The sequence below is a fragment of the Camellia sinensis genome, unplaced genomic scaffold, assembly GCF_055761805.1.
Source record: "Camellia sinensis isolate YWXY unplaced genomic scaffold, ASM5576180v1 Unanchor1, whole genome shotgun sequence".
NCBI lineage: Eukaryota > Viridiplantae > Streptophyta > Magnoliopsida > Ericales > Theaceae > Camellia > Camellia sinensis.
Window position 1 is genome coordinate 9,074,379 of NW_028128987.1, and position 72,089 is coordinate 9,146,467.

Genomic DNA, 72,089 nt, shown 5'->3' on the forward strand with positions numbered 1-72,089 from the left:
AGGGCATTTGAATCGTTACATTGATGGAGGGGTTAGGGTGGCTCCTCAAGAGCAAACCTTGCCAAATGGCCTAGCAATTGAAGACGTTCCTCCTCAAGGATCAATTGAAGAGATTTGGAGAGATCAATTTTGGAAGACGTCGGTAAGAAGGCCGAGAAAAAAGAGCATACAACTTGCAAGATATAAACGGTTGATTTATTCCTAGAACATGGAACGTTGCTAATCTAAAGTTGCTTTATTTTTAGCTCTATTTTTTTTTTTTTGGTAATCTTTCTTTCTTTCTCTCTCTCTCTCTCTCTCTCTCGCTCTTTAATATTTTTTTTTAATTTTTTATTTTAGTAATAAAACAAGTAGATTGTTTTATCAAAACCCACCATTGCTTTATGGATTTATATATAATAAACTTAAATCTTTACAAAGCAAAATTTGCTCGATGACATAGATTCCTTACTATGGAATGAAAGCATGGTCCAAGGGGCAAAGGATGTCACTGCCCTTCGGTAAATCAGGCCCAACTACGAATATCTCGACAAATCAAGCCCTTGATGTCGGCTGGGCTACAAATTGGAAGACTACATTGTTTGGGCCCTGCAGAGTTCGTACCGGTCAAAGATGTTTCTTGATTTGACCAGGCAAACTAGGTCTAGAATGCGCATGGAGCGAGCTACGCTTAGCGATGTAATCAGTTTGGTACGATCGGTATTTAGTTAAAAATTTCAGCTAATTGATAATGTCAATTTTATTGTTTTGAACACCGATACATATCGCTTCTCTCATTAAACCACATCGAATTGAATTGATTGAAACGGTTCAGTTTGGTGCGGTTTAATCGGTTTAGGACCTTTCAAACTTGAGTCACCTTTAAATATAATCACTGTTCTATATAAAAACATTAAATTAGTTATTTGTCCACCATTTCAAACATATTCAATCCATCCGTTTAGTAAATACTTTTTAATTCCTAGATTAACAGAAATAAAATAAAAAACAGTTAAAAAATACTAAGATTTTAAGAATAATGAGTTAGTGTTAAGATTAAACATAATAAGAGTTAACAAACTTAGGTTATAAAGATGATAAGGTTAATAATTTATTATACTTATTAATATCATTATATTATTAGATTATATATATATATATATATATTATAAATGCAATATATGTTGAAGTGGTCGGTTTCGGTTTAATTTGGTGCACAAGGTGCTTGAACTAATACCGAACCGTATATCGAAAAAAATTAAATTTAAAAATCGCGCAAACTGATTCTTGTTAAAAAAATAGACCAAATATAGCCTGTTTGGTCCATTTTTTTGATTTTTCTTACATCCCTAGCTACGCTTCAGTGGACTTAGGACTTGGGTCAAGGTTGGGCTAGCGTGGTTGTCCTCCAATGGAACTCTAAAGGGTGGATTGGACCGAACTATCATAAGAAGACCGGTCAAGCATAGTTGGGAGCGTGGTCTTAACTGGGCTATCTGGAGTGCCGTACAACATTAGCATGGTGGCTCGCCATGTGCTACGCATTGCTCGATTGTCTCAAAGAACTAGCAAGGCTAAAACAGTACGGTTGCTTAGTTAGAAACCGGGCAAAGAGTTATACCATCTCACTTGGTTTGCAGTGAGGAGGGTGTTAAAGGGTAGGTGTTATCCTTTGCGAATGTGATTTCTAAGAGGACTCGATGAAGAGGAATTAGAGTCCTATTAGGATTCTGCCAAACGAAACTTATAAAAGCTCAAGCTTATTCTATTTCCAGGTATTACAATTTTAGTACTTGAACTCATAGAGTTTTTCCTTCTTGTTTGTCCTATTTGCTAAATTAGGTATTGGAGGGGTTTCCGGCACACACCCACCAGCTAGCTCATGTTTGTGATTTCAGGTCATACGACGACATTTAGAGATATGCGAGTTTCATCAACAAGATTATACAAGTGACGATTATTTCGTGCTCATATAGTAATATTTCATTTTATTTTGATATATATATATATATATAAAAATATAATTATTTATTTCATTTCATTTTTTTCGGGGAAAGACTATGTATGCACCTTATAACTAAAAAAACTACCTCATACATAACTAACTATTACTAATTACCACCACATGAAACATAACAATATATCCCATTAATCTTAACTAAAATACTATAGTACAAATTTTATTTTATTTTTTATCCCTCATAAATAATCTATATATATATATATATAATATATCAATTAGTTTTTGCAAAAAAAAAAAAAAAAAAAAAAGCCCGCTAGGCCTAGCTCGTGGCTTGCGCCTGAGTCTATTTTGAGTGGTCCTGGGCCTAAAATTTTGGCCCGTGACCCAACTCGAATTATGGTGGGAGCCCACATGGCCTAATGTTGGGCCGATAGGCTAGGGTAGGTCGAGCCGAGCTAGATTTACATCTCTAATCTAGCCCCACCTTACTCGTTCATACCATTTCCAAGTCTTGAAAAGTGAAATTGTACTGAGCAGGCCAGGGGGCACCAATCGGAAATTTGGGCCAACCTTATGGATTTGATGATCCTATTCAGGTCCATCCCATTGGCCTACCAACAAATAAAAGGGATAACTACCTCCAAATCCTATTTAGGAGAGCTATTTCCCCTTTAATCCCATGATATTTTTCTTAGACTAATTAGTCTACAAATTTTGCAATTTGTACCGAAAGTCCTGAAGATTTATCTTTTGTATTTATGAAGGAAGTTGGTTGTAAATATTTTTTATTATGAAGTTTGATGTAAAGGTAGATTTATGTTAGTGTTTTTGAGAAATGGTATATGGGAACCAACTTAGTGGCATAACAATATTTTGTACTTGAATGGATCAATTAGTATATAATAGCTTATTTAAAAGTTTTATGCACTATTGGTGATGTAAATACATAAATTGCACATGAGATTATTGTGTACAGATGTTGCAGTGCTTGAGGTTTTCCTTCTCGGTAGGATTTGCCTTGCCAGGATTCTTACCAACTATAGGTTTCTAATGCATCACGAAACACAAACCCAATCCTTGATTCTTGAAGAAATTAAGAAAATCTAGAGTTTGAGCTTGATTTGGAGTTTATTTCGTAGAGAGAAAAAGGTGGATGTTACTATTTAGGTCTGTAAGGCTAGGGCGGGCTTTGGGCCCACAAAAAAGGGCCAAAACTATAGCAAGTATTTTATTGATCCAGGAAAAAAGTGCCTACTTGAGTTAGAAAGATTTAAAATTTGGGGAACTTACTGATAAGTCCCATGTAACAAGTTCAAAACCCAATTAATCCCAAAACAAAATACTTGCACCAATTAGTCCAACACATTTTTAATTGTTACCAAAAAATCCTTTTTTTTTTTTTTAAATTTATAGACACTGTTCACATCTTACTACCGTCGGACTTCCGTTTAACGGTCGCCGGAGACTCACCGGAATGTCTAGAATATTGCCGGAAAAAAAAAAAATTAAAAAACATGTTATGAAACTGTAAAATTTTACAGTTCTAAAGAATGTTATAAAACTGCAAAATTTTACAGTTTTAAACCATGATTCATTCCAGCACAAAAAAAAAATTTGAAACTGCAAAATTTTACAGTTTTCACCGCCTGTAACTAAAACTCGAAAACTGCTTGTTCAGAATTCGAAAATTTTCTCCATTAGAACAGAAAAACAGAAGTGTATAGCAGAGAGAGAAAAAAAAAAAAAAGAGATCGAACGGGAAAGACGGATGTCTAACCAAATCTGTGTGGATCTACTCAGATCTGATGTAGATCTGAGTAGATCTATATCAGCTCTAAGTAGATCCATTCATCTTCTTCGTCGGAAAATATATCATCTTCTTCGTCGGAGTTGATTTCAATGCTTGGTGGTTATCAATGAATCCCGATCAATGGAGAAAGATATGATCACCGGGGGTCCTCTTCCATGACAAACACGGTGACAGAAAAATGTAGAAAAAAAAACGAGAGAGAAAGGGAAGCAAAAAAGCAGAGAGAGAGGAAAGGACTTTTGGGTGTAGTGAAAAAGTTATGGGATTAAATGGAGATCACATGTTTCCCATGGGACCTATGGGTAATTTCCCCTTAAAATTTCTTATAAGAAGAGACCCAATGTGAATAAAAAGGCCCAACATTTTGAGGCCTCAATTTATATTTTAAATACATTCGAGATATAATTACAAGCATATAATAAAACCAAAGTTTTTACCAGTTGGTTTCTGTCAGCAACAAGAATTAGAAGTATTTTTTTTTCAAAAAAAAAAAATATTTGAAGAACTATCATATTTTTTAGCTTTTTATATATTGATTTTTTTTTTTATAAAAAAAATCTATTTTTTTATTCGTTGAACTATGCTAGAAAGTCTCAAATTTATAATATAAAGTTGGGTTTCAAGATATAAACTCTGAGATAAATTCTTATTTTTGTTTGATTAAATATTTATTTGATCATTGATTATATATATATATATATATATATTTTGTCTATTACGATTACATATTTTTATTATTTTTTATATTTCCTTTAATTGATTATTTGATTTGTGATGATTGAGGATTAGTTGTTTGGGGTGCACTAAAAAAGTGCACTTATCTGTCTTTTTATCTTTTTTGGATCATGTTACTTCTTTATTTTTTTACACATCTTTTCGTAAAAAATCAAAAATTACACTTGTGTAGATCATTCTAAACAATTAGCATGTTAATAAGTTTTGAAAACTATAGTATTGAACATGTCACTATTCTTAGAAAGTATAATTTTAGGCATGAAAAAAAAAAAAAACAAAGAATAGAAGACAGTTTACTTTTTATTTGATGCTCTAGTTTATATTTTAGTCTTTTTTTTTAATATTATTATTGTAAACTTTGTTATATATTTAAATAAAGTTTAATAGTCTTTTTGTGACCACTATTAAATGCAAAAAATTAAAATAAATGCCAAAGATCTTTAAAAAAAAATCATGAAAATAATCATGAAAAATTCTCTATCTTTAGATTACACATACAATAAAACATCACATACTAATCAAATGATGAAAAATCTTCATAATGCATTTTATGATATTTTTTTTATGATCCCTAATTGTGCAGGGAGCAAATATTCAGGCAAGCCTCCTTTCTTCCAAGCTCCTGCCTATCCGATCGACTTGCGAGCACAACGGCGGTGAGATACCTGGCGGTGTGTGGCCGGAAAACCCCTCCGACGATCAAGTTAGACAAACACACAGGGATAGAGAGAGAGAGAGAGGACTGAGTTGTGTTTAGTGTGTTTCTCACCAAATTGTGTCATCCTCAGTATGGGGGGCGCAGACATGCTTATATACCTTCTGCGCCCCAAATCTACTCCCAGTGATCTCTCGACACGTGGTGCTGCTATCCCATCTGCCAGCACATATCTTGCTGAACATCACTTAATCCGTCTACCAGCCTACTCTACTGGGAGCTCGGCAGTCGGGCTGCAGCATCTCGGCTGTCAACGGCCGTGTTGTGCAGCTGGCCAGAGCGCTCCGCTCGCCACGCTCTGTTTCGACCGAGCTCGGTTGCATCCCGGTATTGTCGAGCTCGGGACAGCTCACGCTGGTTTACCATCAGCCTTCCTGCCGAGCTAACTCTTGGACCGTGGAACAACCACGCCTCGCCTGGCACCGGACATCCCACTTGACCGGCTTCTAAATCGTGAAGCCAAACAGCCCGGTCCAACCACGCCTTCCCTTATCCGAGCAAAACCTCTAAGGATGGGGCCGTGTTACTGCGGCCCAACCTTGTTCGACCAAAACCGTCCGGCCCAAATCTGTCTGGCCATTACCACGGCCCAAACCAGATCATAAATCTCCCTCTCAATTGCCCCTTAATCCCGTCCGCGCAAGCGTGACTGGGATTACCTGTTCTGACCGGGTTAACACTTCCTCAGTCTTTAGTTTTGCGAGAGGTCAACCGGGCTACTTTACTTGCTTGGTTCCTTGACTTGCTCGATCGTCGCTTCGTCTGACCAACCTGTCCCCTCAACTCTGTCGCCGCCATTAATGGGGGCACATGTCATGCGCTGATTGGTCCTCGAGCGGCCAACCAACGCGTCCCTTAGCATTCAAATTTTTGGCGATTTTTCCACCTTAAAAGCATGCCTAGCTTCCTTCATCCTACTCTTCTTGCCTCTCCATTCTCTTCGACGACCCAGAGCTCGTGCCATTTTTCCCTTGCCATTTCTGAGCTTGTGTTTGAAGGAGGAGCCACTATCTTCAACTGGTAAGTCCTTCAAGCCCCCCTTTTTACTATTTCACTTGGTATTGCACATATTAGGGCATAAATCTGTAGATTTTAGGACGTACCCTACCCCAAATCCTCACCTGGCCCTGATTCGCGTCGTTGTTCTTGCTGCTCTTCATTTTCCCTGATGAACACCGAAGATCTGGGGCGGACCGGGTTCCAGGTCTTCTTTTGATCCAAAAAATCATTCAGACCGAGCAAATAACCAGTCTATCAAAACCTTAGGAGAAACTGGGTAGGTAGAGAACTCAATCGCTAGACCGGGCTAAAATCTGGTCCGCTTGAGTGACCGAGCTCCTTGACTCACCCTATCGACCGAGGTGGTTGGCACCCTCTACGACCGAGCTAAAGTCAAGCTTGTTTTGCGCGACCGCGCTCACACTTACAATTGCCATCCTTTTCCTACAGAGTCCAAGGGGACCACTGACCAAATATTGAGGCTCTCAAAGACCGAGCAGCCATTAAGACACCAGTCATTGCCAAACCACCTCAGCCGAGCCAAACCAGCCGGCTACACATGGGGTGCTTCCGCTTCCTTGTTGACACCCCCCACTGCCTTGGCCGTATTCTGGAAAGACTACGGTATCCCGGCAGATGTTCACCTAGAGCTCGTCGAGATCGAGACAACCCCTTGGGACAGATTAGACCAGTGCCCCTTTACCGTTCTTTCCATTGTTGAAGGAGGCCTCCGCTTCCCGGTCAACCCTCTGCTGACTGAATTCCTGCGCCGTACTGGGCTAGCACCCACACAAGTGTCAACCAACAGCTACCGAATAATTAACGGCATTCACGAATTAAATAATCGGCTAGGGACCAACTTAGGTTTAGCCGAGATATTGCGATAGTACACCCTTGGGCACACTGGTGATGGCCTTGCCTACTACTTAAAGATTAGGCCGGGCAAAGAAAAAATAGTGACCGGTACCCCAGACGAAGACTTACACGACGATGACTTTTTCTGGGTGTCCGGCAATTATGAAACAGCCGACGTACCGGGCTAGTTCATTAGCAAGAATTTCGGCGAGACATGTAAGCCGTGCTAACTTTCCCAGTCAATTGCCTTTGTTCCATAAGCTGAACTTTAACATTTTTCTTCTTTTCTTTGCAGCAATCCACGCCTTATAAGCCAACTACCACTACCTCAACGAGGAAGCCATCAGGGCCGTGCTCCATTATCGCAACCGGGATTACAACGAGCTACTCGGCTACACCCCGACATACCGGTACTCTGCTCCATGACGGAGTAAGGTCACAGACTTCCTTCGTGCTCCATTATCTCCTCCAGACCCAACACTACCGGACGTGCCCCTAATCCGGTTAACCGAGGAAGAAGAGATAGCAAAATGAAGCCGTATCAAAAACCTCTTCACTGCAACATTTGCCGAGATACCGAGCGTCGTCACCTGCGCTCCAGTTGCCGGTCAATCAAGTGGCGCCGTGGTGGCGTTGGCGTCTCCAGCTGCCGGTCAAGCCAGCCAAGAAGCCCGCCGGACTGGGAAAGGCCTCGCGTAGATGCTTCTGCCGAGCTGGTTGAAGAGCTGACTACCGAGCAACCCACCGTCACCATAGACCTAACACCGGCATGGCGACCGCAGCTCAAGCATCGGTGTAAGGAGATCCTGGCAACGACCTCCGTGAAGGGCGACAAAGAACATCTCCTTGCCTTTGACCTCTCCAAGGCCCTTCTCTTGCCGAGCGACATGGTCGGAAGCGACCATGTCCCAGACACCGGCTGGTGAAGTCGGCCGTAAAGTCCATGACCAAGGTAAGAGTCTCAAACTTCTACTCAAATTTTCACAAGTGTTTGCACGGTTTCCACTCTGATCCAATTTTCTTCTTGCAGGCCATCCAGAAGCAACACTTGGTCATGGAGCGCATCCATCGACTGCGGCAAAAGGCAAACGACACTGCCAGCCAAGTCCAAAGCCTTCTGACCGAGCTCGGCCGAGCAAAGTCCTCTCTTCAGATTGCTAATGCTGACAACACCAATTTGCTCGGCAAGATTGACGCTGCCGAGCAAGAAAGAGATGCAATAAAAGCCGAGCTCGAGGCACTCAAAAAGTCAAGGGAGAAGGAGTGCGAAGACGCCAATAATGTCGGCTTCAAGGAGGCCGCGGACAGTTACAAGAAGCAAGTCTTTGCCACCCAGGACATCTACTTCCAGGCGGGTTGGAAGGCTGCTTGCACTCAGCTCGGTCAAGGTCCTAATACCGACGTGTTTGCCTCCCCACCGGCTGTCTTCCTACCGAGCTATCTCGTGCCATATGCCAACGACGTCTTCAGCGCGTTGCAGGCTGAGGCCGAGGAAGGACTTGAAGGAGAAGGCGAGGCAGATGCTGGGGGAGAGGACCGCCAAGAGCAGGAGAGCCCGGCCAAACTGCGACCGGTGTCCGAGATCAAACCCCATCGATCAACCTGGAGGAAGCTGGCGATGAATTCACTAACCTTTCCCCCCTAGTGTAGTTTTCTTTATTTTTCTTTCTTTTTGCTCTGCACATGTAACCGGGCTGTCTGCCCCACCTCTTGTACATATTTTTATCATCAATGAAAAAGCTCAATTTTCTTGAAGTGTTGGCACCGTCTTAAAGCTGCGTAACCTCAACCGGACAAAATACTTCGGCAACATTAACCATCTTGCTTAACTTAACTAACCGGCAAAGGCATCTCGGTTGCAAGCATATAGTTGAATAAATCACCAACTGTTTCAACCGTAACAATACATCTCGGTTAACATAGTCAACCGAAATGAATCATCTCGGTAGTAGATACAAAGCTGAGCACGTCAAATCTTTCAACTGGAGTAAATTATCTCGGTTGAGAATACCTAAGTTGAGCAAAACATCAACTCTTTCAACCGGAGTAAATCATCTCGGTTGAGAATACCCAAGTTGAGCAAAACATCAACTCTTTCAACTGGAGTAAACCATCTCAGTTGAGAATACCCATGTTGAGCAAAACATCAACTCTTTCAACCGGAGTAAATCATCTCGGTTGAGAATACCCAAGTTGAGTAAAACATCAACTCTTTCAACCGGAGTAAATCATCTCGGTTGAGAATACCCAAGTTGAGGAAAACATCAACTCTTTCAACCAGAGTAAATCATCTCGGTTGAGAATACCCAAGTTGAGCAAAACATCAACTCTTTCAATCGGAGTAAATCATCTCGGTTGAGAATACCCAAGTTGAGTAAAACATCAACTCTTTCAACCGGAGTAAATCATCTCGGTTGAGAATACCCAAGTTAAGTAAAACATCAACTCTTTCAACCGAAGTAAATCATCTCGGTCGAGAATCTCAAAACTCAAAGCAACATTAAAAATGCTAAGGCAAAGATGAGTCACTTCTATATATTGACAAAAATGAATATTACATGAAGTGTAAGGCAAAAAATTCCTTTGCACAAAAAGAAAGCTAAAGCTAGAAATAATACAGCTTGAGGTTGGCTGCATTCCATGGCCGGGGTATTCCTCTACCATCCAAGTCCTCCAGGTGATATGCCCTCTTGCCCGACAGACCGGTTATCTTGTAGGGTCCTTCCCAATTTGCCCCTAGTTTGCGTTCACCTGGCACCAGGGTATTGGCCATGACTTTCCTCAAGACCCAATCACCTACTTTGAACGGTCTGGGGTGCACCGTTTTGTTGTATTTCCTTGAGAGCTCTTGTTGGTAGGCAGCCACATGGATGAGAGGCTTTTCCCGATGCTCTTCTACTAGATCTAGTGGGCAATGGCTTCGGCGTTCAACTCGGGTTCAAAACTTTCACGTCTGAGGGTGGGCATGCTGACTTTTAAAGGTATGACTGCCTCCATGCCATAAGCCAAAGCAAATGGAGTTTCCCCGGTAGACCGCCGCGGGGTTGTTCGGTATGCCCAAAGGACGCTGGGGAGTTCCTCAGCCCACTTTCCCTTAGCCTTTTCCAGTCATTTCTTCAACCCATCAAGTATGATCTTGTTCGACGCCTCGGCTTGGCCATTGGACTGTGGGTAAGCCGGAGTAGAGCTGTAGAATTCAATCTTTAAATCTTCACAAAACCCTCTGAATAGGCGACCGTCAAACTGGGTACCGTTATCAGAGATCAGAATTTTGGAGACGCCAAACCGCGTGACCACACTATGCCAGACAAACCGTTTCACGGCTTTCTCCTTGATTGTTGCCAAAGGCTCCGCTTCAACCCATTTGGTGAAGTAGTCTGTGGCCGCGATGAAGAACTTCCGGTTGCCTGGTGCTGTTGAGAGCGGCCCCACTATATCTAGCCCCCACATCGCAAAGGGCCAAGGGCTGGTGAGAGGAAGAAGTTCCCTGGCCGGCTGGTGGATCTGGTGGGCAAACTTTTGGCATTTCTCACACTTGCGAACATATTTCTGGGCGTCGGCTTGCATGCACGGCCACCAGTAGCCTTGCGAAATAACTCGGTAGGCCAAGGACTTGTCCCCTATATGACTACCACAGATGCCTTCGTGAATTTCGTAAAGGAAGGTTTCCACGCTGCTCGGGTGCACACACTTCAGGTAGGGACCGGTGAAAGACTTCTTGTATAAAGCGCCTAATGGAGAGAGCCAAAACCGCTCGGACTTCACCCACACTTTATGCGCTTCCTTTTTGTCGGCTGGAAGGGTCCGTTCTCTGAGAAAGAGGATTATAGGGTCCATCCAAGAAGGACCTAGCTCGGCACAGAGTACTTCTGTCTGCCCGGTTTCCTCAATGCTGGGCCTCAGAAGGAATTCAATCAAAAGAGGGTTGGGAGATGTGCTGTCGACCATAGAAGCAAGGCCGGCCAACTCATCTGCTCGGCCGTTTTCTTCTCGGCCAATCTGTTAGACCCTGATCGCCTGAAATCGCTTGATGTGGTCTCTGACTAGAGCTTGGTACTTTATCATTCTGTCATCCTTTGCCTCGTAAACCCGAGAAACTTGGTTAACCACCAGCTGGGAATCGCTGTAAACCATTAGCTCAGATGCTTGCATCTGAAGCGCGCTCTTGAGACCGGCCAATAGCGCCTCGTACTCGGCCTCATTGTTGGATGCTGGGAAGCCAAGGGTGATAGAATGTCCAATAGTCAGTCTGTTTGGCGAAATCAAAACTATACCTAGCCCGGCACCGTGACGGTTCGAGGCTCCATCAACAAAAAGTTTCCACATTTCGCCGACAAAGAGCTTCCAACACTCTGAGGGGTCCTGAGAAGCTTGAAGGTTGATGGGATCATGGTTGCTCGGCTGTTCTGCTTCCGGTCCCATGCTGAGCGGTTCCACTTCAGCCCCCCTTGGTGATTCGACACCAGATTCAGCAAGTTGATCCATAATGCCTAAGTCCGTAGGCAAATCGCCAGGCTGCGGTATTATGCCGGCCGCGGGCTCTGTGCTGAATGGTTCCATTTCTTCCCTCCTCGGTGATGTGGTGTCGGACAAAGCGGGTTGGTCAGTGATACCCAACTCCGTCATCGCCTCACCGGGCTATAGAATCGTATTAACTGAAGGTGCTTCGGCGTGGCGTGCAAGTTCCGCGTTGCCAATGCCGCCAAGCTGTGGTATTTCGGTTGAGCTTGAATTCATCTCTTCATCTGCCACGACAATATCGACCGGGCATATCGGATGAGTTCTAGGTGAGAATTCAGCAACGAAGTCGGCCAAAATCTGGGCTTTTATGGCAGTGCGCGGCTAGAACTTCACATCAAACTGTCCTAATTCGACCGCCCACTTAAGAATCCGACCGGAGAAGTCTGCCCGTTCGAACAAAACTTTGAGGGGGAACTCGGTCAAGACGATGATGGTATGGGCATGGAAATAGTGTGCCAACTTCCTTGAAGCCATCATCAAAGCTAACGCAAGTTTTTCCAGCGGCAAGTACCTCGACTCTGCCGGTAGCAAGGTTTTGCTGACGTAGAAGATGGGTAGATGTATGATTCTTTCCGACCGGACAAGCACTGCACTGACTGCATGCTGCGATACGGCCAGATAAAGGTAGAGTTCTTCTCCAGGCTCCGGTGTGACCAACAACGGTGCTGAAGACAAATACTCTTTGAGCTCGGCCAAAGCCCGGTCACATTCTTCATCCCATGAGAACTTTGATTTCAAGGCTTGAAAGAAAGGCGGCAGCGATTTGATGACTGGCTTATAAATCGGTTAAGTGCAGCGGCCATTCCGGCCAGATGCTACACATCCTTGTAACAAGCCCGCGGGAGAGGGACCTCGCTACAGTTCGGACTCTCGATTTGTGTCACGGTTCTAAATCTGAACCAAAGAGTCCAAATCTGGCAAATCGTTTTGAGAAACAGATTTTTGAAAAAGTAGTGCCAAACATGGACTGCTTTGCCAGATACAGAGTCGCCACCTAAATATTTTTTTATGGGAGAATTTAAGAAACCCTGACTCGGTGCCGAAGGCCACATGTCCGTCATCACCGGAGTTGTCTCGGCTCGGGAGCTTGGGTACGATCGGGGAAGGTCAGCTATGAGCACCCCCTTTCGCCCGGTCCGAAGACCGGCCTCTACTAACCGTGATATCCAATTTTTGAAAACGTTATGTGTTCTTATCCCGTTATTAGCCTAGAATTACTATGTTATGCGCACAGCAAACAAGTATGGACTAGATTGCCTAATTTGGAAAGAAACATTGCATATCCGTTCGTTTTGAAAATGCTTTGGGATTTGCTACTCGCAAGTAGGCTAAAACACGGATTTCAACGAGTTTTTCCAACTCAAACAATCCAACCTTCACCCACAGGCATTCAAAACAGTTTAACACATAAGCATCTAGCCGCATGGCAAGCATACTGTCATGTTAACATTCACACACATGCGAGATGCTAAAGCGGAAATACTTACATCGTACTCCGTGCCAAAACAAAGAACTTGTTAGCAAACATGCATGATCCAAGTCCATGTTAAGTGCCTAATGCATCGCATACAAAGTGTTGTTAGAATAGGCTCGGCTATCCTAAACATGTCATGTGAAAATGCACAATTATCACGTATTCAGTTTGGGAATTGAAGTATTGATGCAATTAGCATGATGTACCGAGCCTAATGCATGCAATACAAATGCATGGATGCACACATGCGTAGCATGAGGTATGCTAAATTAAACGTGCCCTAATACTAACCATTAAAGCGGGTAAGTAAAAGGGAAGAAAGAAGTGAGGTTGGAAGACATACACACCACCCACACACACTTATTACAGACTTGCCCTCGCTCGGAGGGACCGAATAAATATTACAAATTAATTAACTACGCAAGCTAATTAATATTATAAATTAACTAATTTAATTAACAAATTAAATAAATTAATTAAAACAGGAAAATGCCTCGGAAAGCGCGCCGCCATGCGCAAGCTGCCTCTGTTTTCCTTCTTTCACTCTTCTGGAGGCTGTCAAAACCTCAAGGTTGCATCCCTGGGCACTGGGGAGTACCACCGGCTGAGTGGAATCACCACCGGCACTGATGTGTATCCATCGGCACAAAATTGAATCCGTCGGCAGAGAAAAGATTGCCGGCCGGCACCTTACACTGCCGGTCGGCAAAGAAAGCCTGCAGAACCTGCAACTCACAGCAACAGAGGGCAAAACAAGGCATGACAACACAATTCAAGGCATGTATGCACCAACCATGTCTCTTATCATTGTAATGACTCAAAGGGACATGTGCCTCGGTTCTCGGACCACCAATCACGCATTTCCATGCATGATGGCCCAAAGAACTAAGTATGCAACTTTGATTTCAAATGTATGCAAACCAATCAAACAAAACTCCCAATCCCTATCACCCAAGTCAAGGGACAAGGAATGCATGCAAGATGCAATGCAACCTAGGCATACAAGCTAAGGATGCAACATGGCATGGCAAGGCACTCATGCAAGCATACAAGCATACATATGGCAATGCAAACTAATGCTAAGATGGTCTTATACATGAATTAGGTAGCTCTAAAAAGGCCTAAAACGTTGGCCATAATGACCAAAACAAGAAGCCAAAACACATGCACACATAAATATGATGGAAGGCCTACACTTAGGCACAATTTAAACAACCCTTAAGCACACTTGAAAGGGATAAACAAGAGCAATTAGCATGCAACATAAGCATTGAAATCATGTCATAAAATGATGCCAAATCATGTCAAACAAGACAAGCAAATGCATGCAAGCATGGTCTAAGTACTTGAGGCAAATCATGAAGCTTTGAAGCATGTTTATCACAACAAACATGGCATGCATTAAGCAACCTAAAACAGGTTTTTAGCACCTAACATAAGGCCCAAAAGACCACTTAGATGGCATCTAGATGGCTCAAAAACAAAGGCATGCAAAGGCACCAAAACATGGAGCAATGCTACACAAGCTTATGAGGCATTAAAGAGGCATGCAAGGCAATCAAACAAGCATGGAAATGTGACTGAAATGGCATATAGAATGATCCCAAATCACCAAAACAATGCAAAGATGACATGCTACACATGCACATACTCAAGGCCAACAAGCCCAAATACAAAGGAGCTATATCAAGCACGCCAAGATCAACCCAAACGACTATGGACAGAGCTAAAACATGGCAAGACAAGCACAAAATCTTCACAAGACTAAGCCTAAAACATGCTCCAACAAAGGCTAACAACCTAAGGCACATTAAGGCATAAACAAGGCACTACATGGAAACTATGCTAAGCATGCATGGAGTTCCAAAACCAACTTGAAATCATGTTATATTATGGATATATAAGCATGAAAAACAAACCAAACATGCTCAACACACACTCAAGCATAGGCTTCCTTAAGAGGCCAAAACATGCCCTTTTCAAGGACAACAAGGAGAGGGGGTGGCCCTCTCCTTCTTGGGACTTCAAAGCATCATCTTCACCACTGAAATCCCTCAAGATTTCAGTGGTGAAGAGACCCCAACACCAAAATCCCGGAGCTAACACAAAATGGCTCAAAATGAGGCCTTTTGAGGCCTAAGGGTGGTCAACAACCCTCAAACAACAAAACACTCTTAATAAACAATAAAGAGGGCCTAAAAAAAGAACTTTTTTATGTTATACAATAATCACAAAAACAGCTCTAAGATGGGTATAAAATCAATGCAAAAATGGGGGAAAAAGGGACTAGAATCTCACCCTTGAAGACCCCTTTACAAATGGTGCTCCAATGGCCTCCTTGAGCTTGAATCTAATACCAAAACTTCAAAACAAACCCTTTGGAACCTCAACTCCAAGAGGAAGGTGAAACACTAGGTGTTTGTGTGCAATAGTAAGACACAAAGCACCTAGTGAACAAAAGAGAGGGAAAGAGAGATAGAGTGTGTATCTAACTCTAACCCTAGAACTCAAACCCTAACAATGGCTGTTCTTGCTCTCAAGAATATCCTAAGTCTCTAACCAAGCCTCTCTTTTTGCCTTAGAGAGAGCTTCTCTCTATATTGTCTTGTAAAGCTTACAAGATAAGCTTTGCAAGAGGGAGATCCCTCCATACACGTGTATGGAGGGGAGCAAAAGCAAGACAGCTGTCTAAAAATATCTGCAAAAGCAGATGAACAGCAATCGGCCGGCCAAAAATGCCATCTTGGCCAAAAAGAGTGCCGGTCGGCAACAAATAATGCTGACCGGCAACAAAGAGTGCCGGCCGGCAAACTATATTGCCGGTGGCAGCAAAAACCAGCCGGTGGCATCTAGCCACTGCCGGTGGTGGGTGGGGATGGTCTACAAGCCCTACGCTGCCTCTCAAGGGCAAAACAAAAGTGTTTGGTGCAAAACCAGACACTAAACGGTCGAGTTCGGGGATCCTGAAGCAAGGCGCGCAAGCCGAGACTTCCGGGAACTCCAAACGAACACAAACATGGATAATCACCGAGTGTTCAAACGGTGACGTCCAGGTCTTGAGGACGGTCAAAAATGGGGTGTCTACAATCCTTAGCCGAGCTAGGCTGTTTTAACTCTTGCACGGCTCGAATTTGTGTACGGTCTGCTTCGATACCTTGGTTCGTGACTAGAAAACCCAAAATTTTTTCGAATCCCACGCCGAAGGCACACTTAGACGCATTCAGGCGTAGCTTGTGCTTTTTGAGAATGGCGAACATCTCGCCTAAATCGGATAAATAGTCTGCTTGATGTCGGCTCTTAACCACCATATCATCAATATAAGCCTCCATTGTCCGGCCTAGCAGAGGAGCGAACATCTTGGTCACTATCCTTTGAAAAGTTGCCTCGGCGTTCTTTAAACAAAAAGGCATGACTCGGTAGTAGAAGAGTCCCCTTGGTGTAGTAAACGAGGTGATCTCTCGGTCGGGCCCATGCATGGCAATCTGATGGTAGCCGCGGTAGGCGTCCAAGAAACTGAGCCTGTTATGTCCAGCCGTTAAGTCCACAAGTTGGTCTATTCTAGGCAGAGGGAAGCTGTCTTTCGGACAAGCTCGGTTGACGGTCTTGTAGTCAACGCAAACTCGCCACTTCCCATTCTTCTTGGGCACCACGACCGTGTTTGAAATCCACCGAGGGTAGTGCACTTCCTAAATTGCTCACACCTCAAGCAAGTTCTTCACTTCCTCTGCAACTACCTCGGCGTGATGCAGCGCCGATCTCTTTGTTCGCTGAATGACCAGTTTTGCTCCGGGGAAGACATTGAGATGATGGCATATAAAACTCGGATCGAGACCGGGCATGTCGTAAGGTGACCATGCGAAGACTTCGATGTTGGCCATCAAAAACTCAACCATGTCGGTCCTTTCTTGGGCAGTAAGGCTTGAGCCGAGCAGGAAGAACTTATCCGGATACTTTGTATCAATGCGCACTTCTACCAATTCCTTGACAGCTTTGTCCACGACCTTGGTGCCCACATCGTCAAGGACTCCCCGGTCTTCTGGTCCCTCAATCATTTGAACAAAGCCTTTGGCAGCTCGGTTCCCATTGACCGCCACGAAGCATTGCTTCGACATGACTTGATCGCCCCAAATCTCCTTGATTGCCCCCATAACCGAGGGAAATCTCATCACCTGATGATAGGTTGACGCTACGACTTGCATAGCGTGAAGCCATCCCCTTCCAAGGATCAAATTATAAGTGGATGGCACCTGCAACACCCAGAACTCCACTTGTTTGACCACGGATCCCGCTTTGACCGGCAGGATAATCTTTCCCAAAGGCCACTCCGGTTGTGAGTTGAAACCAACCAGTGGCGAAGTTGCCGGGGCCAAATCTGTATCCAGGAGCTTGAGCTGTTTGAAAGCGTCATAGTACATGATCTCGACCGAGCTTCCCTGATCGATCAAGATCCATTTGATATCAAATTCTTTGACGTGGAGTATAACCACTAGGGCATCGTTGTGCGGCATCTGAATGCGCTCCAGGTCTCTTGAGGAGAAACTGATCACATCTTTCTCTTCGGTCTTCCCCCTCTTGATCGCAGGCTGAACCAATAAAACTTCCCTCATGTGTTGTACCTTCTTGATCATACCTCGGAGCTTGCATACACGCGCCGGTTCCACTATGCTGTGGATGACATTAACAACCTCTTGTGGAGGTGCATCTCGGTCATCCGGTCCCCGCGGGTCAACCGGAGCTTGATTGGCCTTCATGCCCCCATTAATGTAAAGCTCTTCCAAGTGTTGCCTCAAAGGCAAACAGTCCTCTGTCCAGTGGCCTCGCTTCGGGTGAAACGTGCAACAGTACCTCGGATTGAAGCCCTTCTGTCCATCGCCTAACTTAGCAGGAAACCGGACATACTCCTCGTCACGGATTTCACTAAGTATGCGATAGATTGGAATCTTAAAGACCGTGATGATGCATGTCCTTGCTTTCAACCTTCTGTTTGCATCGGCTACGTCATCCTGGGGGTAGTCATCCCGGTCATTCCGACGTCCCCTACCTCGGTTTTTGCGATTTGAGCCACGGTCTGATTCCTCAGCGCAGTCACTTGATCGGCTGGACTCCTGTCCGACTGCGTGCACTTTGCCAGCTGACCTCTTGTCTGCTACTACCGAAGTTGTTTTCGTGGTAGATGCCGACACATCATACTCCACACGGATGTACTCATTGATGCACTGCATTAGCTGGCCCATGGATGTCGGCTGGTGCATGGTAAGCGAGTCCCGCAGTTTATGTCCGACCGGGAGACCTCGCTTGTATTGTGTGATTGCAAGGTTGACCGGGCAATCCAAAATCTCGTTGAAGGTCTCCCAATATCTGGAGTTGTATGCTTCAATGTGTTGCTTGGTTCCATTTTGACACTCAGTAGGTAGTCAACTTCCTTTGGTGTTTTTGTGTTGGTTTTGAAGCGCGTCACGAAGGCCTCGGCCAATTGATGCCACCTTTCTATGCTCCCCTCCGGCAACCTCTCGAACCATTTCAAGCCCAGTTCGCCTAAACTTGACAAGAAGATAAGGCACATAAGTGCGTCATTCCGCCTATGCCCGGCCATGACCTGTCGGAAGTGACTCACATGCATGTAGGGATCGGTTTTTCCGTCGTAGAGTGTGAATTTAGGCTGGTGGAAGCCTGCCGGAAGTGGTGTTGTTTCTATCTCCAGAGAGAAAGGGGTGGCGCTCAGCCTTACCAAGTCTATATCTAGAAAGAGTGGCGCTGCTTGGCGGGGTGGAGGCATTCCAATCTCCTCGCTGGCGTGAACCCCATAGGATAGCCGCTGGAACGCCGGCACCCTCTGAGCCTCCCGCCGGCGAGCTCGTTCCTTCAAGACTGCCCGCAAATCCTCTGAACGAGCGGAATAAGAATAGCTCGACGTCATCGCCGGACGTGAGGGTCAATAGGTACTGTCTTGCGCGCTGGACTTTTCTTCATGCGGGTCGGAATCTCCAACCTTGTAACTTTTGGTGATAGAAATGGACGTAGTGTGTCGCTGACTCTGACTGCCTGAACGGCAGGGTTGGGTGCACTCACTGTGGTCTTCCACTCCAGCTACACCCTTCCCTTTAACATGCCACTTCAGCTCCTCCATCTCCGCCGTCGTTCGCCGTGATTCTCTCCGCCGCCAATGACCGTTTGGACTCTGTGAATGACCATAACTTCTTCCGCGCTTATCCCGCGCATCTCTTGAATGTCCTCCTGGAGAAGTCTCAAGGTCCGCCATCGGAGGAACGATGGTGGGATGCCTTTCTCTCCGTCTGCCTGACTTCGGGGTGACTCCGTCGATGGTAGACAACGGAATCTCGTCGTTGTTCGCCATGGACGGCGATTAGATGAGCCTGGAAGACAAGGCTTTGTCTTTCAAAGTTCCCACAAACGACGCCAATTGTGCGGGGAGCAAATATTCAGGCAAGCCCACACTCCTTTCTTCCAAGCTCCTGCCTGTCCGATCGACCTGCGAGCACAACGACGGTGAGCTACCCGGCGGTGTGTGGCCGGAAAACCCCTCCGACGATCAAGTTAGACACACACACAGGGATAGAGAGAGAGAGAGAGGACTGAGTTGTGTTTAGTGTGTTTCTCACCAAATTGTGTTATCCTCAGTATGGGGGGCGCAGACACGCTTATATACCTTCTACGCCCCAAATCTACTCCCAGTGATCTCTCGACACGTGGTGCTGCTATCCCATCTGCCAGCACATATCTTGCTGAACATCACCTAACCCGTCTGCCAGCCTACTCTACTGGGAGTTCGGCAATCAGGCTGCAGCATCTCGGATGTCAACGGTTGTGTTGTGCAGCTGGCCAGAGCGCTCTGCTCGCTGCGCTCCGTTTCGACCGAGCTCGGTTGCATCCCGGCATTGCCGAGCTCGGGATAGCTCACGCTGGTTTACCATCAGCCTTCCTGCCGAGCTAACTCTTGGACCGTGGAACAACCACGCCTCGCCTGGCGCCGGACATCCCACTTGACCGGCTTCTAAATCGTGAAACCAAACAGCCCGGTCCAACCACGCCTTCCCTTATCCGAGCAAAACCTCTAAGGATGGGACCGTGTTACTGCGGCCCAACCTTGTTCGGCCAAAACCGTCCGGCCCAAATCTGTCTGGCCATTACCACGGCCCAAACCATATCATAAATCTCCCTCTCACTAATATTATTCAAATTGGATTTATAATCTTTTGATCAATTTTTTTTTTAAATAATATATATGAAAAGCCTAATATTTAAGGCTTACTACATGTCTCACATTGATAATCTAAATTATTCATTTTTTAAAATCATAACCTGTTCATTTAAAAAATTATATTGATCTCATAAATGTAACCACATTAATCCCACTTTTCAGTGCTCTTCTCTTGTCTTTCTTCTCTTAGTTTTGTTTTGACCAGAAGGCTTCTTATATATCTGCAAAATCTATTCGTTGGAGACAGGCGCTTTGCGCGGAAGAGAGAATCAGACGGAAGAAGGAAATTCACGCTCAGCACGTTCAGCGAATTCATCAAAAGATGCATGGTGATTTACTATTCATGCACACAGTAACCTATTTGTAAAATTTTTCAAAAGATACACAGTAATTTAATATTCATGCATAGTAGTAACCTGTCTGCATATTTTGGAGAAAGGAATACTAATTTACTATTCATTGCACAGTAATCCCAATGATTTTGAAAACCGGTGCATTAAAATGACAGAATTTATTTTTATATTTTGTTTCAAATGATTGTAATATATATATTAAAAAATTACAATTGATGTAATAATAATTTAGATATCATCAAAATCAACAATAAGATCATAACATTATTAGAAATGGGTTAATTATTTAAAAGTTCTATTTGTAAGATTTGTGGTACATTAAGTCCTATTTCATTATTTTTAATCAATAAGGTCTCATGTTGAAAATATTTTTTTAATATATTTGTTTTATCCTTATTAAAAGGTGGAAGGAATTGAAAAGCGTTAATTCAATAAGTATTAATAAAAAATTATTAGGTTTTCTAAGTGAATTGCATGATAATGTTATCTATCAATCACCAAGAATTATGTTTCATGTCCCAACACAAATTTGTAGGCGACACTGTTTTTGCCAATGACAAATCTTCTACTAACTACTCGACCATGTCCCAAAAGCACTATACATAATTTCTCATAGTTCAATTCCGCACCACTAATGTGACATTTACTTTTGTTTAGTAATTTCAAAACTTAAAAATTATATTTTTGGAGTCTATAAAGTGAGATCTATCAAATAAGACCAATATTGTCTTGTGTCCTATGATCTGGAGAGGTTGGACATGTCTCTTGCAATGGTGGGGAGCTCAATAGGTGGTGCCTGGAACAGTTGATGGGTTACTGCAGTGGTGGGCTGGGAATAACTTCATAAAAGTTGAAAGGAGAATTTGGAATGCCATTCCTCTGGTGGCTCTTTGGTCCATTTGGAAGCACCGAAATGATTCTCTTCCAATATATCCAACCAAGCATGGAGGAGCTACATGAAGTTATCATTGTTAGGCTTGCAATTTGGTTGAAATCTACATCCAGGGATTTCCATTTTTCAATCACTGATTTTATGTATAACCTGGTGCAAATTAGATTTTGTTTGGGTAGGAGGTTATAATGTTGTATTGTCATTGAGGTTTTGAGGGTTTGAGTTGGAAACTCTCTAACTCTCTTTTGGGGCTTTGGAAATGCACATGATTAGTCTTGTTATGGATGCCAATCTAGTTGGGATGCCTAGCTTGGACAATGATGCAAATTTTTTCCAAGCTTTTGTACTTATATTGTTTTAATAAAATATATCTATGTTTATGTAGACACCCCATTTTTGACCGACCTTAAGACTTAGACGTCATCGATTGAGCGCTCGGTGATGACACATGTTGTGCTCGTTTTGAGGTTTTGGAGTCTTGGCTGAGAGCCTTGCCTCCGGACTTCGGGGCTCTTTTGTGTTTTGTCTCGGTTTGCGAACCAGGTCCTGTTTTCTCCGTTTTCTCTTCCCGAAAGGAGGGAGAGGTGTCGCAGACTATCTCTTAGTGGCCGTAGGCTACGTTTCATGGTTGTAGGCCACTTTTTCCCGTTTGGAGACCAGTTTCTGAATTTTTAGAGCCGTCGGCCGCGCGCCTCGGTTCGAGACCGCTTAGCTACCTCCGTTTGCTCCGATTTTTGGAACACACCTTGTTTCCTCTCCCTAGAGGGACACTGTGGCCCAGGAGACCACCTTCAGGGTCGCACGCCACTTCCGGCACTTAACAGTCAGTTTTCGGGGCCCACGACTGCGCGTTTTGGCCCCCGAACCTTCGTTTTGCATCGGTTAGGGTTCATTTTTGGCATGGACCCTAGTTTCATTGTTAGGAAGGTGGTAGTATGGTGGGAGACCACCTTTTCTTCTTGGAGACCACTTTTCTTTTCGCCGCCCGATTTTCTTGTTAAAGAAGTGGTCTCCCTCACTTTTGGGCCATAATTTCTGGTCTCCCATGCCACCATTGTGTTGCATTCATCTGGGAGGCGACCTATTTGGTATGGCCGACCACCTTTGGTGCTTGACCCTTTTGACCCCTTGGTCTCCCTCATTTTTTAGCCACATTTTTTGGTCTCCCATACCACCACTGTGTTGCATTCACCTGGGAGACCACCAATATGGGTAGGCCGACCACCTTTTCTTCTTGAACCTTTTGACCCCTAGTCGGCTGACCAGGGCAAGTGGTCGGCCGACCACTTGAACTGGTCGGCCAGCCTTCTCCTTTTTTGTCCTTTTGAGTGCAATACAATTGTGCTAGCTGTGAGGCATTTGCCCCATCCTCCGAGATTTAACCCTTTTGTTTGTCTTCTTAAGGAAGCTTTGGCCCTTTTTGCTTAGCTTCTAAGAGAAGCTTGACCTTTTGTCAAGCTTCTTGAGGAAGCTTGACCCCTTTGGTCTAGCTTCCTCAAGAAGCTTGACCCTTTTGGTTTAGCTTCTTTTAGAATCTTGGTCCCTTTGCTTGAGGCTTCTCCAAGAAGCCTTGGACCTCTTCTTCTATAAGAGAGGCTCTCCTCTCCATTTGCAAAGGTTGAACACTTTGGCTAAGTTATACATACACTCTCCTCCAGATCTCTCTATTTCAAGCTTCAAACTCCATAGTTCTTGAACCCTTTGCCTACCACCTCACAACCACACCTCCCTATCATCCATCTAAACATCTTGGAGCTTGTTTTCAGAGGCTAAGGAGTCACATTGTTGGTCCAGAGCTACTAGAGTTGCTGTGCTACAAGGGTAACACATTTCTTCCCTTTCAAGCACTCTTTTTGCTTCATATCTTAGCTCTATTTGCAAGCATCTTTGGGTTTTGTCATAAACTGAAAAAAAAAAGTTTTGTTTTGAGCTTATAAACATGTTTGTCTAAGGTCATTTTTCTGTTAGGGGTCATCTACCCCCTTGCATGCTTCATTTCCTCATGTTTTGAGCTATGCATTAGAGCATTTGTGTTGGCCTTGGTTTGGCCTTTTAGCCACTGAAATCCAACGGATTTTCAGTGGCTAACATGTGTCTTTGAGCCTCAAAATCAGAGAGGGCTGACCCTCTCACCCCTTGATTTGTTTACTAGCTTTGTTGGCCTTCCAAAAGGGCTCCTATTTGCATGTTTCAAAGCCATATTTCAGGCCCTATTTGGTGAGTTTTAAGGTCTGCATAGGCTTTTTCTAGAGCCTATTTTTTCATATAAAGTGTCTATTATGCATTTGTAGAGTAATCCTCTTCAAGGCCTTTCAAAGGGCCCTTCACTTGTATGTTTCCTAGCCTCATTCCAGGCCCTTTTGGTGGGTTTTAGGACTCTCATAACCTCTATCCAGAGGTGGTTTTGCCATTTTGTGTGTCCATCATGTATGTGTAGAACAACCCCTTTCATGGCCTTCCAAAGGGACACATCATTCTTGCATGCATGGACTATATTTCAGTGGATTTTTGGGTATATTTTGGCATGGCATACTTCTATTTTTGGCTGGTTTGGTGACCTCTCATGTGTTTCATATAGTTGTAGTGCAAATCATGGTTCACTAGCTTACTTTGCATGCCTTGTTGACCCTTGTTTTTAGCACTTTTTGGCCATGCCTTAAACTGATATTGTGCATATTTTGGACTGCCCTAGCTCTGTTTTTGGGTCTCATGGTCGAATGATGCTTATTTTGTATACTTGTAGTTCAATGTCCATGCCTAGCTTTGAGTTTTGAGGTCTATCATATGCATGTGCTGAGGTATTTTCATGTTTTGGGGTCATTTTGCATCATATTTAAGAGCCTATATGAATGCCATAAATGCCTTATTTTCTTACCATTGAATGAGCTTCATTTCTATGCATTCCGAGCCATCATTTTAGACCAATTTCCCACTGTCTTGGACCTGCCTAGGGTCTGTTTGGGGTTGGTTTTTCCATTTGTGCATTGCTTTGTGTACCTCTAGTGTAACGCACTTCACTAGTTTCGGTATTCGGGCCATCTAGCATGCATCGTGTGAAGTGTTTGCATGGTTCAGGACCATTGTGCATCATATTTTAGAGCTGGATCATGTGCCATTCTATGCCCTATTTCATCCTTTGCCATGCTTTGTTAGAGTTGCATGTTGTGCCTTAAGATCGAGTCTTTGCATTCGCGCATGTTTGCATGTATTTCAGTTGTCTCATTTTCACCATATGACCACTGATTTGGGCGCGGCTGAGGCCTCTCCATTTTGGTATAAGTCCATCGTGCATTGTGTATGCCATGTTACAATGTGTTGTGCATGTTATGTTGTTTTAGGCATTGTGTATGCCATCTCATTTCCTTGCATTGCATATGTTAGGTTGTTAGTCGCATTATGTATGCCCTATGGTTCATAGCATTGTGTATGCTAGTAGCATGTTTGCATCTCATCCTTGCATGTTTGCATGATTAGGTCTCATTGCATAAGGATTGCATGGTAGTTGCATTTGTGCATCATGTTTCGTACTCCAAGTGACGAAACGTGCCTCGATTCTCGGTCGCCGACACTCTTGACTGTCCACGATAGAGTTGTTGGCTTTACTTGCTTATATGTGCATTCATTTCCTATTGAGTCATGCAATTCGACTCCTCGGCCATCATGTATTGAGATGCGTGATTAGTGGCATGAGGATCAAGGATTACATCCCCTTGAGCTTGTGCAAGGACGGAGAGAGTGATCTTGCACACATATGTTGAAAATACATTGCCTTCTCTCTCTCTCTTGCCTTTGTTGCAGAAAAACCAGAATCTAGGGGCAAAAAGTGGTCGGCCAACCAGGTTTTCTGGCAGGCGACCACCTTTTTTGGTTCCCACCACAAAGGGTGGTCGACAGGTGTCTCCCAAGACAATATCTAGTCGGCAGCCTTCCCAGGGTGGAGTTTCAGCCTCTTGGAGCCTTGTGCAAATTTCTAAAATCAGTTGCAAACAATGGCTAGACGAGGCATCGCGATGGAATTTCCCGACGAGGCGACTCGAGCATGCATGCATCCATCATCACCCAAAACAGATCTGAGGCAGTTACATTCATGTAGTTTACATGCTTACTTAGCTAGTTTGTTAATTAGTTAATGTTGTGTAATAATTAGCTGTAGCTGTTATTTATTCGGACTGTATTATTTATTCGGACCCCTTGAAGGGGGCAATGTTGTAATAAGTGTGCGTGTGTGTGATGTATGTCTTCCAACCCCACGTCTTTCTCCCTTTTATTTATCAGCTTATGATGCTTAGATTAGGGCATGCTTCGATTAGCATACTTATGCTCGCATGTTTGCATTCATTCATCTGTCTTGCATGCACCAGGCTCGGCGCATCATACTAACTACATTGTATTTCAATTCCGAGTTGAATACGTGTTACTTGTAGCATTTCACATGCCATTGTAGAATAGCCGAGCCTATTTTAGTTGCATTTTGCATGTGTTGCATTAGGCATTCCAGCATAGTTAGTGTCACGACCCAAACCCGGCCCTATGGGTTTAGCACCGTAACCGGCCAGTAATCCAAGATTACCGAAGGCCTGCTGAACAGTAAATCAGTAAAACAGAGTACAGGGCCTGGCGGAAGCCAATATCGTAAATGAACAATGTCCAATGAGCTGTGACAGTCTACACATACAAGTACAATCATTCAGAACAGGGATCTAATCCCTAATAAACGGTACAGTAATAGTCTATACAGTAAAGTAAACAGTTACAGGGACAGACGGGGAATATTAAAACACCCCAAAGCCGAAGCTTGAACGGCTTAGAACCTCACAGTGAGGCACAGTGGTTGGCTGACAAAACAAAAGCTTGCCTGACGCTCCTAGCAGCGGTCCAGTGCCTGAACACCTACATATATATATGAGCAGTGAGCTAAAGCCCAGTGAATAACATAATGCGTAAAGAGGTTTAGGATGAATGTCTTTTCAAAATTTAAACAGTTCATTGATTCAGTATACCGGTCAGTCAGTTTGTGGCTCATATTGATGCCGTAACAGTCATTTAGAAATCATAGTAATCGTACGTGGCACATCCGTTAGCAGTACTAGTAGCAGTGTCAGTACAGCAGCAGTAACAGTAACAGTACAGTAGCAGTAACAGTAACAGTACAGTAGTAGTAACAGTAACAGTAACAGTACAAGCAGTACAGTAACAGTAACAGTACAGTAGCAGTAACAGTAACAGTACAGTAGCAGTAACAGTAACAGTACAGTAGTAGTAACAGTAACAGTAACAGTACAAGTACAAGCAGTACAGTAACAGTAACAGTACAGTAGCAGTACAGTAACAGTGCAGTAGCAGTACAGTAACAGTACAGTAGCAATAACAGTAACAGTACAGTAGTAGTAACAGTAACAGTAACAGTACAAGCAGTACAGTAACAGTAACAGTACAGTAGCAGTACAGTAACAGTGCAGTAGCAGTACAGTAACAGTAACAGTGCAGTAGCATTTCAGAAAACAGTACAGTTCTTATGGATTCAAGAGGTGTCTCGCACAGACTCTAGAGGTGGCTCACTCTGTAGCACTTAGTTCCGTGCAGCACTTTGCTCCAAGTTTCATAGATTATAACAGTCATATGTGGTACATCCAGTAGCTAAACAATACAGTAGGTCTTAATAGACCGGGTCTTAATAGACCAAACAGTGAATGATGACCATCATATCAGTAAACAGTAGTGGTTCCACGAGGGAACCGACAGAGATCTCTGTAACAGTAACAGTAAGCAGTAGTTGCTAAGGATGCCACAATACAGTTCAGAATATAGGTCATACATTCATTCATTCAGTTAACAATAACAGTTCAGAAACAGTTCAGTTTAATTGTTCAGAAGATAATCATTTTGAACATATCTTTACACAAATGTTACTCACAGAGTTCTGGGCTATAGTAAGCTAGAGCGTCTCCTCGGAAGTCAACCCTACACAGTCAACAGATCGAACACACACTAAGCTACACAGTTAGGAAAGATAATAACTTAATCCCTAATTAGCCTTGGTGTGTTCTACATCTTTATCCTCATTAAGATGCCTTAAACTAGGCCTAAGAATGCCTAGGATGGGATGAGGATGCAGAAATACACTTAGAAAACATTTCGCAAACTTTGCTGAAAATAGGGGCTTCGCTCGAGCGAGACTTTCTCCGCTCGAGCGGAAGTCCAAAATCAAAGGCTTCGCTCGAGCGAGTAATCCTTCGCTCGAGCGGTCTGCAAAACGGTAAAAATACTGGATGCTGAGATTTTACGCGCGATGGTCGCTCGATGGTCGCTCGAGCGGAGCCCTGGACAAAGGTGCTCGCTCGAGCGGGGAATCTTTCGCTCGAGCGAGGAAGCCAAATCTGGAATTTCCAGATCTGCCTCCCAAGCTCAAACCAAGCATTCTACCACTCCAAACTCGACCTCTTGGGCCCAAATTCTGGAAAACATCACTAAATTCAATGTATAACAAGTTTCAAAGCTCAATTTATGAATTCAAGCCCCAAAGGTGAGTCGATTAAAACCATATTCAAACCCATTTTCAAGAACAACATTCAAACATGTCATGTATGAGTTTTAAACCAAATTAAAGCTCCAAAGCTTGCTCAAATGAGCTCATTTCTTTTCAAAACCAGATGAAAACATGGTCTATAACAACAATATGAGCATGCATGCACTAATGTCCATGTAATGAACCTCAAAATGCAACAATACCAACATGCATGCAAGAAATGAGCTTCAATCCAACATGTATGAACCAAATCATGGCTTAGCTCTACAAATGAGGCATGAATCATGCAAGAACTAGCTCAAACACATCAATAAAGGTTGAGTTCTCTTACCTAGAGCCTCAATTACAAGTGTAGGACCACAAAGCAACAATCAACCTTCAATTCTCCAAGTTGTTTAAGCCAAATCTCAAGAACTACACAAACTCTCACTCTCTCTTCCTCAAGGTCGGCTAGAACAAGAGATATGGCTGTTGGGAATGTTCTTCAAGTGTGTACATACAAGGCTCAAGTATGTGTATTGAGATAGTGGCCCACTCGAGGGCAAAACGGTAATTAAGTCCAACTCTTTAATTAGCTTATTTTAATCTAATTTAATCATACCTAATCAATTTTCAGGTAAATACACCATAAAATCACATTAATTATGAGGGTCACGGAACATCAATCGATTTCTAATTCGGCCGCCGATAAGGCCTTCAATTAGCAGTTTAAACATATAAACATGAACAGATAATCATACAGTCAAACAGATAGATTATGCATTTAAACAGATACAGTCAGTCAATTAATTCTAGACTCCAGTCAGTCAGTTCAGTACTTTTAATCAGCTCAATTATCAGTCATAATCAATTCAGTTTAACGGTAATCAGTGTCTATCGGTAATCAATCAGTCATTAATCGATAAGCAGTATGAGGGTTGTTACAGTTAGGATTCATGCATGATTTCTAATCAGTTTCTGTTTTGGCTTAGAGTACTCGGTAAGTTTTATGTTTTAGCATCCTTGCATGTGTGTGAGTGACTGCCATGATAGCATGCTTACCATGAGGTTATTTGCTTATGTGATATACCTACCTGAATGCCTGTGGGTGAAGGTTGGATTATCTGAATTAGAATAATGCATTGACTGTGAGTTTTAAGCCCACTAGATAGTGGCAAAACCATGTTTTCTAAGCCCACCCGAGGGTGGCAAAATCTGTATTTTGAGCCTACTTGCGAGTAGCAAACCGCTTTAAAAAACAAACATGAAATTTTTTGTTCAAATTCAGGTGATCCGGTTTATAATTGTATGCTGTGCGCATCACGTAGTAAATCTAGGCTAACAACCGGAATAAGAGCACATAATGTTTTCAAAACTCGATATCATGGTTAGTAGAGGCCGATCTTTGATCGGGCGAGCGGGGGTGCTCACGAAGTGACCTTCCCCAATCGTACCCAAGTTCCCGAGCCGAGGTAACTTTGGTGATGACGGACACATGGCCTTAAGCAAACGAATCAGGGTTTCCTAAATTCCCCAAAATAAAATATTTAGGTGGCGTCTCTGTATCTGGCAAAGTAGTCCATGTTTGGCACTTCTTTCAAAAAATCTGTTTTCAAAAATGATTTGCCGGATTTGGACTCTTTGATGATTCATCAGTCTTGCATTGCACTCTGCAAGATTAGATATAGGACCGCGACATTTGAGTCCGAACTGTAGTGAGCCCATATGAACAAAACGGGATTTCCCTCCTGGGACGTTCAGGGACGTCTACAGTTTGCTGCTCAAAAAAAAAAAAAAAAAAAAAGACCAATATTGAATATAAAATTTTATAAAAATAAAATATTATTTGTTTTAGCTATACGAAACTAACAATTTTTCAATTTGCGAAACTATCCAGTAAAACTTAGAAATTTCTTAGTTTTTTTCCAGTATTAATTTAGAATATTATTAGCTTTTGAGAATTTTTTAAATTTTTTCCAGTGTTAAAATTGAGAATATTATCAATTTTTCCAGTTTTAAATTGATAATATTCTCAATTTTAAAACTAAAAAAAAACTTATATATATATATATATCTTACTTTTACACAGAAATATTCCATATAATTGTTTCGTCAACTAAGAATTTTTTTAGTTTTATTAGTTCCGTAATTGAGATATTTCTCAATTTGTTTATGTATGCTATATGTGAAATAGATACTTTAAAATTTTAATTTGTGGTTAGAAAATTGTAAACTAACTTATTTTCTAATTTTTTAAATTGAGAAATTTCTTCAACTGAAACATTTTTCAAATAATAGGAATCATATATTTTAGATAAATTTCATAGTTATTACAATTTAATTTTTTTTAATTTTTGGATGAAATTTATAGACTTTTAGTGTAACTTCCTCAATTTTGTATGAAATTTTATCTTAATAAACTCAACCAACTCCATATATTTTATAAGAAAAAAAAGTAGACTAAGTAAAATTGTTAGTAAAGTAATTTAAAAAAACTTACTATTAAAAATTGTTTAAACTGTAAATTTATAATAAAAATATAGTTTTATTTTTATATAATTTTATATTTAGTACTCTTATTTGATAGATTTGGTTGTGTTGATTCTAAATATATAAATTTTATTAAAAATAAATATATATTATAAATTATGATGTTTTGAATTTATAAAAGTTAAAATAGCTGTCACATAACCATACTCTTTTATTAACAATTACAAATGATGACCAACCATTATTTGAAGGGTAATTTCATCTATTAAAAATTAATAGGACTTAAAGGAGTAAAAAATCTTATCTAAGACTGAATAGAATATAAGTTCACAAAATGAGACTTTTGCGTAAACGCCCCATAATTAGTTTGAGGAGCAAATACTGGATTTAATTCAGTCCCAAGTTTAATGGAACTCTACACAAAACTCAGTATTTTGGGCATATCTCGTTCATACAACATCGAATTGAGATGAATCAAGCTGCATTGGAAAGCTAACTCAAAGGGTTATAAATAATTATATAGTGATATTTTCTCAATTCAACCATAGTGGAGGTAAAAACTGAAGGCACATTTAGGGAAAAAAATTGAAACTATGTACACAAGACAGATTGCATGCATCAATTTTGAAAAATCATATCTCATTCATTTCAAGTCCAAACCATCCACTACAACAAAACTAACTTTTTACGGCACCACATCAACGACATACAATAAATGCACGCCGTAGTTTCTCACTTTTACGACTTGTTTTTCTGTACGTCGTAAATACTTTTCTAACCACGGCGTGTCTATTGCGTAGGCTATGAATGGTAATAACGATGATTTTTTTATGACTTGCAATACACGCCGTAAATAATAAAAGTTTTTATGACGTGCATATGGCGTACTATTAATAATTCAATTACACACGACGCACATACGCCAGCCGTGAAAATAAATGCTTGCAGTTAAAAGTATTGCACTTTTTACGACGCACACATCGCTTGCCGTTAAAAGTATTATTTTTTTACGACACACAATGCATGTCGTGAATTGTATGATAAAAAAAAAAGCGCCAAAATGAAATTTAGGGTACCAATCACTAAAAATATATATATATATTAGAAATTTTTTTTCCCTAAAATAACTATTTTGCCTTCCTCTAATCAGAATAGAACATCACAAGGTTTCAATCTCTCTCTCTCTCTGATTGATGATGAATGTCGAATCAATTGCTAGGTTATCAGGATCATCTCATCTCTTCTCTTCGGTTGTATATATGAAATCAAAGGTATCTATCGTCGTCTCATGCTTCTATTCTCTTCTTGGTTGTGTATCTGAAATCCCTAATTCATTCCCATTCCCAGCCCAGTCCTGCCCTAGTCTCTTTCACTTCTCTCTCTCTTTCAATGGCCACAACACCGTGTGCAGTACCCAATATTTGACGCAAAAAAAAAAAAAAAAAATCAAAATACACAACTATTTGGGTTCTAATGACTTCTAATCATAAAGGAACATAGAAATGGTGAAGAGAGACGGTTCGAAAAGAGACAGTTTGAAGTTAAGAAGAGAGAACTGTTTGGGTTCTAATGACTTCTAATCATAAAGGAACATAGAAATGATGAAGAGAGATGGTTAGAAAAGAGACGGTTCGAAGTCAACAAGAGAGGGAGAAGAGAGAGGGTTCGAAGATGGATTTTGGGCATTTTGATCTAGAAGGGTTTCAATATCTCTTTGGGGACTTCAACCTGGTTCAGCGACGACAACAATTGGTACAATCTCTTCTATTCTCTTCTCTTTGTGTTTTGTTGCTTTTGGTTCAGTTTTGGTTGGTCGTCTTCGACCTGATTTTGCAACCCTCCAGTCTTCGACCCCTTTCCCATCACCAAAAAACAAAAACCCACTTCATCTTCATCGATTTCAAGCATACCCATTTCAAAAAATTGTTTTCAAAATCATCAAATCAGATATCCATGTCTTGTCCTCCTCTGTTCTACTTCTGGGCATTGAAAAGATCAATCTTTTCTTCATTTTGTTTTCAAAATTATTGAATCAGCTATGAATCTGTGGTTTAAAAAGATCAATGTTTTGATTCCTTTTTGTGTGATTTTGAACTCAGATTTGTGTAAATTGAGTTATTTTTTTGTTGATTGAACACAGAACAACTTGCTCTCTGGAGTTTTGAGAAGTTTATCTCATTACCCAGAGGTAGATTCTTATCTAGACTGATTCATGTTTATAGAAAGATTCTGAAATTTGATTTCTGTAGCCCATGATTATACATAACCAGTTTAATTATAGTAAAGAAAATCATCTACAAACAGAGAGTTTTTATACCAAAATCTTGTTCAGAATGATGCGAGATTGACATTTTTAAAAAATAAAATAAAATTATAAACCAGAATAATGGGCATTTTAGCTTGAAGTGAAAGGAAAATAGGACACATCATTCTTTACCCTCAGAGACAGTGTTTGGTTCACTTGAATGAAAATGGAATGAAACCATTGCATATTTGATCCCTTAATTTGTCACTAGCATCAGAGGCTTTCAAGATATCTGAAAGAATTTTTTTTTTGTAAGTGAATCAAACCATTGCATATTTGATCCCTTGACTTGTCATTGGCATCAAAACCCAACATCTTCTATGCTTCATGTTCCAATTTTGATATGAGAGATTATTTTATTAATTAATGCTTCTCTTAAAAAAATAAATTGAATAACAGTTTATTGCTTTGTACAGTGATTAACAGTTTAACAATTTTAATTGCGAACCTCAATTCAAAACTTCCCCCAAATGGGTTTATTGGGGTTCTTTCCTATGACTTCACTCCCTACTCTTTTTACAGGTACGGAGGTCATATTTTGAACAAGAAAACTCCATTTCTTATGGAGTCAATTCTCATAATAAGGAGAATATCAAGGAGGTATAACTCTTTCACAATGCATTTAACAACATGGCATTGGACCACCTATTGAAATGAAATTATTTCATTGTGTTGTAGAATATATCATTTGAGTATAGTTCATTAAAGATAGCATTTGCAATGAGCCCGTTTTGTTCTTACTTAGCAGTGGGTCATTGTTCAGTCACATACATTGGTGCACTGAAAAATGCAATTACCTCTTGAACAGTTCTAAATAAAGATTGTAGAAACTTATTTATGATTTGTTTCTCTTCTTTTGTTTGAACTTGGGGTTTACTTGGTAAGGATTACTTTTGGTCATTATTTATAGATGACTCTAGTCTGAACTTCATGTCCATAACAAAAGTCCCATAATAGCTTCATCTATGAGAAGGAAATAAAAGCTCATTGTTCTGTAGTTGATTTTCTCAATTCAACCTTGGTTTATCAAATTTAGCAGCATTTGATTGGAGTTCACATTTTACAGTTCCTGAACTTCTTACAAGCTCGAGTTATAGAATTGAAGAAGACTGATCATGCTAACCATACATAACAGTGCTGCTAGTTGGGATTCCCAATGTTGGCAAGTCAGCCCTGGCCAACTCCTTGCATCGTATTGGGTGGATTAGTGCTGTGAGTACTTCAACCTTATTAAATCCTATTATCCATTATTAATTTTCTAATTAAAAAGTTTGATTTGGAAGAACTAATTTTCAAGAGTCTTTTTTTCGTAAAAAAAAAAAAATATGTATTTATGGTCATTAATTTGGTGGCATATTTTTATTTTTAAGAGAAAGGAAAGTTGAAACATGCAACAGTGAGTCCGCTGCCAGGAGAGACAAAAGATATCAGCAGCTTGAAGGTGTGTAATCTTTCTTTCATCTATGCATATATTGCTAGAATTGTTTGGGTTGGGAATTATAGCTAATGCATTCCAAATTCTCTTGTTATTTCATCTTCTCTAAAAAAATGGTCATAAGAGAAGACCTTTGTTATGTTGAGGTTTTTTAGCATGTCTCTTTTCTTTCAGCTTCCTTTATCTGTATGTGTTTATCATGTAATAGCTGAGGTTTTGCCTCCAGAGATTCTTGATGCTGAGGTGCATTCGAAACTTGCTTTAACAGGTATGGTTAATAAAAAATTCTCTCTTTCATGATCAAACAGGGTGAAAAACAATGTGTTAGAGTTACTCTCTTAAGCCACACAAAATTCTCTCCCATTTGGGATTGGTTAGATAATTGAGATCTTTAGATTTTTCAGCAATTCTACTCTGATACATGCTTTAAATTTGAAATGCAGGAGCTATTAATGATTGTTTAATTGGGGAAGCAGAACTAGCTCAATATTTTTTGGCTATCCTCAACTTGAGTGATGAATACAAGCAATGGTCAAAATTGTCTACCACTGCGAGTGAAAAATTATCAGATGACAAAGTCGAAACTTTAGTCAACTCCGAGTTAGACAAAAGACGGAAGTAGTATGCCACAGATCACACACAGGTACAAACATTTTAGTGATCAACTTATCATGTAATTTGAACAATTTATGTTACTGAATAGGGAAGACAAGTAAATCTTTACAATGTTTCTTTTTTTCCCATGTAAATCGTTTTCTACAGGGAAATAGAAAAATAAAAGATTGTCTTCTAAAATCTAAAATTGGTAAATGAAAGATATGACTCTCTTCAATAGACAAATGTGGTAAAACAACTTCAACCCAATTCTTAATAAACAATAAATAGGAGATCAACTAATTTCCGAAAATCACCTATGATATTCCAGTTGTCATCACAAAAATATTTTTTGATTGGGTTAATGGGATAACCAACTGAAAACGAATGCTCTCTTGGGAAAACAAAATGAGCAGTGGAAAGCCCCGCTGTCTTTCAAATTGATCTGTTTTGCCAAACAAAAGACTTCCAATTTTAAGTTTTCACTAGCAGCACTTCATTTTACCTTTTGGAAGGAAACAAAGAAAGTGTTAACGAACTTAAAGGCTTACAGTACTATTTTAGTTCTTGTGGTTAGGTGCTTTATTGCTGTTTCTTCTTACATTTTTCGACATTTTGAGTTTAGGGGATGGGCATGGGAGATTGATAATATAATTTTTGGATGAGGTAGAGTGAAAACTAGTTGGATCCATTCTGATATTTAACGAGGTAAGCTTGAGGTTCACGTAAGATTAAGCAGCATTATGCTTAAAGCACAACAAAACACATATATAATAGATGGACCTTTTGTTACCATAAGCAACATTGGGTGGAAAACTTGTTTTTCTGAAAGGATGCTTAAGAAATGGGGAGCCCTTTGCTTCCAAATATGACAATGAAGTGTGTTTTAAAACCAAAATGCTCATGTTTCCCACTTGCGCCCCTTGTGCATCACTACAGAGGGAGAGAGAGAGAGAGAGAGAGAGCAGGTGTGCCTACTGTTGCAAATGAACGAAGCTTCAAGTAAAGCTCAGCTTGTTTATTATTTATTTAAATACACTACAAGAAATTACACTTTTGGCGACTAAATTTGGCTACTAAAATTAATTTAGTCTCCAAAAGTCAACCCTTTGGGGACTAAAATTTGAATTGGTCGGCAATGTTTTATATTTTAGCTACTAAAATTTTTTAGTAGCCGTATTTTACTTATTGGCAACTAAAACATAATTAGTAGCTAAAAAATGACCCAATCAGCGACTAAAAAATGGTTAGTCGCTAAAAATAGCCCAATAGGCGACTAAAATACAATTAGTAGCTAAAAAGTTACTCAATAGGCGACTAAAAATGACTTAAGTCGCTAAAAAATTACCCTATAGGCGACTAAAAAAATTTTGGTCCCTAAATATATAATCTTTAGCTACTAAAAATAATTTAGTCAGTATTAATTTACTTTTAGTGACTAAATTTTAATCGGCGATTATAATTCAAAAAAATTAAAATTGGTCTTCAGATTTTGGAGGGAAAATTAATTGGCTACTAAAGTCGTTAGTCGGAAAAACGTCTTTATTTATTATTGGCGACTACAAAAATTGGTTAGGAAAGAAAATAAACTAGGTTTAAAAAAATACACTTCAACACGCTCAAACTCTCTCATACGTTTGTCTGTCTCTCACTACTCTCTCTCTCTTTCTCAGTCTCTCATGCCTCTGCCCTCCTCCAGCTCTCTCTCTCGCTTTTGTCTCCATCGTCGTCGGGTATGGGAGCATCACCGCCATCGAACGCGAGCACCACTGTCAATCCACCATTGGAGCATTGCCCCAGGTATGTCCTCTCTCTATCTTTCAGTCTCTCTTCCCCTAATTTCAGCCTCTAGGGTTTTCTTCTTCCATTTGCATACTTTCACACATACCTAAACCCAAATCGTTGGGGTTTCTTCTTCTAGGGTTTTCTGCTCTGTTTTTATCTTAGGATTGTGAGTTTGATGGCTGCATTTGTTCTTGTTTATCATTTAGATTTTTTTTTAAATTTTTTTTAATGCTTCTGTTGTATTTTGCTGCTTTTGCTGTATGTTAGTGCTTCATTTGCTCATTTGTTTGAAAATCTAATCTAATTGGAGGTAGGTAGTGTGTGGCTTTTGACATGCTAATGAATGAGCATTGTTTTTTTTTTTTTTTTTTTTTTTTGGGGTACTTAATATGATGATGATTGAAATTTCAGGATAATAAAAACCTTGAACACGAACCATTCCATACTATTCAATTCAACCATGGCGACTCAGATCGCGAAATGCTTGGTCTCCGTACTGATAGTAGCTTTGTTCTTGACACTGGCGAGCTCGGACACCCCTTTCATCGTCGCCCACAAGAAGGCCACTCTCACCAGGCTCAAGTCCGATGTCGAACGTGTCTCTGCTTCCATCGACATCTACAACCAAGGATCTGCGTATGCAATTCCACCATTTCCTTTCTTTTCAGTCTTCTTTGATCCCTATGAAATTATCTCTAGATCGACTCAGCCCTTCCTCTTGCGTTCTCCAAGAGATATTGTTTTCATGTGTGCATTGGATTCATGATACTGTCATTTTATTTACCGCGAGTGAATTTGTGATGATCTTATATGAGATTAATTATGTTCTTTGATTGCACAATTTGCATATTCATTTTTTGGAGGATGCTGGTTAATTTAGCTCTATACTGTTTCTATTTTATATTCTAACTAACTGTCCATGTTTATCTTCTTACGGAGATTGATTGTGATTTATTTTCTTATTCACTAATTTTACTAATTCTAATTCTTGTACATAGTTTATTTTTATAAAAGAAAAGAAAATAAAAATGCCTGGGAAAGCTTGATCAATTCTTTAAAATTGGATATCAAATTTTACACAAGTTCCTTTTTGAAACCTCTGTTTTTATGTAAAAATTATTACATAAAAACCTTAGTATTCTTTTCCTTGGTAATAGAGTTCAAAGAGTAGTGATCATTTCTGTAAGTTGCATTTGCTTGCAAACCTAAAATTAGCATTTGATACTTGCCTTTGGAACAAAGAAACTTTTTACTTTTTCATCAGAGGCAAATGTTCAATTGACAATTGTAGTTATGGAGCCAAATATATTTAGTTGCATGTTATGAGTTAATCATGTTTGTTTTTCGTATTGGGTTCATTTTTCTTACTTTGTTGTCATGACTATTTGATATTTAAAAAAAGTTTTGATCAAGGAAAGGGTATTGGTTTCATTCCTACTACACATTGAAAATTTTACTTCTTAGTATTTAATGGATTCCTGTGTTCAAAGGGTTCTAAGTAATGAAAGTTAATGTAAAGGAGAGACTGATTTTTGTTTTATTACTCATTTTCACTTTTTGTGGTAGTAAAAATGATATGAATTTATTTAATTTAAATAAGTATATTTAACTGAGCATATGGCCCTTGACAGAACGAAATAGCAAAAAATGATTTATGTAGTCGACTCCACCTGATTGGGACACAACACAAGGATTGGTACCATTGGCTCCTAATATCATTCTTAGCAATTGACTATCTCTGGCACACAGTAGAAGATATTGATTGTGCTAACAATATGCTGGGACCATCAACCAGCATGCCTTTGGTGGTAGGAGCATCATTACTAAGTTGTTCTATCCAAGTTTCATTTTCTCCTATTGAGTAACTATTTGATTATAAAGATTTAAATTAATGCAATCTGATCTATTTTCAAACTATGATCCCACGGTTAATTTTTCAACCATTTCACTTCGTGGAATGTGTTGTTAATGCCTTACATAAGATTCTTGTTGATATTTGGTACTCTCTCACTCTCTCCTCCTAATAACAACTGCTGACTTTTCTTGGGTGTAATTTCATATTTTTCTTGATCACATTATGCCCTCTTACACTTTGGTATTTTCTGTACATTGTTGTATTGTATCTTCAGGACTGCATATGATGTAAGTCTAACTGATGATAGCTAGTCCAAAGATGTTTTTCACATTATCAGTGGAAACACTTCAATGTCATGGGAAAGGCTTGATGTGTGAGTTTCACATTCTGCAAAGACTCCATATTCCAATTTGTTGAATTAATATCTTTATTTTTATCATGCTAACTTGTACAATTAGCAGTGGCGCTCTTGTATCGCATGCTTTTGAATTGGAGTCCGAAGTACTACAAGCACTGTTCTATGGTGCACCAGCAGTTATCACATTCCGCATCCCACAAAGGCTACTCTACAGGTTTGGCATTCCAGCCATTTCATTTGTATATATAGAAAAATGTGTACACATGTATTTATCTGTTTAATGTGAATGGTTTGCAATCTGTTCACTGTTACCATTTTCAGGAGGCTTATTCGACTCCAATTCTGCCTTTAGATATCCTCGCAGACAGACCTCCGGTGAAAAAGTTTGAGTGGGTAGATCTCTCTCAAATAACAGATTTATCAATCAATTTCTTTATAGATACACTGTCCCTTGTTCACTTAGTGACATTCTTGTGTTTTTACATGGCATCGTGGTTGGCGTTGACCAGATAAGGTATGCCCTATTCTTGTTATTACCCCCTTTATTATTATTATTATTATTATTATTTTAAAGTTTTGAACCGCAGGATACAAATAGTTTTATAACTATAGCTGTTATTTTTCTCATTACTATTATGTGCACTTGCATAGGACAAATTAGGAGTGCATATGCCAGAGGTTAGTGAATTAATGAGCTACATGTTACAAATGGAGTAATAGTGGGACCAACATTGGGTGACCAAGAAGATGGAGCAAAAATATAAATAAATAAAAAGTATTGCCAAAAATCAAAGTTTATGTTAAATATAAAAAATCAAAAAAGATATATTTGGGTTGTCCAACATGTTTTGTTGTTTTTGTTTTCATGTATTTTCAAGAGATATCTTTGTACTGTTAGTCATGTATTTTTTTTTTTTTTTGGGTACATCAGAAATTAAAAGAAAAACAAGAGGACAAGGCCTCATTACTTCCATCTAGATACAACAAATCCGCAACTAACGCATGGTGAATTTCGTCTAGAGGTTCATTCACAATGAGCAGCTCAAGAGGTTGATTAGCTCCAAGTTTAGCAAAATTATCTGCACAAATGTTGCCTCCTCTGCGGACATGTTGGACTGTACACTCACATTCCCTTAAGATGATCCTTGAGTCCTCCACAATGCCACGGAAAGGGCATTTAGTACCTGGTTCTTCATTTAGCAGCTACACCACTTGTTCTGCATCCGTTTCGATGATTACCTTGTTCATTCCTCGCTGCAGAATGATCGTGAGCCCTTTATACACTGCCCAGAGCTCCGCCTCCAAGCTGGTGCATCTCTCCATTCTGCCATAATATCCACTAATCCAACTTCCTTTCTCGTCCCGAAACAGCCCACCGAATCCTCCATTGCTATTAGTACCTTTAAGACTTCCGTCTGTATTGAGTTTGATTCTCCCTGCAGGTGGACACAACCACAAAGATGAGCTTTTAGTCTGTAAAGGGGCAGTAACAGCAGATTCAAAGGCTTTTTTAACTTCTTTAGTGTAATAAAAAATTAGCTTAACCGAAACATGGCAGTTTGGTTGTTTGTTCTCAAAAATCAATTTATTTCTATTTTTCCAAATAATCCATAGAGAGATAACAAAAATCTGAGGTTGGGAATGCTTCCCTTTAATATTCAGAGTTAACCAAACATCAAAACGGAGAGCACACATTTTCAAATACCAAGCTTGATCAAAAACCTATTTCCAAATATTCATGGCATTAGGACAGAGCCGCAATAAGTGGTCTAGATCCTCCACAGTTTCACATCTGGGGCAATTGGGATTGCCACTGTAACCCCTCGTGTGTCTGATTCTATTTGTCATTAGTTTCCCAATCAAAATAAGCCACAAGAAGCTCTTAATCTTTGGAGGAATCTTGAGTTTCCAAAGCCAAACCCAATTATTCTCCAAGGATTGAGACTGCATAATAAGGTCATATGCACTAGATGTAGAAAAATTCCCATCAGGAGATTTTCTCCATCTCGATTTGTCCCTGCCACCATTATTTCTAGGGGGCTGAATTTTCAGAATCTCAGATATAATGGGCATAGGAAGAGTGTTATAGATGTGAGTTAAATTCCACTCCCCATTAATATCAACGAGGGAGTCCACAGTGGTATCCTTCATCTCAATGGCTTGCCTTGTGTTAGTAGTAGGAGCCTCAAACAAGGCCCTTTCACCACACCACCAGTCTTTCCAAACTCTCACCTTAGAGCCCCAACCTATGGTCCAATGAACCCCTTTGACAAGGAGATTTCTGGTATTCAGGATCCCTTTCCAGATATGGAAGGAAACTTTACTCTTCCTCTTACTGAGAAAGTGTTGATTTCCCAGGTATTTATTTCTCAGGACCTCTAACCAGAGACCCTCTTCCTCATTCAACAGTTTCCAGCCAAGCTTGGATAATAAGGCTATATTTTGATCCCTAGCCCTTCTAATCCCAAGGCCACCATTCTTTTTCTTATGACACACCTGTTGTCAGTTGACTAAGTGCACTTTTTTCCTCTCCAAGGAATCACCCCAGAGAAAATTACGATTGAGTTTATCAATCTCATCACAAACCTTATGAGGAAGCTCCAATGTCTGCATGGTATAAGCTGGGATGGCATTGGTCACTGATTGAATCAGTGTTGCCCTCCCAGCTAGAGATAACACCCCAGTTTTCCACCCAGCAAACTTTTGTTGCATTCTTTCAAGAATAGGTATAAAATGGTGTTTGTTAACTCTGGAGTGCAAAAGGGGAACTCCAAGATACTTACCTAGATTCTGAGTTAAACCAATACCACAAATATGACTTAATTCTTTAGCCTTTCTCCTGTCCACATTTGGAGAAACAAAAAGCTTAGATTTGGTGAGATTAACTCTCAGCCTAGAGAGCATACTAAATTCATTTAACACTTCAAGAATGGTTTGACAGTTCACAACATCAGCTTTGGCAAAGAACATCAAATCATCAGCAAAAAAAAAGGTGAGAGATATTAGGACCTTTCTTAGATAATGGTAAACCCCTCCAGTCCTTAGCCTCCACTCTATGATTGATCATATTTGAGAGCCTCTCCATACATAAAACAAAGAGGTAAGGAGAGAGAGGGTCTCCTTGCCTAAGTCCCTTACTAGGTTTAAATTTTTCCAACAGTTCTCCATTCCAAAGAATTGCGGTACTTAAGCTGGTAACACAGTTCATTACCATTTCAATAAACTTAAAATCAAAATTGAATTCGAAAAGAGTTTGTTCAAGAAATTCCCAGGAAATGTTGTCATACGCTTTTTCCAAATCAATCTTAAATATCATGTAGCTTGCTTTGCCTTTCAGTTTCCTTACGATATGGATAGCTTTTTCGGTATGATAATGTTGTCACTGGTAGATCTCCCCGGAATGAAGCTGCTTTGGTTTGGGCTGATAATACCATTAAGCAAAGGTCTCAATCTACTAACCAGAATTTTAGTAATGATTTTATATGTGACATTACAAAGACTTATACGAACTGTTTAATGGATTCGGGGTTATCCACTTTAGGTATGAGAGCTATAAGAGTTTTGTTAATGTCAAGAGGGATATTTCTGGTAGAGAAGCAATTACGCACAAGTTCAAAAACAGATCCCCCAACAATATCCCAAAATGTGTGATAGAAAAAGGCTTGGAAACCATCTCTCCCAGGAGCTTTGAAAGCTTGAATGTTCTTGACAGCTTTCCAAACTTCCTCAGGAGTGATGTTTCTAACAAGGTCAATGTTATCCTCAGTAGTGAGATGCCTAGACAGATTATTCCAATGAGAAAAAGCAGTAGTAGGTGTATAAGAGAAAAGGTTCTTAAAGTACTCATTCACCAGGGCTTTCAACTCAGTAGAATTATCTACCCAAACCCCATCATTATTTTTGAGCACCTCAATCTTAGATTTTCTTCTTCTGATAATGGTGGAGAGATGAAAAAATTTCGTGTTCGTCTCTCCCTGTGTGATCCAGTTAGAGCGGGACTTTTGAAACCACAACAAATCCTCTTGGTAGAGGACTTCATTGAATTGCTCAATAAGTTGGTTTTCAAGGCTGTGGAGGTTATGGGAGTAATGAATGGCTTGAGCAGATTGTATGCCATTTATACATCCCAGGAGCCATCTTTTTTTCCTGAAAATATTGCCAAACACATTTCTATTCCAATCTGTGGCCGAAAGGGCCAAGGAGTGAAGATTATCTAAAAGATGATATGGGTGAGTAGGCAACCACTGATCCTCAACAAGTCTACGAAAACCGGTATGAGTAACCCAAGCAGCTTGAAATTTAAAAGATTTAACAGGAGGAGTTATAGATTTACCTTGAGTGAAGACCATAAGTGGTGAATGATCCAAATAGGTGCGTGGAAGATTGCGAACATAGCCCTCAGGGAAAAGAGTTAGTCATGTATTTATATCCATCTTATCGTCATATATGAAAGCACTCTTGAATGAATTCTAGGACTTCTGCAGAACTGATCGACTTTTTTGACTTGACTCTATCTGCAGAGGTTGTTGGCAAAGTATGGATCCTTGATTTCTGTGATCTCCATTATGGCTTCGTTTGTCTACCTGGTTGCAACCCCATCAAAACCTAATGCTGCAAAAGGAGGCAAGAAGAAGCGCTAATCAATAAAGAGGCTAACACCCTTGGTAGCATCCATTAGCAAGTCTGCTATTAGCTTCAGTTTGAGGCAAATAGTTCGTCAAAATCTAGTGTTTGAATTTCCAGTTACTATTAGGATTACTTTTATAGCAACATCAATTTATTAGCAACATCAAATCGAGCAACTAGATTCATATGTTGTATGTACTCAGATTGAACATCAAAAATTTTATTTCATATATATTCGAGTATGCAAAACTAATGATTAATTTGAAAAGATTACTTAATTTCGAGTTTTATATGTTTTTTTTATAATTTTAAATTGGCCAATATATAGTCAATACAATGATTAATTTTATTTTATTTTTATTTTTATTTTTTTTGCAAATGGTTTTTGACGTACAAATGTGGATATGACTTTTTTTGACAGGTACGAAAGAGCATTGTTTTTATATCTTCGTCTGTATATATAGTGGTTCATACAAATTAGTTTTTTTGTGTGGTAAATATCCAAAATTTGGCCTGATAGAAATTAGCATTGGACGTGGTACAAATTAGTTTTTGGGGCGGTACAAAATAAATTTTTGGTGTGGTATAGATTTCCTTTTGGATATTAAATTTGGTTAATCCTCTATTATGTGTGGAATTAAATTATTGGGGTTGGATTATACTTCGTTCATATGGAATTTGTATTACATTTAGAATTAGACGTTGAATATAAATTTTTTGGATGGTTGGAAGTGAAATGTGTGCACGTTGTTGAATGGTTGATAATATATTCAGTATTGGTGGATTATATTGTTTATACAGGGTACAAGTTGCACTAATAATCGATACAGGTGGTTCAGAAATTTAAAAATAATAATAATAATAATATAGTATTTGGTGACTAAATATGTTGGCAGCCAAAAATATAAGCAAATGTTTTGGTGACCAATAATTTAGTAGCAAAAAATAATCAAATGGCCTTTCACGACCAAACCACATAGTAGCTAAAACAAATCAGAATGAGGGAAGTTTAATTGCCGACTAAATATTTTAGTCACTAAAAACATAATATCCTTTGGCGACTAAAGTGTTTGGTCGCTAAATGTTCGTATTCTATTAGCGACTAAAATTTTAGTCTCTAATAGTTTAATTTAGTTTTATGTGAGAACTTTGGGCGACTAATATTTTAGTCGCCAAAAGATACCTTTGCCGACTAACCAAAGTTTAGTAGCCAAAAATTCAATTTCGATGATCAATAATTTAGTCACCAAAAGAACACCTTTCCCGACTAACCAAAGTTTAGTAGCCAAATGTTTAACTTTCGGCGACCAAAAATAGTTTAGTCACCAATACTATCGCCGATAGGGTATAGGCGACTAACCTGGCGACAAAATAATTTAGTCGCTAATTAGATTTGGCGACCAAAAATGGGACTTTTGGCGACCAATATTTTGGTCGCCAAAACTGTCATTTCCTGTAGTGATAATAGGATAAATAAATATTAAAAATTATGAATTTTTTTTGATTCATTTTAATTCATAGGTAGCTTGTAGTTTCATTTTGTAAGAAATTTTTTTGATTCATTTTAGTTCATAGGTAGTCTGTAGTTTCATTTTGTAAACCCATATTGGGTTGGACCCAAAATAGTTTTCTGTGAGAGAAAGGTAGGAAAAATTGTTTTATGATTTTTCTACTTTAATTTCATTGGGTTTGGTCCCAAAATTCTTTCTTGTGAGGGAAATGATAGGGAAAATTGTTTTCTATGAGGGAAAACAAAATTGTTTGTCATAGAATTCTTGGGTGCTTCAGTTTATTACTTCCCTGTGTGCTTCAGTTTATTACATCAGTTTATTACATGAATTTATTACTTCCCTGTGCTTTAGTTTATTAAATCTGTTATTGTTTTCTGTGAGCTTTAGTTTTCTTTCCGTCTTCATCTATTATTTTTTTATTTTTTATAAAATAAGTAAAAAAAACTTAATTTTCATGACACACCCATCCAATGATCTCTAATATATAAAAGAAGAATATCAGTTGGTGTTATCCTATTTTGACATTGTATTGATTTTAGTTTATTCCAAAAATATTAGATTAGGTATATATATTATTAAAAAAGAAAATTTATTTATGTTAAGTTTTGTTCCTTCAGTCTGTGGAAACAACTTAGATGTTTATATACTTGATCCTTTAGTATAAGAGAAAAACCAGAGCTCAATAAAAAAAAAAAAAAAAATGTATTCTTCTAATCATCCTTGCTGGAAAGTGGAGTTTGTCGTAAATGCCCTATGGAGATCAAACCATTGTTATTATTTGAGAATCTGAACTTTTGTTGGAATTTTTTAAATTTTGTGAGACTTTTTTCCATTCATCGAATTTTGCATTTTATAACACTTCAGTTGATGCTTCAAATAAAACAAATAGTTGCTGAACAAAGTCAATTTTTTTAATTTCTATTATTGTTTTCTATGAGGGAAAACAAAATTGTTCTTTACAAAATCTGTCATGTAAAATTATTTTTTCACATCAGTTTATTACTTCCCAAAATAGTTTATTACATTAGTTTATTGTTTTCCTGTATGATCCAAAGGTTTAGTCATGGAATTATTGGGATTACATTAGTTTATTACTTCCCTGTTTGCTTCAGTCATGAAAATCTGTTTGTTTTGCCTCTCCCTTCTGCTAGCTTGTGATTGAATTAGACACCAGTGAAAAATTAGAGAAGAAGAAAAAGATTAGCTTAGGGATTATTCTTATAGTTCATTATCTTATGTATTTGCCACTAAGTACTCAAGTAGAATTACATCACATTGTCCCAAAAAGCGCCTAAAGCAACTAAAACTTACCTAAATTTCTTCCATAATGGATTGAAAGTTCTTTTTAAACGTGTAAATAATATAGACTCTAATTTGACTTGGACTCTTTATTTTGAAACTTACAATTGTAATGGATAAAACTTATACAAACCTAAACTTCATACATAGAGATCCTTTAACATAATTATGCAAGTCCCAAGTAGGTACTGCATTGAAGAAGATTAATTCCACCTCTTCCTCTTTTTAAATTTGATTTTTCTCTTGAGCTTCTTATAGCCTGGATATAGTAGCAAACTATTGAGATCTTGAATTTTTGCTAATTTTTCATTATGACATTGCTTTTATGGGGCCATTGAATTATCTTATTAATTTTGGAAATGTTTTGTTGATGTTTTAAAATTTCTTGATCATTTCTTAATACCTCAAGAAATATTTGTGACCATGAATAGTTGATTTTTGTACTTATGTGAAGTTTTCTTTGTCATGCAGACAAGAAATGCAACAGGGTTAGTTGCTCCAGCTACTGCCGCGGGTTTAGATGCCTTAACACATACATTGGGCATCCTCGTCCCTGTGATAGGAGCAAGTGCATTTGCTACAATTGCAGCTGCAACTGCTATAGGAACTATTGTCAGTAGTTTTAGATAATCTCTTAATAGTTGTTGATATGTTTAGAAAGTTAGATATGCATAGTTTTGGATGGTTTAAACTTTTTGTACAATTTAGAACTTAAGGATATAGTTTTCGAATGTTTGGAATGTATAGACAATTATTGAATGTTTATAATTTATGCATATAGTTTCTTTTTGATGTTTCAAACAATATTTTGGTGGTTGATTAATGTTTTGTGATGCTTATTTGTAATATTTGTTAGATTGTACAAAATTGGTCAAATAGAACCTGTTGAATTTAAAAATAAAAATAAAAACTGCACATTCTATGGCAGGCATAATAAGTGCACATTCTTTGTATTATATATTTTACGGTGCACAATCAGCGTCGTTATGTGTCTCACCAATTAACGGTGTGCAAAAGTAGTCGTAGGAAAAGTAACAACAACGCACAAAATCTACCGTTAAGTAGTTTTTAACGACATACTCTAGCATGTCGTAGAAAAAGTAACAATGACGCACAAAATCTACTATTAAATAGTTTTTAACGGTGTACGAAGCATGTCGTTGAAAGTGAATGACTTTCCATGACTAGTCATAATATGACGCACGCTGCATGTCATGGAAAGGTTTTTACAGCGTGCATTGTGCGCCGTAAAAACCTTTTTTTGTTATCTTGTGTCTAAATTGACACCCTAGAAGTCTAGTTTCATATGAATCTAGCCTCATGTCAAAATTCAAATGTAGGGTGAGATATCTGTTAGGTCTCTTGGTTTGTCAATTCCGCAATCAAACACGTTTGTGTTGTATTGTATTGTTGAGCTTTGCGTTATTCATGGACCACTCGAGCAGTGAATTATTGGCTCGAGCGTAGAAATGATCCATCTAGTAGTTTAGATCAGTTCTGAGATTTTGAGAGGATTCATCCATTGCTTGAGAAAACTTTTCGCTGCTCGAACGAAGATACTTGTTGTTCCACCGCCTCTTAGACACACTGTTCGAGTGATCTTTCTTGCACTCGGGCGGTCTTCGCGACCTTGTTTTGTTTAAAGCTAAGTAAGTTGAATATTTTATGGTTACGACTTCCAGATCTAAGACTTGAGACTTGAGAACTTTTGTGTATTCTTTTGGAGCTTTGCTATAGTTTCCCTTGATGATTTTATGAGTTTGTCACCTCACATGGATTGAATTGCACATATGAAGGGACTTGTTACAAATCAACTTTTCTAGAGCGTTTATCAGTGGATTCTGAAGGGTTTGAGCTTGAAGTCTTTGAAAGAGTTTGAAACGGCTTATCATCATGGATTCCACTTGAGTGTTATGGATTCAATACTGGGCTAATCAATTTCGAGACGAAAATGTTGATGGAAAAGGTACAAAGAGTGGAAGCCAATTCTTGAGTGAGTGTTGGGTAATTGTTTGTACTCTTGTGTAATTTCATTATCTTCATAGTGGATTGTTTAGTGGCTTTTAGCGTGTGATTTTTAAAAAAAAACTTTTTTTAATCACAATTGGAGATTTTTTTCATGTTAAATCTTTTGTGTTGATTTATCGATTGTGAAACAACAAGCTAAATCACTTTCGTACATGTTATAGAGAGAAAAGTGCGAGAATTTTGAGTATTTGAAAATGGAGTCCTTTACATCAATGAATGCTTCTATTTCCTCATCTATGCTTGGCTAGGCATCCTCTTCTTGGGTTTAAGATGAAATATTTCCAAATAATATGATTCTTGTGTTTTTAATTCTTGATTTTTGAATTGTTGTTGTGACAAGTTGTATAACATTGAGGCTTTTATTTATAACTTTGATTGTACGCTTTCAACTTAGCATATGTATTTAATTTCTGTGGTTTAAATACATAGTTATGTAACGGTTATGATATGTGCATTATAAGTTAAGACGATTTATAGGTAAGATAAGACGAGTCATGCATAGATTTATTCAAAGACAATTCCTACTAGTCAAAGATGAGTCGTGCCTAACATACAAAATACATAAACTTCTTGGTGACATTGGTGGAGGCTTGTAGCCACAACGGGTCATAGTCATAATAACAACTTAATTTCCACAGTTAAAAGCCAAATCACATTACAAGGTTGTGGTGGATTCAAAAGCACCAAGACCTCCTATAATTTATTGTCATCATCATTATGTTTTAGAATCAATTTGTAGTTTATTTGATAGTTTTAGAGAAGCTCCAACAACAAACAATATCTCGGATTAAAATAGAAATCAAATATGATTTTTGTGCAATTGACCAGTCCCTCTGGATTCGATACCAGTACAAGTTTTATTACAAAAAATAAATTGGTTTTACAACGGATCAATTGGTAATAGTGATGGATGACTTTGTTTCTTCTTCTCTTTGTACTCTTTTTCGTTCTATTTGTTCGTTCTTTTTTTTTTTTCTTTTATTCTAATCAAAATGACGTAATTTTGAAACACAAAAACTCTAAGGTTTTCCACACCACTCTACGGTTTTCCACACCAGAGAATCCAAACACATGTTTTTAGGCTTAATTAATGCCTTAGCGAGCTTGGTTAAACTCCACAAAACCATCACAAACAGTGACAGTAAAAAAAAGAAAAGAAAAAAATTGAGAGGTTAGAAGGAGAGTGCGAATATCATAACATTACCACATGCACCTTCTTTTTATTTTTTATTTTTTTTACCCATAGATAGAGATACCAAACAGTTAGCAGAAACAGATTACAAAAAAAAAAAAAAAATTCCCCTACAGAGGAACCGCAAGCCAAGCAGGAGAGGAAGCATTCCATCTTATGCTTCCAACTCCATTAAGAGCAAATCCAGCCATTTTGTGCGCCATCATGTTCAACCCCCGTCAAATAAATTCCAACCTACACGATCCCAGCCCGCACCCAACACATAGAATATCCTCCTCCACAATTGCAACAGAACCATCCACCGAATTTGAACCATTAAGCATACCCGCTACCAGTTGAGAGTCTCTCTCCACAATAACACAATTAAATCCCAATTCTCCAGCCAGTAACACAGCCGCACGAGCCGCCAAAGCTTCCATCAGCAATTCCGAATGTGCAACAGCAACATGGATTGCCCACCCCGCAACGAAGAGCCCATTCGCATCCCTGCAGACGATGCCCAACCACCTGTATTGGTCCTCTGCCACCAAGCACCATAAAAGTTAATCTTAGCACACCCAGGTGGAGGACACATCCAACTATCCACAGGAACCATCTGATTAGGACTCTCCACCGCAGATAATAGAGCAGCAGCACGCTTATTGTGTACCGAAAAATACTCTAAAGCCAAAGCAACCGTAATCTGACTTACCCGCATTGGATCAAAAGTCCCCTCACCCCTTAAAAATGTGCCATAACAAAGATGTCGTTAACGCCCAACATAATGCTTGATCATCCCATCTCGCAATCAGCTGACCCATATTCGTCCACCAAACGAAGCAAAACGAACATGGGCATTATTTGTTCGAAACGGGGATAAAAACCAAGCACGCTCACAGGGCATTACCATATGCACATTGTTATGTGTTTTTGTTTTGTGTTACTTATTTATGTAATAAATATTATATATTTTTCTTGTAGAAGTTATGATAATTTATGGTTGAAAAATAAAATGAAATTGCGCATTTGTGTGGTAATTTTATATATTTTGTGGTATTGTCATATATTTTGTGGTTAGAAAATGTTTGGATAAAATAATGTGTAATATTATCACAAAAATGCTTAACATTGTCACAAAATATATAACTTCATTTCTGAATTATAAATTTTCATAACTCTTACATATGTGTATTTTGTGTATAGCTTTAATTTGGACAAATTACACAATTAATCTCATAGTTTAATTTAGACGTAATACTTTTAGTTTTGTTACAATATTGTCCCCCCTATCTTATACCATTAACATTTTTGATAGAAAAATAACACATGCAAAATTGAGGGACTAAAATAGAATTTAAAAATAATAAAAAAAATCTAAAAAGACTATCGGTGTATGTAGACGTCCCCCGAACGTCCCGGGAGGATGAGTCCCGTTCTGTTCATTTGGGGTCACTACAGCTCAGGACTCTCAAATTGTCACGGTTCTAAGTCTAAACAAAAGAGTCCAAATCCGGCAAATCGTTTTGAGAAAACAAATTTTTAGAAAAGAAGTGCCAAACATGAACTGCTTTGCCAGATACAGAGTCGCCACCTAAATATTTTATTTTGGGGGAAATTTAGGAAACCCTGACTCGTTTGCCTAAGTCCACGTGTCCATCATCACCAAAGTTGCCTTGGCTCGGGAACTTGGGTACGATTGGGGAAGGTCACTTCGTGAGCACCCCCGCTCGCCCGATCAAAGATCGGCCTCTACTAACCATGATATCTATTTTTGAAAACATTATGTGTTCTTATTCTGGTTATTAGCCTAGATTACTATGTGATGCGCACAGTATACAAGTATAGACTGGATCGCCTGAATTGGAACAAAACATTTCATGTTTGTTTTTGAAAGATGGTTTGCTACTCGCAAGTAGGCTTAAAATGCAGATTTTGCCACCCTCAGGTGGGCTTTTAAGAAAAGATGTTTTGCCACTATCTAGTGGGCTTAAAACTCACAGTTGATGATTTGTTCCAATCCAAATAACCCAACCTTCACCCACAAGCATTCAGGCAGTTATATCACATAAGCAATTAGCCTCATGGGAAGCATGCTATTCATGGCAGTCACTCACACGTATGCAAGGATGCTAAAGCATAAAACTCACAGAGTACTCCAAGCCAAAACAGAAGCTAGGTTAGAAATCCATACATGATCCTAAATATGCTGAAATGCCTAATGCAACACATGCAAGAATGCAACTATAGCAAGCTCGGCCATTCTAAACATGGCATATGAAATGCTACAGCTAACACGTATTCAACTTGGAATTGAAAATACGATGCAGTTAGTATGATGCGCCGAGCCCGGTGCATGCAAAACAGATGAATGAATGCAAACATGCTATCATACTGTATGCTAATTGAAATATGTCCTAATCTAACCATCATAAGCGGGTAAATAAAAAGGAGAAAGACGTGGGGTTGGAAGACATACAACACACACACGCACACTTATTACAGTTGTGCCCTCGCACAGAGGGTTCGAATAAATAGTACAGTCCAAATAATACAGTCTGAATATAAACAAACTCCTAATTAATTTACAAATTAACTAAGAAAGCTATAAACTGGCATGCAAGCCAGGGACTTCCTTGACTCTTCTTCAGATGATGGATGATGCATGTCTGGGCTGCCTTGCGCGGAAATCCACCGGGATGCCCCGATTAGCCTCTGTTTTACAATTATTCTTGGAAAGCGCGCCAAACTCCGAAAGGTTGCTAATTCTTGATTTGCTGTAACAGAGAGCAGGAAAGGGGCATAGCAATGTATTTTCACAAATGTATGCATGCCTCGATGCTCGTGCCACCAATCACGCATCTCGATGCATGATGGCCGAGGGGTCGAATTGTGCAACTCAATATAGAATGAATGCACATGAAAACAAAACTAAAACCTAGCTCCATCATGGATAATTCAGAGTGTCGGTGACAGGGAATTGAGACACGTTCCGTCACTTGGAGTACGAAACGTACCTCGTTTCCCGTGCTCGGGCTAACTCCTACCCCAAGCACAATGCAATATGCATGACATGCATGAATGCAACTAAGATACAACCTAACATGCACAATGCTATGAAATGGCATACACGATGCACGAGGTAACATGGCATACACAATGCGCTAACATGCAACCTAGCATACACAATGCTATGAAGTGAAATGGCATACACAATGCATGAATGGACTTACACTAACACATGTGGACCTCAGCCACACTCACATAAGAGGCCATGAGATGAAAATGAGACACTCGAAATGCATGCACGCATGCACGCAAACCGAGGACCGAACCTAAGGCACCAAATGCCACTCTAATAAGACATGGCAAGGCATGAAATATGATATGCAAACATGCAAATTTCAGCGCTAAAATATGACCCAAAACAGCCCCGAATCATGGAAACATGGCACCCGATGCATGGAAATGGTCCCGAAATGCAAGATTAAGCACATGAAATGACTTGTAGCTACATCAAGCATGCATTATTTGGTCATGACATGTGAAGATAGATTCAAGGAAGACCCAAAACAAGCATGTTTTCAGTTCTAAGCGAGGCCAAACAGCAAACACAAATTGGGCAAAACTAGCATGCAAAAATGGCCCTAAATGTGAGATAAAGAAGCAACTCACAGCTGCTGGTCCCGAACAGATGAGGAACCTTCAACAATGTTGAAGAGAGGTCCAAAATATGACCTTTTACAGTTTACAACAAACCCCATAAACCAACACAGGTATGGCTAAGCTCTCATGCAAGAAATGGGCCAAAAGAGGGTTAAAGAAGCTAATGGTGATTTCTGGCCTCAAACACAAAGGGGCCCTTCAACAATGTTGAAGAGGGGCAAAAAATATAGCACTTTACAGTTGATGGACAAACCCAAAACAGTATGCATGCAAGCTTAAGATACTACACAAAATAAGGCCCAAAAGAGAGATATAACACAAAGTGTATGAAGGATGCCTCAAACCATGAAAGACCCTTAATGAAGCATGAAGAGGGGGTCAAAATAAGGTCATTTGTAGTTCAGATCACAGCCCAAAAACAGAAGAAAAAGAGGCTAACAAATTATGCAAAAATATGGCCAAAAGAGAGATATAATGGCAAGTAGAAGATAGAAGCCTCAAACAGCAATGAGCCCTTCAACAATGTTGAAGAAGGGCTAAAAATAAGCAACTTTTCAGTTCATGACAGAGCTCAAAACAGTTTATACATAGGCCAAAAATACTACACAAGAAGATGGCATACAAGGGGGATAATGAAGCAAGTGTAACAAGGAGACCTCAAACAGGTAAATACCCTTAAACAAACATGAAAAATGGTTCAAAATAAGCCTAGTTCCAGTTAGGGTCGGAGCTCAAAACAGCAAGCAAATATGACTTAGAAAGCATACAAAATAAGCTCAAAAAGAGGGAGAATGGTGCTTACCCTTGAAGACCAAACTTTAGGCAACTCTTGGCTTGAGTTTGGTGTCCTTTTAGCTCTGGAAATCAGCTTCAAGCTGCTGGAATGGAAGATGGGGATGTGGTGCTATGAGGTGTAGTGCAAAATGGTATAGGGTTTGAAGGATTGGAGCTTGGAAGGGAGGGAGAGGAAGGTGTATGTATGCAAAGCTCTTAGGGTGTGTTTGATTGGACGGACTGGAAAATGGGGGATTAGAATCCATCGGACTTGAGTCCTGGGACTGTGAATCTCCCGGACTATTTGGTCGGATTGGATATGTATCCTGTGTTTGTTTTTTCATGGGATTAGATGTCTGGATAGGACTATTTTCAGTGAATCCAACGTTTGGTTGGACGGACTGGATAGGATAAATGAACAAAAGACTATTTTACCCTTTTTCAATTGTTTACTAAGTAATAACAATATTAAACATATCTTTAATATTTTAATTATTTTTAATTAAATAAATTCGTTTTTTTAAAATTAAATAAATAAATAAATAAAATATCAATAAAATTTGTTTTAAATCATTACTGTATAACAAATCATTATTTTTTTTACATGCAAAACTTTACTGTGTTTGTTTATTTACACAATTAAATAAATTTATTTTTTTACACAATTAAATAAATAAATAACCACTAAATTTGATTTAATAAAATACTGTATAACCTGTATAAAAAATTTATGTTATTTTTTTAATTAAAATTTTAAATAAATTTTAAATAAAACACATATTAAAATTTAAATAATGAAATTAAATAAATTATAAACAAAATTTTAAAATAAAACATCAATAAAATATCTATAAAAAATTATTTTAAAAATTTAAATAAATAAAACATCAATAAAAAGTTAAATAAAATTATTTTATTTTTAAATTGAGACATTTAAATTTTATTGAATTTTATTAAATATAATACATAATTAAATAGTAGAGGGTCAAAATGGTCATTTTCGCATCTAATCCCAACAGTGAATAGTCCCCCACATTCTATCCCACCCCCCCTAGGACACAATAGTCCCCCATATGGGGGACATGGAGTCCGGCCGGACTCCATGTCCGGCGGACTAAAAAAAAATCAAACGGCGGATAAGGAACACTATTTGGATTGTAATCCAAATAGTGGATAGTCCCCCCCTCCAATCCCCCCAATCAAACACGCCCTTAGGTGATTTTTCCAACCCCTAAAACCAGAGCTGGAGGCTGGTTATATAGGCAAAAATAGGGGGAAAATGGGAGAAAAAAATGGAGGGAAAACAATCCAAGTTTCCCTCAAAAAATGCACCCCCCGGATACACAATCTGGGGGGGAAGAGATGCATATTTGAGATGTACCTGTAGCAAGGAACATGGCTGGCCAGTTTTCTTGGGCTCAGGTGGCCGGCCGGCCACCTCCTATGGCCGGCCGGCCAAGGGTCAAAAGGGTCAATCAACATTAGTGGCCGACCATATGATATTGGTGGCCTCCCATGTGTGCACAACACAACCATGTGGTCAAAAACTAGAGAAAGTAAACCAGGAAAGAGAAAAACCCACTTTTTGGAGGGGTTCAAAAGGGTCAAGCAACATTAGTGGCCGACCATATGATATTGGTGGCCTCCCAAGTGTGTACAACACAAATATGTGGTTTAGAGCTGGAAAAAGTGGCCTTAAGGTGGTCAACATTGGCTTTCAAGTGAGAAAAACGGGCGACGGAGGGCGATTAGGAAATATAACTGGTTGCCGGAACAATTACTGGCCTTCCACCCTTCTATGACCTTCCTAATGATGAAACAGAGGTCCCTGCCAAAAATGAACCAAAACCGATGCAAAATGAAGGTTCGGGGGCCGAAACGCGCAGTCTGGGGCCCCGAAAACTGACTGTTGGGCACCAGGAGTGGTGTTCGACCACGAAGTTGGTCTCTCGGACCGCAGTGTCCCTCAAAAGGGATCAAATAAGATGTATGCCAAAAACCAGGGCAAACGGAGGTGGTTAGGTGGTCCCGAACTGAGGCACACGGCCAACGGCTCTGAAAAATTGGAAACCGGGCTCCAAGCGGGCAAAACGGCCTACGACCACAAAACATAGCCTACGGCCACTGAGAGATGGTCTACGAGACCTCTCCCTCCCTTCGCGAAGAGAAAACGGAGAAAACCGAGCCTGGTTCGCAAACCGAGGCAAAGCACAAAAGAGTCCGGAAGCAAGGCTCGCAGCTGAGACTCTGAAACCTCTGAACGAGCACGATATGCAACATCACCAAGCGCTCAATCGGTGACATCTGAGTCTTAAGGTCGGTCAAAAATAGGGTGTCTACAGTATAATGAATAAATTATGGTGGCCCTATAGTTTTTTTAATCCCACTTTGGTTCCTCTATAATTTTACACGTGATTTTTTTTTTTAGTTTAAAATTTTTAAAGGAAGTGACAAAGGGATTGTAATAAACAAAACTGAAAATGTAAGATTTGAATGAAAATAACGAGAACTAAAATGAAGTTTCACTCAAACTAGACAGTCCAACAGTTTAATTTAAGCCCATTAATGTAGTAGAAAAAATTGTCATTCAGTCTTCACATTAACCTCAAAATTTCCTCCTAATTTACTGCATATTCAGTTTGGGTGCATGAGGGGATTACTAACTCTACTTAAACGATTTGAATAATTTATTTTTGTAGATTCTCATGCATAGATCGTTATTAATGAAATAAATAAATTGAAGCTAGTGCTGTATGATTTCATTATGGTAGTTTTCATTTTTTTCTTATTATGGACTTGAAAAATTAAAATTAAAATGAAAAACCAAGATCACATATATATATATATATATATAAAGAAAACCACTTTCGCAGGTGAACGCGATTGCATTTAGCACATGCAACAAGCCTTTTAAACCTCTAAGTTACCCCTAAAGGACGAGTGAAGTCTCGTGAGGGTTTGCAGCAGAGATGATACCCACAAACATCTATCTACCGACTATTTTTTTTTTTTTTTTGGTGGATGTTTATTTGCTGGGATTATTACAATATTTACAGTAATTTTATTCGATTGCATGGCAGCACAGTACTTGAGGTAATCATCAGAGCGGTTCTTCTTGGGTCTCGTACTTGAAGTTGTAGGAATTGACGCCAGTGTAAACGCCATCGTCCATGTTGTAGGTAATTTGCTTCCCGTTAGTAAGAGTGTCTTGTTGAGTATAAGAGAAAGGCACGTCGCAGGAACCCCTTGTGGCTAGCAAACTCAATTTCACCCTAGTCATTGGCGGCACAGTAACCTTGTACACAGTCTCTACTACACTTGTTGATGTAATAGTTTCTCCCCACTGGTACGCAGAGTTAATCTCAGCAGAAACTTCGATTTTTCCCTCTGCAATGAATGGGACACCAGTTTGGAAGGTGGTTTTGACCCCCAATTTCACGGAGACGCTGGCATTCCAAGTACTGGTCCTAGTGTCTGTATATGAGAGCTTCATATCTATAGTGTTGGGTTCTTGGGTACTATTAGTGGCATCTCCATTGGCCATCGTGAGAACATTCTGGTTGTAGATCCTAGCGTCCATGAGTCGGAAATTGACATTATAGATTCTCCTGGAGAGAACAGTTTCGTAGAGCTGCAGGCGTGCCTCTGTGGTTATGGTTCTGACAGCGGCATTGAGACAACTGGTCTTTCCCTCGGTGGTGAGTCTCTTGCAGAAATTGTTGTTACCCAAGTTGCGGAGAGCGATGATGTTGTCCTCCACTTTGATAGGCCAAAACAACGTGTCGGAGTTGTTGCTGGTGGTGTCATCTGAGTCGGCCCAGATCCAATTAGGGCTGCGCCTCCAGAACTTTCCGAAGAAATCGGACTTTATGCGAATGTTCCCGCCATGAGTGGTGAAAACCTCGTTCCCAACCGTTTCATCTCCAATGTCACTGGATGCGAACTGCAGATATGGGTGTCCCTCGATCATGCGGCGCTAAGGTAGGTGCCATTATCGCCCTTGAAGGCGACGTGTTTGGGCAATATCAACAGCGATTCCCAATCGATGATTGTGTAGACATCGCAACCATCTTTGTCAATATCTGCGGAACCGGCAAATAAGCAGGCATAATGTGGGGGTGCAGCTCTCCATAAGCATGCATAGTGACCGAGCTGGACATGGCGAAATCGGAGTGTTTGAGCATCACCATCACTAGCGGTGCCCTGTACGTAGATGGGCTCGAACAAAGTACATGACCATGTGGATTGGTCTTCATTTGGTTCGTCAGCCCCAGCAACAATCCACCAGTGATTGGCTGACCACCTTACCAAGTATTTGTTGTCGTAACAACACCTTATGTGCACCAGATTTCCACTTCCACTCTTTGCCAACTCCACCTGAAACTTTACGTACGGGCTCACAACCTCCTCTCCGGAGAATTGGACAAACCCATGCACTTGCACATCTTCATTTATGTAGCGCAAGTATTTGTTGTTATAGTTTGATTTCAGCACTAGAAACCTTGGCAATGCCATTCTCTCTCTCTCTCTCTCTCTCACTTGTCTTTTTTTTCTTTTTCTTCCTTTCTTGCTTGTGCCTTTTCTACTCAAACTTGCGATGCTATTTATAAGGGAAAATGGTGGTTGTGACGATCCAACTCCAACTCAGTAAATCAACCCAATACCGACAACTTTCTTCTCCTTTTTACCTTGTTTTCTCTCTCATTTATTGGGAAGATGAAAATGATTTTGATACGTATTCAATAAGTTAAAATACAATGATAGAAACTCTTTCATGACTATTTTATAAACCATTTTTCATGAATTCTAAAATTCTTTTTATTTCATTTGAACAAGTGCAAAGCGGAAAATATCAAAACCTTACACTGAAAAATACTCCTCCCAAATTAATAGTCGTTTTTAAAAATTCAAACTTTTTAAGGAGATATAATTTTGGGTAAATTATGCAAATAGTCCCGGTAGTTTACACGATGTGTCAATTTGGTCTTTATAGTTTCAATTTGCTTGATTTTGCCCCTTAATTTAATGGATTGTGTCATTTTAGTCCAATAAATAACAGTTGTTAAGTTAATTTAACGGAATGATAAACAATGTGTCAATTTGATCCATGTACTTTACATGATGTGCCAATTTGGTCCCTATAGTTTTAATTTTTTCGATTTTAACAAGGATCAAATTGACACATTGTGAAAAATATATGAACTAAATTGATACATTGTTTGACTTTTCGTTAAATTAACTTAACAACCATTATTTATTAGACTAAAATGACACAATTCGTTAAATTAAGGGATAAAATTAACCAAATTGAAACAATAAGGATCAAATCGACAGATCGTATAAACTATAGGAACTATTTGCATAATTTTTCCTATAATCTTTACACTTTGAATTCAAATTTTAAAAAAATAAAATTTCAAAAATACCATTCTATTCTCATTTTTTAATATATTTATAATTACTTTATAAGAGATAATTTTGGAAACTTTTAAATTTAAAGATTTAACTTTTCAAAATGGAAATATATTCTGGACAACAAAAAAATGAAATAATAGACTAATAAAATGGGACGGAGGGAGTATTTACAAAAATAATTTGGTTTCTTTCAAGTTGAGTCAATTTGAGAGAACGTTTTGGCTTGATAACCCATTTTGGGACTAATTTCAATAATACAAATCGTTTATTTTTTATGACTCACTGAGTAGAGTATTCGTGCAAAAAATTAAGATAATTGGATATTGGTAATTTTATGTATGAATTATATTTATTTTTAAAAAATAGATGTCGAATATAATTTCAAAAATAGCCATTAATTTTTGTGATACAAATGTAATTCAAACATATAATTACTGATATTCGATCATCTTAATTTTTTATATGAATATTCTACTTAATAAGTCCTAAAAAGTAAACAATTTGGATTACCTAAGCCGATCCCAAAATGAACCTACCAAATCAAAATGCTTTCTCAAGTTGAGATCACCAACATGAGAGAAGCTCAACTCTAACCCATAAAAAAAATAAAAAATGGAAAACTTATTATTTTTAATAATTAAAATTATAATATTTTTCATTTTTTTGTAAATAGTTTTTGTTGCCCCCACTGATGTGTTATTCCCCTTTGTATCTATTTTATATATTATACACAAAAAAATAATTTTTATAAATTTCATACTAGTGTTGTCTCGATGATAATTTTAAAAAAAAAATTGAGGATAATATTGAATGTTTTCATTTGAGATGAAGGGATCAGAAGAAATAGTTTTATTTTTTTAAATTTTTTTATTTATATATCATTACTTATGTATATTATTTGTTGTTTGATGGAGCATTCCATATATATCTACCAGCGGGCCACACTCGCATTATGTGTGCAATTCAAAAAATGTGATAATATAATAATGGGTAAATTACACCGACACCTCTTGAGGTTTATTTTTACTACAATTTATCCTTTTACTTTTTGAAAATTACATCTCCCTCCCTATGGTTTAAAGTTTCATTGCAGATTCTCCCCTCAGCAATTTAATTTTTTTAAATACCAATTTTTCCCTCACTGGGTAAATTACATTGACAACCCTCACATTTTAGAAATTTCAATCCCCTCCCTAAGGTTTAAAGTAGCATTATCAATTGCCTCCTCGGTTAGTATTAGTTGGAAAAAAAAATTCATTGAAAAAAAAATTATTAGTAAAATTTTTAAATTTCTGTTTAAAAACCAACGTAAACTCATTTTTTAAATTTATATTTTTTCCTCAAATTTAAAAACTGAAACAACAATTTATAAACCGAAAAAATTATCAAACAAGTTTTTATGACAGTTTTTAAATTTTTGTAAATATAAATTGAAAACTGAAAACGAAATGGTTATCAAACAGGCCTTAGATGGTAAAAATATCATAAAAGCAACAAATAATTAAATAAGTTACCAACGTAAGAAATGACTTGTCAAAAGATTTTTAGGCTATGTATGGTTTGATTTTTAGAATTTTGTTTTAAAAATTAAAAATTAATTTGGTTAAGAAATAAAAAATAAAAAATAAAAAATAATTATCATTTAAGGGTAAAAAATAATTATCATTTTAACTTTTGGACAGGTTATATACATACGTATGGTTGTTTCAATTTAATTTGTAAAAATTATTTCTAATCACTCGAAAGATAAAAATTATATAAAAATGATAATTATTTTTTTATTTTTTATTTATTATTTTTAATTTAAAAAAATTTTAAAAATCAAACTATACATAGCCTAAGAATCTTTTGATAAGTCATTTCTTACGTTGGTAACTTATTTAATTATTTGTTAATTTTATAATATTTTTATCATCTGAAATCTATTTGGTAACCATTTTATTCTCAATTTTCAATTTATATTTACATAAATTTTAAAAACTGTCATAAGAACTTGTTTGGTAATTTTTTTGATTTATAAACTGTTGTCTCAATTTGTAAATTTGAGAAAAAAATGTAAATTCAAAAAATGAGTTTACGTTGGCTTTTAAACACAAAAAAAAAAAAAAAAATCAATTAATTTTTTTTTCAAATATTTTTTTTAATTAATTTTTTTTCCAATTAAATTTTTTTTCAATGAATTTTTTTTCTAACTAATACTAACCGATGGGGCAATTGGTAATGTTACTTTAAACCTTAGGGGGGATGTAATTTCTAAAATGTGAAGGGTGTCAATGTAATTTACCTAGTAAGAGTAAAATTGGTATTTAAAAAAATTAAATTGCTGAGGGGGGAATCTGTAATGAAACTTTAAACTTCAGGGAGGGAGAGATAATGTCCAAAATGTGAGAAGGGGAACTGTAATAAATATAAATCTCAAGGGTGTCAGCGTAATTTACCCTATAATAATAATGATAAAGAAAAATGCACATATAATATGTTTGTTTAAGTGGTAAGGGCTTATTTTGCAAAACCCATGATGTAATCGATTCAATATGGTTCATATTTAGGTAAAATTTTTCACAAACCGCACCAAACCGAACCAAACCGAACCAATTGAAATGGTCGGGTTTGATGCGGTTTAATCAGTCAACGACCTTTCAAACTTGAGCCACTTTTTAATATAAGGGTTACTTACAAAAAAAATCTCAAAGTTTCACATATGTTTCACTGTAACGTCCCAAATTTCTAACCCAAATGATAACACAAAAATCATGGCTCTTTCAAGGAAAACCGAATATAAATCTCCAAACTTACATTACATGATACAGTAGTTCTTCATGCAACAATACATTAATCCAACAACAAGTAAATAAATAAATAAATACTCTCAAGGGCTTACAAATTTCCAAGGCTTGAGCCTGGTTACACAAAACGATTATTCAAACCCATACACATACAGCCCTTGACTTACACACAGAGTCACAACAAAATAAGAGTCTCGTACTCTCAACACACATTTCCTCGCCTTTAGTTAGGCGGTATCACCACATCTTTTCCTGCACAAAAATCCCATAGGGTGAGCATAAAGCCCAGTGAAAAAATCCTTAACAAAGTATATACATTTTATACAAGTCTCAAGAGATGAAATGTATATGCCATGCTATGCCCTTTTGAAAGAAAATCGCATCTTCATCTTTGAAAACCATCATGCTCAATGATGTCATACAATTTCAATTCTTCAAAACTTAACAATTCATTTCAAGAGCGGTAAATACGACTCTAGTAATTCTTAGGTCGGTGTCTGCAAGTAGACTATACAAGTACTACCAATTTGTCATTTTTATCGGTATTAACTGGAAGGCTCGACATCTATCCGCGCAGGTTTTCGATGTTTTACCCCGGACTCTCAGGCCAACTTATTCAATATCATCTACACCACCTATCAAGACTTATCAACGTATTTACCCCAAAACTATTCCATGAAAACTTGTTTCTCAACATTCTTTTCTCAATGCAAGTTTTCAAATCCACTTTCAAAGTTTAATGTAATCAAATGAATTGATATGCCAATAACACAAGATGAATATAAATACTTTTATTCCAATTCATCATCCAAGGAATAACATAATTCTATCTTCTAAAGTATCTTCAACAATTAGTCATTTCAAGACTATTTCAACGTTTTGAACAATAATTTCCAAAATGAACAATAATTCTCATATTCCTTGAAATTCATCATTTATATAAATATAAATAAGAAATTTTCCAAACATCCATTTATTTTGACACACAAAATAAATATAACAATATCATTCATGGATTTTCAGTCTCTTAAAAAAAATCTCCAAATTCTAGGTTTTCTCACCAAAACTATACAATTCAAATCTTTTGAAAGAAAACTTTTCAAAATCATATTTTCTTCAATCAACGAAGATCAAAACTCATAAGATCATTTTAAAAGAACAAAAGACAAATCCACTTTCAAAATCGCTCAACTTCTTAAATCAACAATCAATTTTCAAAGCAATCGAAAGATGATTTTGAAAATCATATAGATCTTGCAAAAAAATATATATATATAACTCTAAGAAAATCTTAAGTTTTGAAGAAGAAATGAGATGAAACCCCAAAATTTACGGTGTCGAAACTCGATCTCCACCGCACACAACGAAGCCCTCAAGAAGTTACACAACTTTGATGAAGAACTTCGGTCTAACTCCCAACGGATCTTAAGAAATCAAGATTTTGATCTAATTTGGCGTAGGGAAATGTAGAGAGAAGGGAGAGGAAATGTTTTTAGAGAGAGAGAGAGAGATATACAAAAGTGATTTGAAATATCAGATTCACAAACTGATATAACATGGTCTGCTCGAGGGTGGAAAGCCCCGCTTGAGCGTCGAATACACATTCCCAGTACTTTTGCAGATAGGTCAAACTTCTGAAACCAAACATTCTCCGCTTGAGCGCGTAAACGGCCGCTCGAGCAGACAAGCAACTTCTAATGCATTTTGCATTTTTGCTTTGGGGGCGCTGCCTCTCGATCCCGCAAAGGCTCTGCCCTCGGACTCACCAAGGGGCGTTGCCCCCTGAACCCCCGCGAGCTGACCAGGCAGCTTAATCCCCAACATGCCCACTCGAAGTGGCAAGACGTGAAAGAAGGGTCGAAACTGGGATTGCTACAACCTCCCCCCCTTAAAGAATTTTGTCCCCGAAATTTCAAATCAAACTACCCAAACAAAGGGGTTTCTAGCGATCAAAACCATGCTATTTCAGTTTCAAATCACAATACTAACTCTCAACCAAATTCCACCATTTCCCCCATGGTTATCTCATTAACAACAACCTCCCAAATACGCATAAACTTGAAATTTCTTAAAAAGTAATGGCAGCTCTCAACAACTTTATGCTTAAAACAACAACACATATATCAACATGTGGTTAACAACTTTAAATACGTTTCCCTCAACACTAGGGAATATTATAAAGAAAAGCAACTTAAGCATTTTCAAACAAATCCGGATATTTGGAGCGGACTTCCGCCTCCCGTTCCCACATCGCTTCTTCAACCCCATGGTGTCTCCACAATATCTTTACCAACGGTATAGTTTTGTCCCGTAGCACTTGCTCTCGAGTATCTAATATTTGAATCGATCGTTCTTCGTAAGAGACATCCTCATCTACCTCCAAGTTAACCCAATCAAGTACGTGAGAAAGGTCAGGTTCATACTTCCTAAGCATAGACATGAAATACGTTGTGAACTCCCGAAAGTTGTGGCAGTAGAGCTAACCGGTATGCCACTTTCCCAATTCGCTCTAAGATCTCAAAAGACCCAATGAACCTCGAAGATAATTTGCCACTTTTACCAAATCTCATCAAACCCTGCCTTGCTGAGATTTTTAGAATCACATGGTCACCAACTTCAAAAGATAAAGGTCGTCTCCTCTTATCGGCATAACTCTTTTGTCGACTTTGGGCCATAGCTAACCTCTTCCGAATGAGAATAACTTTCTCGGTTGTCTCTCTAACAATTTTTGGACCCAGTAACAGTGCATCACCCACTTCGGCCCAACAAACCGGTGATCTACAAGGTCGACCATACAAGGCCTCAAATGGTGTCATCCCAATACTAGCTTGGTAACTATTGTTGTAAGCAAACTCAATCAATGGTAAGTGTCTTTCCCAAGGCCCCTTAAAATAAAGGACACAAGCTCTAAGCATGTCCTCCAAATTCTGAATGGTACGTTCCGACTGTCTATCGGTTTGAAGATGATAAGCGGTGCTAAGAGTCAACTTAGTTCCCAACACCTCTTGAAGGCTTTGCCATAACCGGGCAGTAAAACGAGGATCCCTATCCGACACAATAGTCACAAAGACTCTATGAAGTCGAACTATCTCTCTAATGTATAACTCTGCCAAGCATTCAATTGAGTCGCTGGTGCACATCGGAATGAAATGGGTTGACTTAGTCAACCTATCAACAATCACCCAAACGGCGCCATTGCCTTGTTGTGTTCTAGGAAGCCCAACTACAAAATCCATGGTAACACGCTCCCACTTCCACTCGGCTATCGGTAAGGGTTGTAACAAACCCGCTGGTCTTTGATGTTCAGTCTTCACTTGTTGACAAGTAAGGCATTTTGATACAAATAAAGCGACATCCCGTTTCATACCCTTCCACCAAAACTGACGACTAAGATCATGATACATTTTAGTACCTCCCGGGTGTACCGCAAGGCGTGAGTGATGGAACTCCTGAAGTACTTCCTCTCTACAAGATTCTGGTACAAACAAACGGTCTAGCTAACGTACACTCAGATCTGAGTGAACGTTCAAACATTTCTCTTCCTTTCCTTTGGAAATCGTAACACGGATTGATTCCACATCACGGTCTCCTTGTTGTGCCTCAGATTAGTAACCAAGGTAGGTTGAGCATTAGTGAGAGAAAAACACATTATAATAAAATAAAAAATAAAATAAAATAAAATAAAGTATAAATTACAAATATACTATTTAAAATATAGATTGTCAAAAAGATATTACTAATAAGAAAAACACATTATATTACAATTTTTGTACAATACAATATATTTTTTACTAATTTTAATTCATTTTTAATATTTTTACATTTTTTAAAGATATTTTTTACACACAGTTCAACATTAAATAATGCCTAAGGGACACTTGTTAGTATTTACCTTCTACGGTAAAATTATAAATATTTTTTTTAGAATATTTTATTTAATGAAATTAACAGATAAAATGAAATTCTTAATTACCTTTTCATACAATAATAAAATTATTTTAGTTATAACTGAAATATAATATCATTAAAAATTCATAATTAACTTGATGATTTATTAATAAAATGAATTATTTGCTTATAAAATTAGAAACTTAAACGGGCAAGATTTATGCAAATCAAATAACCAAAAAAAGTAGATGTTAAGGGACTTCTCTCTTAACTTTTAGATAATTAATTTTTTTTTAACTTATTTAAATTATTTTTGTTTAAAAATTACAAACATAAATTATATTAAATAATTTGATACAGACTTTTAAATAAAAATAAATTATAATCACTTTCATAATTTTTAAAATTATAAAAATAATTTATATTTTAAATAAACTTTAAAAACTATAATTGGGAGGGAGGTGGCGACTCGTGCAGGTCCTATTGGAGTCATTCCGTTTTGTCTTTTTCTCTTTTATTGGGGTGGGGAGTTACCCACGTTTATTTTAAAATAAACGTGAAGATGAAAAATATCATGGTCATCAAGAAAGATTCACCAAGTTACAATGTGTAATACAATGATAGAAATTCTTTAATTACCTTTTTTATGAAGCATTTTTCATGAATACTGACATTTTTCTTATTTCATTTCAACAACTGCAAAATAGAAAATATCAAAATTTTAGACTAAAAAATACTCAATCCGTCCTAAATTTGTAGTTCTTTTTTAAAATTTAAAATTTAAATTTTTTAAGAAGTTTAATCATTACACTTTGAATTCAAATTTAAAAAAAATAAAACTTCAAAAATACCATTCTATTCTCATTTTAAAATATATTTATAATTACTTTATAAGGGATAATTTTGAAAACTTTTAAATTTAAAGATTTGACTTTTCAAAAGAGACATATATTTTGAGACGACAAAAAATGACATAATAGACTAATAAAATGGGACAGAGGGAGTAGTTACAAAAATAATTTGGCTTCTTTCAAGTTGAGTCAATTTGAGAGAGCGTTTGGGCTTGATAACACATTTTGGGACTAATTTCGGTAATCTAAATTGTTACTTTTTATGACTCATTGAGCAAAGTATTCGTGCAAAAAATCAAGATAATTAGATATTGGTAGTTATATGTTTGAATTATATTTATTTTTAAAAAAATAGATGACAAATATAATTTCAAGAATAACCATTAATTTTTGTGATATAAATGTAATTCAAACATGTAGTTACCGATATCTGATCATCTTAATTTTTTACATGAATATTCTACTTAATAAGTCCTAAAAAGTAAACGAATTGGGTTATCTAAGTCGATTCCAAAATAAACCTACCAAATCAAAATGTTTTCTCAAGTTGAGATCACCAACCTAAGAGAAGCTCAACTCTTAAATAAAATAAAAATAAAATAAAAAAAGTGGAAAACATTATTATTTTTAATAATTAAAATTATACTATTTTTCATTTTTTTGTAAATAGTTTTTGTTGCCCCCACTGATGTTTTGTTCCGCTTTGTATCTATTTTATATATTATACACACAAATTTTTTTTTTAATAAATTTCATACTAATGTTGTCTCAATGATAATTTTAAAAAATTTGAGGATAATATTGAATGTTTTCATTTGAAATAAAGGGATCAGAAGAAATAGTTTTATTTTTTATAAAAGTTTTATTTATATATCATTACTGATGTATATTGCTTGTTGTTTGGTGGAGCATTCCATATATATCTACCAGTGGAGCAAGGATCTTCTAGAGTTTTTTTTTCTTAAAGTTTCCTAGAGTAGTGTATTGTGTGGTTGAGATTTAATGACAAGTCACATCAATTGTATTACGTATGCAATTCAAAAAATGTAATAATATAATGATAATGATAAAGAAAAATGCACATATAACATGTTTGTTTAAGTGATAAGGGCTTACTTTGCAAAATCTATGATGTAATCGGTTCGATATGATAGATATTTAGGTAAAATTTTTTACTGAACCGATAATATCGATTTTATTATTTTGAGTACCGATACAGATCGCTTCTCCCATCAAATCGCACTAAACCGAACCGAACCAATTGAAATGATTCAGTTTGGTGAGGTTTAATCAATCTATGACCTTTCAAACTTGAGCCACTTTTTAATATAAGGGTTACATATAAAAAAAACAATAATGATTCATCCCCCCTTTTCCCCCCACCCCCTTTGACCCCCTCTCTCTCTCTCATTGGTTACATTTTCTTTTTCTTTTTCTTTTTTTTTCTGCTCCTCCAATCACCACCCGCCACGTGGCAAAGGGAGGTGAGGGGGTGACCCCCAAAAGGGGGTCCCAAGCATTATTCTAAAAAAAATCTCAAGATTTTATGTATCTTTCACTTTAAACTCTAGAGTTTCATTCATGTTTCAATTTACTCCCTTCGTCCATTTCAGTCTGTGTAAGGTAACGGAAGAAATTTAAATTGAAAAATGTGTGAAATCATGGGGTCTTTTTTGTGTAATTAACCAATTTTTTAAATTAAAATCACTAAAACTAAAAAATAAAAAAAAGACTAATTACAAAATAAACCCTGAGATTTCACGTGTTTTTCACTTTAAACCTCCTCTGTTACCTTACACAAACGAAGATGGACGGAGGGGGCAAATAAAAACACAGATGAAACTCTAGGATTTGATTTATCAAAATTAAAACATTTGGTTTAAAGTGAAAACGTGTGAAATCTTGAGATTTTTTTGTAATTAACCCTTTATGTAATCACTAATCTAAAAATTGATCTGATTAAAGATTAAAAAACTGAGATTACTTGATTAGAAATAAACTTTTCGTCTAAATAATTATTAACTTTTATTTTATAATTTCAGATCAGAAAAAAAATGTAACGCCCTCAAAATTAACCCATTATATATCATTGACATGCATTAATTAAAGAAGACAATTTATTGATTCATTCATCAGAGTATCACTAAATGAAGCATTACATGTAACATCGAATAAAATGCCCTACAGGCTTACATCTTTCCAAGCCAACACTTGGATACAAAAATATGAGTTCTAACTCAATACAAGAAAAGCCCTAGGCTTGAATGTATACATGTACTAATAAATTAAGACAATTAACTAAAGGTAGTCTTATTCGATCCAAAAGCCAAACCCTCCCAAGCTAAGTCCTTGGAGGTAGTTTATCACCTGAACCTGAAAATGATGTTCCCATAAAGGGTGAGCCACAGCCCAGTAGAAATATACTAAACCACATATAGGCAATGAATAAAGCAATGGCATTCAACAGATGGTTAACCAAAATAATCAAATTACTTTATTTTACAGTCTCATGACACTATTGCCAAAGATACGTTTTACTTTCCAATTTTATCAACATGGCTCAGAACCTGGCCAAACTTATAACAGTGAATCACATATATCATATTCACATCCTTCCAATATCAACAAACAAATGAGACTCAAGCTCAAATCAAACACTTCATACTTCCAAATTGATACACATTTTAGTGCTATATCAATAAAACACTTCTATATAAATAAGCACACATAAAAGTGATGCTAATGGAGTCCATCCCCTATCTCCTCCCAAACAAAATCCGGTTTAGAGATCCATCCCCTATCTTCCCCTAAACCGTGGAGTACATCCCCTATCTCCTCCCACACACAAAACAATGTATGCAAATGCAATGCTCAATCAATACACATATTTTCTGTATCAATGCCATAGTCAAAATTAATGACTTAACCAATGTGATTAGTTTCAGTTATTCCTAATCCACATGCAATGTCTACAACAATCACGACTATCCTCCACCGATAGCCCAAAACAGTTATTTCTAAACTGAAAATAACTATGTCAATAATTCAATAGACAAGTGTTTCCAAATACCCAATTATGCTATTTAATCAATAAATTCCCCAAATTCCATGAATTTGACCATCTTTTCCCAATTCCATGAATTACTTATACAAATTAATTCAATAGTATAACTAGGGTTTTTCCCAAAATTTACCAAAGTATCCCCAACATATCAAATTACCAAAACTTAGAACAAAACCTATAAAATGGAGTAGGAAATCCCTACCTTGAAGAAAATAACTCGAATGGAGAAGATAGAGATGAATGCCCAAATTCCAATATGCTCCAAATCACCAAATGTTCAGATTAGAATGAAGCCCAAGCCGCCCTCTATCTTTCTTACAAAGAACTTAAGATGGATTCACACTAGAAGTAGATGAACACCTAAAGAGAAGATGAGTTTTGAGGGAGAGAAGTCGGACCTAGGGTTTAGAACCAAAAAGAATAAGAAAAGACTGATCAAAACCCGCTGCTGCGTATATAAACTGGACAGGCTCGCTCGAGCGAAGACTTGGTCGCTCGAGCGACCAGACACAGAAAAGCAACGCTCGAGCCAAGGAAGCCTTGCTCGAGCCAACAACTCAAAAGCTCGCTCGAGCGAAAGAAAGCTCGATCGAGCGAAGAACTCAAACCCTCAGGTCTGCAACAAGACACACGCTCGAGCGAAGGAACTATTGCTCGAGCGAAGGACGAACTAACTCGCTCGAGCGAAGAAAATCTCGCTCGAGCCAAGAATGCACAGCTACAGGTCCAAATCAAACGCAACCACTCGCTCGAGCGAACAACTCCTCGCTCGAGCGAAGAACCAAAAACCTGGACAGCAATACTTGGTTTCTAAACCCAACCAACCTGAAACAAACCTGCCCAACACATCCTATAATTCCAAATGAGAAAATAAGGGACAACAACAACAATAATACAATGACAGAATCTACGGAACCTAAGTCCAGATACAATAATCAAGTGGGAAAAGACTGGGGTCGCTATAACCTCCCCCCCTTCAAAGAATTTCGTCCTCGAAATTAAGCATAAGTTTTTGAAAACAGATTTTTTTTTACAATTCATTAGTAAACATCTTGACCCAAAACTGGTCATTTCATCTCTTTATCAAGAGGCATCTCATATTAAATATATAACACAACATATATCTCAACCTGTATCATTATTATGCATTATTCCTTCCAATGTTTACAATCCCCATATCATATTCAATTGCATGATATATATAACACACCCAGCAATGTAATCAACATATGCAATGCTATACTAAACTTCTATAATGAAGCAAGTTTCAAGATACACCCATTTACCAAAACATACTCAACGTTTTACAACTTAAGACATATGTAAAGCTCTTAAGTTCAACAATATTACACAATCTAAATACAAGATTACAAATGAATAAACATGTCCGGGTATTTTTCGCAGACTTCCAATTCACGCTCCTAAGTGGCTTCCTCCACTCCATGATGTTTCCACAAAACTTTTACCAAAGGGATGGTCTTGCCTCGCAAAACTTGATCCCGTCTATCCAATACCCGAACCGGTCTCTCCTCATACGAGACATCCTCATAACCACTAAATCGGTCCAATCCAACACATGTGATGGATCCGGCTCATACTTCCGAAGCATACTCACATGAAACACGTCATGTACTCCGGACAACTGCGGCGGCAAAGCTAAACGATAAGTAGCCTCGCCAATCCTCTCAAGGATCTCGAACGGACCAATGAACCAAGGGGACAACTTCCCACTCTTCCCAAACCTCATCAAACCCCGTCTAGGTGATATCTTCAGAAAGACATGATCACCCACCGCAAACACCAAAGGTCTCCTCCTACGGTCGGCATACGATTTCTGACGACTCTGTGCTGTAACAAGCCTCTTACGGATAAGCTCAACTTTCTCCGTCGTTTCTCTCACCAACTTTGGACCCAACAGAGGTGCATCACCCACCTTAGCCCAACACACAGGAGATCTACACGGTCGGCCATACAAGGCCTCAAATGGTGCCATACCGATACTAGATTGGAAACTGTTGTTGTAGGCAAACTCCACCAACGGCAAGTGCCTCTCCCACGACCCACTAAAGTCTAGAACACAACCCCGAAGCATATCCTCAAGTATCTGAATAGTACGCTCGGACTGTCCATCAGTCTGAGGATGATAAGCCGTGCTAAAGGTCAACTTAGTG

At 38.3% G+C, this 72,089-nt stretch overlaps 1 non-coding gene and 1 pseudogene across 2 annotated transcripts; one reads left to right on the forward strand and one right to left on the reverse strand.

Annotated features, from left to right (window-relative positions):
- The first annotated feature begins 31,636 nt into the window (after positions 1-31,636).
- On the forward strand, positions 31,637-43,746 carry LOC114283598 (uncharacterized; annotated as a pseudogene). Its single transcript, XR_014357477.1, has 11 exons — positions 31,637-32,262; positions 33,338-33,415; positions 33,882-34,031; positions 34,186-34,256; positions 34,727-34,893; positions 36,518-36,644; positions 37,041-37,265; positions 38,759-38,857; positions 38,946-39,056; positions 39,164-39,356; positions 43,363-43,746. The product of XR_014357477.1 is annotated as an uncharacterized LOC114283598 (transcript).
- Positions 43,747-56,724: 12,978 nt separating this feature from the next.
- Positions 56,725-58,471, reverse strand: LOC114288663 (uncharacterized). Its single transcript, XR_014357557.1, has one exon. It is a non-coding gene; the product is annotated as an uncharacterized LOC114288663 (transcript).
- Positions 58,472-72,089: the final 13,618 nt, after the last annotated feature.